The 72,089-nt window shown below is 44.4% G+C and overlaps 1 protein-coding gene across 1 annotated transcript; it reads right to left on the minus strand.

The window, feature by feature from the left end:
* Positions 1 to 28,332: 28,332 nt before the first annotated feature.
* PCDH18 (protocadherin 18) lies at positions 28,333 to 38,564 on the minus strand. The gene is made up of 4 exons (XM_066632082.1): positions 35,604 to 38,564; positions 34,480 to 34,565; positions 34,203 to 34,366; positions 28,333 to 29,516 (listed from the first exon to the last, which is right to left on the minus strand). Exons 1-4 carry the CDS (start codon positions 38,070 to 38,072, stop codon positions 28,849 to 28,851), a joined length of 3,387 nt encoding a protein of 1,128 aa, XP_066488179.1. The 5' UTR covers positions 38,073 to 38,564; the 3' UTR covers positions 28,333 to 28,848.
* Between the last annotated feature and the right edge of the window lie 33,525 nt (positions 38,565 to 72,089).

Raw genomic sequence — 72,089 nt, forward strand, 5'->3', positions numbered from 1 at the left:
ACTCATACAAAGAATTGATCATAGTGTCCTGCATACTATTGCATTTAAAGGCTCTGGGGATAATAGCAAAGGATCAAACGATAATGTGACATTAATGGCATAGTTTGCCCTTTATTTATTTTCTGAAATAGAATCTGTGATGGGGGTGTGAACAAATCTGGGGGGGGGGGGCTTCTTTAACCTTGAACAATGAAAATTGTTCCTCTGAGACCACTGTTTCTCCTAGAATGAAAACTGCTATCTGTCAATTGAAGTTTCCCTCCTGTCCTGGGGCAAAAAGCTTGTGGAGAGAAGGGGTGATTTTCACTGGGACCACAACATACAGCCCACCCCCATTCATTTTCTTAGGTGTGCCAGCTAGCTGTATCCCTTGGAAAGGCATATAAACCCTTTGCTCAGTAAATTCCACCTGAATTCAGCACATGTGAAAAAGCTCACTCACTTGCCAGCCACTGGTTACTTCTGCAGGTGTGCTATTTATAGAGGGTTACAAAGACTTTACTCCTCAGTGGGCCATACCTACACAGTTGGGTACACATTCATTGAACTGGGTAACATCATTCCATGAGGGTTAACTTGGACTAATGCTAAAATAACCAGTTTCAGCCAAAGTATTTTCAAGTGGAAAGTGGGGTGTGCTAATGCTAACTTACAGGAAGGAAAACACACACGAAGAGTGTGTGTGTGTGTGTGTGTGTGTGTGTGTGTGTGTCACACTATATACCTTTTTATATGGATACTAGCATGATACCCTTTTTTTTTTTTGCTATGGTATTTAACTACTTTAAATCCATTTAAATCCATAAATTAATTCCAATAAATTTTCCTTTGATAGCAATGAAAAATTGAAATTTAGTAGAACTAATCCACGTCAGGCAACACCCTGTAGCTATTGAAAGTCATGATTCCTTCGAATTACATGACCAACACCAACACATTCATGTTCAGGTTGAACATTATAATACTTCTGAGATTTTCTGAAATACTTCTGAAATACTATGAGATTTTCTTTTTTCCAAATTGCAGAACAAAATCACCATTTACCTCATTTGCAGTTGGTTCATTGAAGCGACCTCCGTGAGCATCAGCCGGCTTTCTATCTGCATTATTGACAACTCTGAAGTTCTTGCACATTGGAGGTACTTTGTCCAGGGTGGTCTTCAGGTCCTTTATGTAGCTGTTGATGCCATGTAGCGTCCTTTGCAGTTGTTTGACCAATTCCTCAAGTGCACTTCCCTTCCGTTGTCACCCACAAAATAGATTTGCAGGAACTGAGCTTCCTGTTGAATGGCAGCAGACTTCCTACCAAGTGATTCACCTGCCCCTGAACTTTGAAGGTTGGTGTGAAGCCAGAGTCTTGTAGAAACTGCTTGGCCCCAAATGATGAAGCAGCCATTTTAGTTCAAACACGGTCCATGAAGTGGATGTGCTCAGGGTGGCTGCCCATTACTAGGCTGTAGAGAAGCTCAAGCAGAGGTTTAAAGGGCGAGAGCTGCACCTTGCCAGTGCTGCAGCACATTTCGGGCGCCTCCTCCTTCCACTTGAGCACATTGCAGTACTGGCACTTGTGGCTCATGGGACCCAGAGCAACCATGCTGTCTGCCTCATAAACCACATCAGGATCATATGTCGTCACTGAGTGAGCCTTGACCTTCCACGGGTGTGCTTGCCTTTCCACTCATCTTCCAGGATTGCTGTGCTCATATTGAGAATCTGCCGCTCTGTGGACCTCAGGGTAATTTTGTTGGTACTTGGCCGCTGCAGCATGCTGCACCGCACAATTACTCTGTGCATATTTCCTTGCCACATCCTTAAGTTGCTTCCTCCTTTTAGTATCAGTGTATCTGGCGTGACATTGCCATGAGCCTTCTTGAGGACAGGACGAGGTGATGGCTGTGAGAGGTTGTGAGGTGCAGTTGGGCTGAGGGAGGGGTGGTGTGGTGGACACTTCTTCAGGTTCACATGGCAGTTGAGCATCAAAATGGCCTGTAGAAAGGTCCTGTGCAAAGCTTGGCCTCCTCAAGCAGTGACCTTCAGCACCGAGACTCTCATATTGTGGCTCATGGGACATTATTATTATTATTATTATTATTATTATTATTATTATTATTATTATTATTATTATTATTAACAGTATTTATATACCGCTTTTCAACAAAAAGTTCACAAAGCAGTTTACAGAGAAAAATCAAATAACTGTTACTGCCCCTTCTGCCCCTTGCCATACCAACTTAAAAAGGGTTAAGTTAAAAGCGCCAGCCTAGCCTCAGTTGCCATGCAGGCCACAGGCTTCTCTTTAGGCACAGGGGAAAAAGCCAGTCAGGCCTAAGTAATGAGAAGGGTTCTATAATTTACCCCCAAATTTAGATTAACCCCTTTAGGGCTAATTATGTTTTTAACCATTTGTATGGTAACCTTTGTAAGTAAAAACTAAGTCGATATCTCACTGGGCCTATTGAGGAATTCATGAAAACACATTTTAATAATAATAATAATAATAATAATAATAATAATAATAATAATAATAATAATAACTTTATTTTTACCCCGCCTTTCTCCCCGAAGGGACTCAAGGCGGCTTACAACATATTAAAAACAATTTAAAAACAAATAAAAACATATTAACACATCATAAAAAACAGCAGTCAGAGTAAAAAAATAGGTAAAAAGAGTATAGAGCAGCAGCAAGTCATAAAAGAATCAGGCCTGTAAAAAATATTAAAAGATGTTAAAAAGATGTTAAAAGGCCGAGAACTCAGAAGGCCTGTTTAAACAGAAGGGTCTTCAGGCCTTGCCGAAAGGTCTCAAGAGAGGGAGCCATTCTTAAGTCAAGGGGAAGGGAGTTCCATAGCGTTGGTGCCACTACTGAGAAGGCCCTATTTCTTGCAGCCGCCCCACGTACCTCCCTAGGCGGCGGCACTTGTAAAAAGGCCTTCTCTGATGACCTGAGAGGGCGAGCCGGATTGTACGGGAGCAGGCGATCTCTAAGATACCCTGGTCCAGAGCAGTATAGGGCTTTAAAGGTCAATACCAGCACCTTGAATTGGGCCCGGAAACGAATGGGCAGCCAGTGCAGCCGCTGGAGAAGCGGACTGACAGAGTCGAACCGTTTTAACCCTTTTCACTCCTTAGAGCAAGATTTTGAAAAATCCCTTCTTAGTGGGTGCTTAACACATGGAAGCAAATATACTTCCCAAATTTCATGTTTCTAGGTTCAGTGGTTTGGGCTGGGCATTGATGAGTCAGTGCGGACATTCAATTTTATATATATATAGAGAGAGATAAAATATACACAGATAAAATATATATAGATAAAATCAATTTACAGCACAATCCTAACTCACCGTTCTGTTGGAGCAGCTGCTGCTTTGCTGGCCTCGAGTGTCGAAAACTTGCCATAAAGGACTTTTGAAACAACTCTAGAGTTGGCAGCACCAGCAGGTAGGTCTGCAGCAGCCTGCCAGCCCTGTACCCAGTTGCAGGGCTGCTGGCAGAGGTGGGTTTTGTGCCAAGCAGTGTAGGGGCTGGGAGAGGGTGGCGGCATGGCATTCTGGAGGTGGGGAGAGGGTGTTTTGGGTGGGGGAAGGGCAGAATGGGAACCAGCCTCTGTCGTATCCTAACCCTGGTCTTGGGCCTGGTCATGTTACATGGGGCTGCTCAGACATCTACCAGCTAAATAGCTGATCCAAGTAGCCCCACAGGGCAGGCTGGGGCATTACTCAGGATAAGTCAAAAATATTTCTTTACCCTGAAGAGACCTCCAGCCTGGCTGTTCCAGAGCAGGTTAGGATTGAGATGAGTGTTTATAGGTTGAATCTCAGCTTATATTTTGGGGATCTGCTGTTAATAAAATCCTAAACTCATTAATTGAATACTGGGATTTGAAAATCAATAATTGAAATGAAATACACTGTAATCTCAGAAAAAAATGGTATTTAATGTAAAATGTCTGATGATCAATACCTTGTACATTTAAAATGCTAAGAAATGCAGAAAGGTTATAAGGTTCATTTGCAGAAGTGCCTCAGTCATGACAGAAATCTATCCTTAAATGCCTAATTATCCACCTTTGGCTGCATTTCTGCTCTAAATCACTTGGTTGAAGTGCAAGAATCAGTGGGTACTCGCTTCCCAATAATGCATTAAGAATTGGTGCATTTCAGGCCTTATTTTCACTTTGCTAAATCATTTTTCTAATATAGGCATTGCTGTCAAAAGTAAGGCTACTAAATACAAAATTCTGCTGGGCAAAAGAAAGTAAATGGCCACAAGTTTGCTGCTCCCCTCTTCTTGTCTCTTCCTTTGTGCCTTTTTATGTAGTCACAGACTTCTCATTGTCACCATCTGTTTGCAGAGGCCCTGACAAAATTTGCATTCTGTATCCTTCGATTTAACTTTAACTATGCGCTCCTTCCTTTGTTTCTGCAGTCGTCAAAGGGCTCATAGGAAAAGGCTGGTTGTTATCGAAATAAGTTTTTTCCCCGAACTCAATTCATCAGAAAGTTAGAGGATGCTAAGGGTATGTTGGGAGGACTAAAATTATTCTTGAATTGGGCTTCTTAAGGTCCATTTACATAACCTTTTGGGCATACAAATAAGCAGGAGACAAATAATGATGGTGGCTATCCATGCAGCAGCATATCCAGATGGGAACAGAGTGGTGGATGCCTGCTTGAGACAATCCTTTGGATTTCATGCAATTGTGATGTATAGCCATCCATTACCCATTTTGACATGCATTTGCAATGGGAGCAGCCCAATGAGATTTGGTTTGGTTAAGTGGAAGTATTTTTAGCTCATCCACATCTTTTGGCCATTTGGAATTGTTTCTGCTTTCAAGGGCAACACTGTATGAATTCGCTTTAATCAAAACCCTTGCCAGTCCAAAGGTCCTGGAAAAATAAAATCACACCTTAAAGGGGCAATGCTAACTAATCACTAGGCCAGCGTAGGCATCCTGCACCAGCCTACGAATGTTGCAAACACTAATAAAGCACGTTCGCAACTACTCGTGAACTGGCTAGGCCAGCTCAAGGATGTGTGCCAGCCTGCTGGTGCCAGATCCAGCCCCGGACAGTAGGTTTGTGCTGGTCTGGGCAAGCAGGAGCCGGGGGTGGAAGGATGTACCAGGACTTGGGATGGGGTGTTTTTGGATGGGAGAAAGGTGGTCTGGGAGGGAGTGGGACCGGCTGCAGCAGTGTAGGCCATATCTAACCCCTATCCCTGACCTGGTCAGCCCTACATAGACTGCTCGGCTTTGCACCAGCAATTTTGCTGGCACAGTTCCAAGTGGCCCTTTAGTGATGGCTGGAGCGTTTCATGGGGTAAGGGGAAAAATATCCTCTTACCCCAAATTGACCTCCAAGCCACCTCCTAAACTGTGCTGGATACAGTGCAGGTTAGTATTGGGCTTTAGGTCAGTCAACTGTTCATTTGGATGTAACCATGAATACTGTTATGGGAATGATCTATCTGTGGACATAAGCTTACTATTTAGAGACACAGGGCTCAATCCAAACCCACGCTGGAGCAGGTAAGCCAGGAGGCTTGCGCTGCATCCAGCGTGGGTTTGTGGGCAGCAGTGGCTCAGCCAGAGGGCTACTGGCCCCAATGGGTCTCCTCGGACCTGCACCACCTCTGGAGGCAGCGCAAGTCTGAGGAGAGCGGAGCAGCTTGAAGCCGCTCCGTTCTCCATGGGGACGGGGGTTGAGATCCGGCATAACCGCCAGGTCTCAGCCTCCGGCTCCCCGCCAGGTCTCCCCGCCTCCGGCTCCCCGCATGCTTGCCCCCGACGCCACCCATTGTCTGACCCCCCACCCAGAAACACATCCTTTCCTCCTCATCCCCGCTCCCCCCACGCCTACCTTTGCTGCTTGTGCCGGCATGAGTGCGCAAGTTACAAGCGGCTATGGGGAAGCCATGGCAGAGGCTTATGCCAGTCTCCACAGGCCAGTGCTTCTCAGAGCGCCAGCCTGGCTTCCCGCGAAGAGGCACAAATGTGCTTTACAGCACGTTTGCAACTCTCTTATGCCGGCCCAAGGGACTTGGGCCAGCATAAGGTGCCCTTTGGATTGCGCCCACAGTTGCAAATGTAATTATTCAAATATGAAAACAATCCTGGTTATTTTCTTCTTTGGATATTACTTGAAAAACCATTACAGCACCAGTGCTGTTTCAAGCTAGCACTTCTTGGAATTCCACCTTCTTGTCATCTTTAGAACTGTGGTTTGAGGATCAAGCTGGGTGCTCTTCCAATCATGTAATGCAGGGATTGGTTTTATTGATAAATAGCATGCGGGACAGCTGTTAAATCTGGTGGAGCCACAGCATGTGCGTAGGACAGCTTTATGACTTTGTCCCTATCATGGTTTTGATAGGGCAGGATTTTAACTTTGCAGGGTCTACTTTTCTCTTTTTCTAGAACCCTCATTACTAGTACCCTATGTTTTATAGTGGACTCCACGATCCATTAATGTGTTTGGTAAATTAAATGCAAAATGCATGCTCAGGTTGTCTTAATCATCAAAGTCAAACTAAGTGATCTGGAACACAGAAGACCCTTTCTCAGATCAGTTCTAGTAACCAGCAAGTCTGACAGAAATCGTTGTGTCATTCACCTCTGGAACTTACCTCATACATCCTGGATAACATAGCAGTTATGAGCATACCACTGTCAAATCTCTTATAATCTCTTTCAAATATTTCTTGTTATTTCTTGTTTATTACAGAGAAGATGGAAACATCTTCGTGAAGGACAGAGGAGTAGAAGAGATTCTGCTTGGGGAGTCAGCATGCACCAAATTGTGGTTTGATGAACTTCTAAACCAGTGCATGTGGGTCTATCCTTCTGTGCCTGTAACTGCCCAGTTCTATCCCACACAACTGGAGCTGATGCAGCCGCACTGACAGAGTCTGCATTGCATCCAATGGTGGGAGGGGCAATCAGGAGGCCTGCCAGAGGTAAGTAAAAATATTTTCTACTGCCTGGTGCCCTATGGGTCTCCTTGGACTTAGGCCATCTTTATAACTGGAGTAAGCCTGAGGAGCAAAAAAAGGTGGAACAGGTTCAAAAAGGGGGAATAAGATAGTGACACAAGTCACTGCCACTGGGATCCAAAGTGCCCCTGTCTTCCCACTCTGTAACTTCTCCTGTCCATTCACTGCCAATTTGCAGCAGTGACCTGGAAGTGTACAATAGGATAGGAGAAGATTGGGCCATAGCTATATGGAAAGAAAGAAAGAAAGAAAGAAAGAAAGAAAGAAAGAAAGAAAGAAAGAAAGAAAGAAGCTTTGTTTTAAATGATGCAATCAGAGTCACTTTGGGGCTAAAGTCAAAACAGAGGCCGGCAGCTAGGCCATCACTGGGTTTCTTTTCCCCCTCCTTTGCAGTCTTTTGCATTCCTCCTACCACAGTCTTTCTGCTTTTATTTTTGGCATCTGACCTACTTTGTACCAGTTGCCTTAAACATAACAAATGCAAAGAAACAAATGCACTTTTCCTCCATTTCCAAGCCCATAGAAACTTCTTGGAAGACAACAATAACACTCCCTTTGGAGACTGCTTGCACCAGACCTTCCTCAAAGCTGATCTACATATCTTTATGTAAAGGGATTGATTTCTCAGTGCAACCGCTGCTTTTCTCAGTCAGAACAGTATGCTGAGAAGTGTCTGCTTTGCAGAGAGCCCTCTTTTTGGAGAATTCTTAAGCCACCCTGGTGGAAGAAAAACCTACATTTATTATGAGATTGAACTAATTTTAACTCCTTCAAATCTATTTTGCTAAAATAGTAAAATATTTTTTTGCTCAAATGGATTTACTTTCCATTGAATTCCAGCAGTGACTTTTCAGTTTCTAGGCCAGTGGTTTTCAAACTTTTAGCACTGGGACCCACTTTCTAGAATGAGAATCTGTCAGGACCCACTGGACTTGATGTCATGACCAGAAGTGACATCATCAGGCAGGAAAATTTTTAACAATCCTGTGCTGCAATCCTACCCACACTTACTCAGGAGTAAGTTCCATTTACTGTCATTGGTAAAATAATATACATAGTAGCTTGTTAAAAGTACAGCTCTGTAACATTTCCCCAAATGCAGTTACATACCATGGGATCATCAAGTTTACAATATTAAAAATAAAATACGGAAATGAATGGAGACCCACCTGAAATTAGCTCATGGCCCACCTAGTGGGTCCCAACCCATAGTTTGAGAAACACTGTTCTAGGCAATTGCATTATCAATCTCTGGAATAACACATAATCATCACATAATGAGTGGACATTAACATGGCTTCATAAGTACAGTGTCCCAGCATGTGTTGTACTAGGACCTTTGTCATTAGAAAACTCGAACTTGGAATGAAAATGACGAGGCATTCTAATCTTCCCATTACCTGACTGATCATTGTTTAAGTGCTATCCCATTTGTTTATATTCATTTATACATCAGTAAAATATTGGGCATCCAGTGTGATATATCGCATAGAGTGGACACCCTTTCCTTGTGGGATGCCAAGACAGAAAGTGATGACAAGCAGAGATCAGGAAATGTGGAATTGCTGTTAATCCTACTTCTACTGGGAGAGAGAGAGAGAGAGAGAGAACATGCACGGACCTGGAAACTCTCTAGGTGTGGCTCTCTTTCGCCTGTCAACAGTTGCCCTCAGAAAAGTGACAAGTGCTGTATTGCAAATGCAATACTGCCCCCCAAAAATCTCAAATTGATATGTGTGCATTTACCTTATTATCCACTGAGCCAGTGGTTCTCAAACTCTCTGGGAGAGTTTGAGAGCCACTAAGTTCTTGCGTGGGTGGGAGGGGGGAGGCAGCAGGGGCGGGGGAAGGCACTGGCGCGAACCCCAGGATCGTGCTGCTCAGGGGGACTGCAGGGACTTGGGTACACGTACCCAAGCCCCTGCAGCCTCCTGGGGGTGCGGGGAGCCCGGCTCCGCAACTACTTTCACTGCTGCGGGGAGCCCTGCTGCAGGTCGCGCCAGGCTCCCTGCACCTCGCACCGCTGCCTCCTCCCTGCCTCCAGGCTGCCCCCGCCCCTTAAGGGGGCAGGGCCCACAGGTTGGGGCGTCGCGACACCCCAGTTTGAAAAGCCCTGCACTGAGCTATAAATCCTGAACTGTCCTTGATGGGATGCTCTCTGGTTCATCCAGAATTGCTGCAGGGCTTCATCAACTGCTGTGGCTTTGTCTGTGCACCAGTGCTCAACATAACAGGGCCAGAGGAGGCCCAAGCCCATTTACCTTTCGAGGTGTCCCCTTTACCTGCTGTTCTTAGGAGGCATTGGGACAGTGTTGCCGTGGTACGTTGGGAAGTGCAGGAACTCGTCATGGCACACACGCCCCACAGCTATGCCTCACAAAGATGATACAACAACAACAACAACAACAGCAACTTTAAATTTCTTCACTGGAGTGTTTTCTTCTTCTGTTCTTTATTTCTACTTTCAAACTTATTATGCTTCATTATTATGCTTCATGAAGCTCAGCGAAATTCTTTGTTGTGGGTTCCAATAGTTTAACTGTATAAAAATGGAAAGGTAGGATACAAAAATATTTAAAGAGAAAAGAGGTGTTACAGTACAATCCTATCAGAGAAGTATGAACAGGAGAGATGGGTTCAAAAAGAGGTGATAGGATCATGTCTATCTGGTTCCCAACTGGTGCCATTGGGAGCCACTCCTCCCTCTCCCAGCATACCCCCTTGCCTTCCCCCTTCCCAACCTAAAAATTGCCCAATCTTCCCCTTTTTTCCACCCCTTCTGCTAACTTACTGAGAGTGGTTGAGCCTCTGGGAGATGCTCCTGTGCATGCCATACCACTTCCCATTTCAACAGTGGCCCAGAAGCAGTCAGTAGTGGCCTGGGTTTTGCCCTGCCACAAAGCATCTTGCACAGCTAGAACAGGAATTCTGGCAGCACAAGGTCCAGATAAGATAGTTACTTATAAGCACTGTCAATCTTGACATCAGTAGGGTGGCTTATAGGATTTGCCTTTCTATGAGGTGGAGCCTACTTGCTGGAAATGGCCATTTTATCTATACATGAGAGAGGGGAGTAAAATCTGATCCATCTCATTTTTCCCAAGTTGGAACCTCTCGGGTTCCAAGTTGCCTCAACAATGCCTATCATCTCCTATTTAATGCAACCTAATCCGTGCACAGCAAGCAGCTCTTTCAAATTACTAAGGAAAAAAGAATTTTGCACACACATTCTCTAGAGAGAAATGATAGTGGAACAATATTCTCATAAGCAGTTCACCAGGGTGACATTCCTCTCCCATTACTGATCTGAACCCCATGTGACCCATCAGACAGATCCTCCTGCACTCAAATTTGTTTGCATTTGCCTCCCACTGATATTTGTTTGCACAGCCTCTGAGAACCAGCCTGGGCCACATCTTGCTCTGATGTTTCTGTTTGACCAGGTTTCACAGGGGAGATACACAAGGCCACTGAAGGCTCCCGATTCGAAGCTGACAGAATCTGTTTTCATTCCCCAAAGTCCAGCAGGCGCTTGCTGAATATGAACCGATCCTGCAGAGAGATCATCATAATGCATTGCTTTTGGTTAAGAGAAGAAGCCAGAAAAGACCATTACTGAGTACAGTATAAAAGTACAGATCCCAGTGTCTTGGTTCTTTACATTGCAAAGTTCTGAGATGGGCTCTATCCAAAGGCAATTTGTCTTCTCCCTGTCCAATTCTGAGCTCCAGAAATCTTGGGATTGAGGGAAAAAGATTGAATGTGAGTAGGCATTAAACCAAAGGAGGGGGAAGGGCTGTGAGCATGCTCAAACATAATTCTTCCCCTGAACTCAACCACAGAAATGGGCAGATGAGTTGGCAGAGTTTAGCAAAGATCCCTCTGCCAGCTTGAGAATTCCTGCCCGCTGAGCAGTCACCATACGTTTGGCTTCCAACCAAGCAGCAGACAGTCCTGAGGATGATACACTGGATTCAAACAGATTCCCCTCTCTCAAGAGCTTACAGAGACTGAGCTTTTCTAGTGGTTTGCCAAGCTCCTTTCAGGGACGACGCTAGTAATGTCTGGTTCAGTGCATTTGTATCTTGCTGTACATCCCAAGCACCAGCTACCAAAATGGGGGGCACATCATGCGCAGTATAGAAGCAGTGACTACAGAATGATTTACTAATAAACAAAACAGATTATATACACCAAGCAGCAGCCCCAAATAACGCTTCTGTTTCTCTTTGGCTTGCTGTAAATGCCTGTGGGGCTGCCCTGTGACTTCATCCATTTTTCAGACATTCTCAGAACCAGCTTTCATGGCAATATTGCTCAGTATGTATTTAGGGCCATGCATTGCGGGATGTGGCTTAGGGACAAGCCACTGAGAAGTATCTGTATGAAGGTCTGAATTTGGACTCCAGTTAAATTAGATCTCAGGTTGGCAGGATAGGGAAAGCCCTCTGCGGGGGACATAAGAAAATTTTTAGCTGACCTGTGCTTTTACCACTACTACATATAACTGTAAGTATTCAGTGAGTTCTCTCTTGTAACAGAGGAAATAGGACACCCACACAGTTCTTGATATCAAACACAGTCCAGTAGAAAAGTACCAGCATCTCTTTGCAGTGGCATATCTCCGGAGAGGGGGGCACAGTAAGTACTGCAGGCACCACAGTGCACTGTGTAAGTGGCCCCTCCCACTCACCATTGGAGCTATTTCAGGCAGCAGTGGTAATGCACAGGAATGGCTCTGATTGTGAATGGGAGGGGCTGCTTACACAGCATGTTGTGACACCTGCAGTACTTACTGCACTGCCCCCCTGTAGCTACACCACTGCCTCCTTGCTAATGCAGCTTCCCTAAGTGTTGATTCATTACAGTGATCTTTTGATGCCTGACATAACAAAAACAGTGCAGGCCATTCTGCGAGCCTGGGGCAGTGGCTCCCCCACTCCCTATCTGGCATGCAATAAGTTGGGTGGGAGGCTTTGCCTGGTGGTGCGGATCCAGGTCATAGGTTGCCGACCCCTGCTCTAGGGCCTTCAGCAACCTGACACTGGCATGTGAGTGCACACATATGTATTTCGCTCCATGTGTATTCACTAAAAGAAACATAAATTTGTCAGTTATGAAGGTGTATATGTGGTTGTGGCAAGCCCCACACCCTCCATCTCCTCCCAGCTCTGTCAAGAGGGGAACAATAGGACATGATAATAGTTGGGGATGGCCAGTTGACCAGTCTTCAGTGTGTATTTCCTGCAAGAATAGGGCTTATGGAAGAGTCATTGGAATACAAGCAAATGCCTTCAACAAGCAACAACCAAATGCCTTTATATCAGGGTTTGTCACAACAACTTGTTCTGTGTACTGAGGGCTCCTACTCTTGGCATTCACTATGAGATTCTTCAAGTTATAGTGACAGACTTGCCTTGAAAGAAAAGCTGTGCCCAGTACAGAATACCTACAGCAGGGGTCGGCAACCCGCAGCTCCGGAGCCGCATGCGGCTCTTTCAGGCGTCTGCTGCGGCTCCAGAGTCCGGGTGCGGAGGACCTCCCCCTGCTGCCCCTCACCCACAAGGGACCCGCGTTCTCCAGGGAAGGACCTGAGCCCAATGAATGGCACCCGCTCCCTTCATTGAGCCCACTGCTGCAAACTTCCTCCTGTCCCATTGCCCTCTCCCCAGCAGGGGTCAGCTGCGCAAGGACCCTGCGCTTTCCCGATCGTCTCTGTGGGCGCCCGCTCCACCTGCAGAGAGAGGGGCACTGGAAGGCAACCCCACACTGCTGATCTGGGGGGGGGGAGGAGGCCCTGGGAGGGGAGAGAAGAAGCCATGGGGAGAGAGACGCTGCTGGGCTGCTTGGGGGCAGGTCTAGGACAACGCGTCTCGCCTGTGCAGCAACCGGTGGGATGAAGTGCCTCTGCTGTGGGTCCCTCTCGATCACCTGGCTCCTCTGTGCTGCTGCTGGTGGTGGTGGTCGTGGTGCTGCTGAGCGGGTGATCTCCACCTCTCTTTCCCTCTGCCTTCCCCCCGCCCCCCCCAGTTACCCACGGCAGCTGCAGTAGGCTCCCTCCCCTCGCCAGTCTCCAGATCCCCACTTCCAGCAAGATCCCTTTGAAAACCAAGCCTCCAAAGTGCAACTCGCGTGCCTCAGCATGGGTAAAAAAACTATATATATATATATATATATATATATATATATATATAAATGCATGCATAAAAAACCTATATATATATAAAAGGTTAAAAAAAAACTATATATACAGTGTTATCTTCATTTTAGATGTCAAAAGGGTTTTGTGGCTCCCGTGGTTTTCTTTTCTCCAGAAAACGGGTCCAAATGGCTCTTTGAGCGTTTAAGGTTGCCTACCCCTGACCTACAGGGTCCGGTAGCACAGATGCACAGGTACCAGGTACCTTGGTACCTTGCAGCAGCTAGAGGCTGTGCTCCCTTGGGCTTGGCATGGGAAGGAAAGTTCCAAAAAGCCTGCTGGCAGCCTATTGGCCCCTTCACTCTTGGCTCCCACATCTCTCTTCCCCTCTGCCTCCTTGCTCATCTTTCTTCTTCTCTCCCCTTGGCCTTTGTTATCTTTCCTCCTTTTCCTGTCCCCTTCTGCTCCGGTGGTACTCTTCCTCCTGTGCCTCCTTTCTTTGCACTGCTTCTCTTGTATAGCCTCAAACTCTTTTCATTCCACACCAGTAATAGCTTTCCCCCTCTGCCTGCCTCTCCTCTCTTCTGGCCTCTGCTTTCCCTCTCTTCCCTTTCTCTCCTCCTTTCTCTCCTCCTTTTGAACATCTGTGCCTGCTGGACCTCCATAGTCCCTGAGCATCCTTCATCACTAATCCTACTGGAAGCCTTCGATTGGCCAGAATAGCAGCATCCAAGTGGAGCGGGCTAGCAAAGTGGGGCAAGATGCCACAAAAACATATTGGTTCATTCTGACCTACAGACAACTGACATTCACACAGAAAAAAACTTCATGTATGAAATGACCTACAAACTTGCAACAGAACACACTTCTTATGTCTCCATTCACAAGTACTAACCTAACCTATACCAAAGAGTTTCTTTATTGCACTGAAACGCTGTTCTTTCTCAGGGCATTGCATGTTATTCTTCCTCCATCTTATCCTCACCACAAGGCAGTTTAGGCTGAGGTATAGCATTGACCCAACATCACCCAGTGAACTTCAAGACTGAGAAGAGAGTAGGATCTAGCTGCCCAGCTCACAGTTCTCGTCCAGCACCCTAACCATTGCACAACCCTCGTTCTGTTTACATATAAGCTGGTGCAGCATGGTTACTCTGACGGTACCCTGAGTAACATCTATTCAGCCGTGACCAAATTAGCACAATTGCAGAAGAGTGACCAAAATGATTACTGGGCTAGGACACCTCCCTTACAAGGAAAGACTACAGCATTTGGGGCTCTTCAGTCTAGAAAAAAGGAACCTGAGGGGGGGGACATAATTGAGATGTACAAAATTATGCAGGGGATGGATAGAGTGGATAAAAGGATGTTCTTTTTGTTCTCATACATCACCAGAACCAGGGGACATCTAATAAAATTGGGTGTTGGTAGAGTTAGAACAGACAAAAGAAAATATTTATTTTCCCAGCATGAAATTAGTCTGTGGAACTCCTGGCCACAGGATGTCATGATGGTGTCTAGCCTACATGCTTTTAAAAAGAGGATTGGACAGATTGATGGAAGAAAAGTCCATTACAGGTTGCAAGCTCTGATGGGTATGTGCAACCTCCTGGTTTTAGAAGTAGGCTACCTCTGCAAGATGCAAGGGATGCAGGTATCTTGTTGTGTGCTCCCTGAGGCATCAGGTGAGCCACTGTGAAGCTGGACTAGAGGACCTTTAGTCTGATCCAGCAGGGCTCTTCATATATTCTTCTAATTAGCAGGCAGCAACGCAGTATGGACTTGCCCCACTTACAGAGCGTAAAGCCCCACTGCTGCTATGTTGGCACAAGGCCTCCTTTGAGTATCATCGCAGCTACACATTGCTACAACGGAACACCACTTCAAACTATTCGAAAAACCTAAATATAATTTTGTAGCTATTTGCCTGCTTAATCTCCATTCGTCCTCTTATTGTTAAGGTTGAAGAGGAAGCCTTCCTTCCAAAATCCGACCATTTTTCAGTCTATCTCAAAAGGTTTGGACTCATTTTCTAAAGTATGTCCCATAGCGTTAGGAGCTTAGCCACAGCTCAAAGCAAGGTAGGCAAGGGATTTTAAATTATTCCAACCTTTGAAGGGATCTACTATTCTCTGTAGGTTGGAAAAAAGCTGGGAAGGAAATGGGATTTCATAAGATTTTCTACTTCAAACTTGTTATTTTTATTTAAAGAAAAAAACAGGCAACTTTTCAGCACAGGTTAGTCATTTGTTCTGTTCTTCTTGTGCATAGAAATGTGTATTCTGAAGGGATAAGTGGAAGGAATGGGTTGAAATGCCTTTCAAATGAAACACTTCTTTTTTGGCACTTCCCATGGCATGCATCCTTACTGATTAAATCCAAAGGGATTGTCAAATTGTAATCAAGCAATTACAAGGACATTCTGCTTATAAATCTTGTAAAAATACCACCAATCTCCAACAGTGGCAATGTCTATGCATTCCAGTCCTGATGGAACCCAGTGGAACAGGGCAATCCTTTAAAACAGAACACTGGAAAATTCACATTGATTCACATAGTATGAGAGCAATAAATGTAAAATCTCTAAGGAGCAATTCACACATGATGGAACATGTAGGCTGTACATGCGGCTGATTGTGGGAGCAAGCTTTATCAATGTTACATGTGAAAACACCAACAGCCCAACCCTAGGCACATCTACTCAGAAGTATGCCTCACTGTATTCAGTGGGTTTATTCCTAGGAAAGTATGCATAAGATTGCAGACCAAATCTGTTAAGAGCACTAGGACGTGGACAACATCCACAGGCACAGTTCTGCTTGATCACATGGTCTTCCTTTCCCTTCCCATTCAAATTGCATTCTCAAATGTCCCCTTCCAAGTGCATCCCTTGAAAGACTGAAGACCTTTGCAGCAGTCTCATTGGGGCAGCTTAGACAATATTTTCTGACTGGCTCCCTTTTCCTACAAGAAAGAGAGTGAGAGGGAGCAGAATATATGAGCTCATGACATACTCTTTTATCTGACCTGACAGGAGACAGGTCAGGCCCCCATATAGGGCCAACTATTACTTAGAAGCTGAAATCGGCAACCTCCACATGACAGCACCATAAACATGTTCAAGGGATGGAGAGGAGGAGGAGCCAACAGTGGACGAACAGGCATGTCCCCAGGAGCTCCTGGGAGACAGTTTGTTTTCCCCAAATACTGCAGGTCTGAAGAGGACCTGAAGATCTCTCCTCTCTCCTGTTAGGAGAGACATTGGTGCAGGTATCTGGGAAACTGAAAGCCTGAACCGGGGGGGGGGGGCTTTCTTCTCAGAGGAACCTAACCGTTCATGACATTATTGGGGGAGGTGCAGTGATTTGCAATCAAGCTGCTGGCTCCGTGCTGAGATGCCATATGGAGGGGGAAAAAAGCGTGTGAAGTGTAAAGTTTAACCTGGAAATTTAAGATAAGCAAGTGTTAATATTGTCCCCGGCTCTGATTGACTGATTTGGCTAAAAGCCCTGGATATATTGGAGTTGTTAATGAGAGACTTTTTTAAGGAGGTTGAAAGTGCTCTTTTTCTCTGTTGTGGAATAAATTGGTGGTGGATTATAATTACAACTATAACTTGGGTGTGAACTAAAATCCAGAATTATTCTTGGACATAATTGGATATAAATATAATTCTCATTAGATTTGAGAGCGCTTTGTTTTCTCTGCACCAGAGATGGTGAGACTGTTTTCTTTCGTTTAGTTTTTCTCTCCATTGACTGCGCTGGACTGTTATCTGCAAGAGGTATGTAAAGAATTTGGATGGCAGAGTAGTAATGACGTGGTGGAAGTGAGGAGAATAATATGTTGTGGACATCTAGAGGACTAGAGAGAAATTGCAAAATGGACTCTGTTCCAGAAATGTGGATACAGAAAACCTTGATTAATAAGGAGAGATTGCTTGTTATGCAGCGACAACAACTGAATTGGTCCTCGCAGATTCAAACCAGTCTGGAGACTCTTTCCCAACAGATAGATGTCTGTAAGGAACAATTGGAAGACATGAAGAAACAAGCAGAAGATAAATAAGGGAGTGAAAAAGCGGACAAGGAGGAAAATCAACAGGATGATCAACAGGACAAAGAAGAGGCGCTGATGGAGATTAGGAAAGATAAGATGGACAGAGTAACAGGAGTGCACAAATCACAAAATTTGTTGGAACAAGAAGGAGAAAATATATCCCGGTTAACTGGAAGAATGAACACACCCTATATAAGAAAGTGTGGATTTATCAGATTCTGTTAATAATTTATCTCTATAACAGAATCTGAAAAATCCACACTTGTATCTTTAATATCTTTAATATTACAGGAGAAAAAATGAAAACTAAGAAAGAAAAAGAACCCTGAGGGGTAATCTGACGGTTAAAGAAAATTGGAAGATTTATTCAGCTAATAACAATGATCCAAATTTATTTGAAGAAAAAAAAAAGAATATGTATGAAATTAATAAATATGAATTAGAATGTATTAAAAATATAGCTGGAAATGTAAACGTGTGGAAGAATTGTTTTATATGTAGTTATTATGTCAAAGAAAAAAAGTGTAATTAGATTGGAGAATTAGATTGGAGTTGAAATGGCTGAGGTGATAATTTTGGAAATTAGATTATTTTGTTTTAATATTAATGAGCAATTGAAGTTAGTTTACGCTTGGCAGAAAGTGAATATTTAGAAAATATAGTATAGGGCATTAGGGAAAATTTATTATATATTATATAAATAAATGGATAAATCAATAAGCGGTAGAAATAGATGAGTAAGTAGATTAGATATAGTATGATTAATTAGTAATGGTATATGGTATTTAGCACTCCTAAATGTATGTTATATGTTTGTATGTTTGTGTGTGTTAATTAAATAAATAAATAAATAAATAATTTAAAACAAAACATGTTCAAGGGGTGATTTGGATCCCAGCCCATGATAAAAAATGAATGTTGCCTGATCCATACCAAATCATGGCATCTGAATCATTTAGACTAGTGCAGTGCTATTCAGACTGGGGCGTTGCGACACCCCAGCCTGAGGGCCCTGGCCTCTGCCCCCTTAAGGGGATTGCGTCGCTAACGGGGCTGCAGGGATTGCAGGGCCATTGTTGGGGAAAGAAGGGGAGCTAATTAGCTTGAAATGGGCATAATTCTCTAAGCGAAGCTTGGACTGGGAATTGGGCAGAACAGGCATTGTGCTGAAGGTGCACTGATGCCCATGCAATGCCAATCATACCATAAGCCTGTCCAGGCAACACCATGCAAGTGTAGCCCTCCCACTGCACTGGTGCACCCCTTCCCAGTAACACCCCCAAGCATCTGTGGAAACGCCAACGCAGCCTGTAACCCATGGAACATGCTCCATCATAAGAAAGTGCATGGGGTGGGTAGTAGTGGGAGGTTCCATTTTATGCTATATTCCCCCTCCTTGTTGTTCTGTAGGCATAACATTTTTCCAGCATGGGCGGGCATGTATGTCACCTGAAGGGGGATTAACATAGACTTGTCCTTATTCCTCCCATGTCACACCCCAGTCTCCTCCCTATTTTGGCCTCTCCACTGGTAGAGTTGTGCCAGTGGCTGTCCTGGGGGAGGGTCAGGGGGGCGGAACCACAGCCTCCACCTGCCATGCCACCGCTATTGCTTCTGCCCACCCTCTAGAGCCATTCCAGGGGCAAGCGAAGCTCCACACTGCCTTCGCAGGTGCTCCGAAAACCTTCTGAGGTCTTCGGAGCACGCTTAAACAGGACTTCTGGTTTCTGTCAGAAAAACGGAAGTACTGTTTAACGGCACTCCGGAGGGCTCAGAAAGCTTTTGGAACACCCAGGAACATTGCACAAGGCTCCGTACAGAGCTGGGTAAGTGTCTGCTGGGGGTGGGGGACGGCATGTTGTGGTCCAGTGTCCCAGAGTGGTGTAGGGGGCAGGTTCGCAACTGAGTTGTGCCAGCATCTGAGGACATGTGAGTTATGTTGGCGTTGCATTTTTCCAGCGTTGCACCAGCATCTGTGGTCACTTTGTGGGGAGACTTTTACACAGGTGGTGCTGCCATTATGCCAGTGTACATGGAAATATGCTGTTGTATCTTGAAAAAAGGAGTGGGCTGCTAGTCTGGAGCAACTACTATAAGGGGCCAGCCCAACCCCTATTGGTTCATCAAGTCACCTGGGTTCAAAAGCTACAGTACCTGTTCTGACCATACAGAGGGAGCTGAGTGCATCAGAGAGCTAAACAGTAGTTCCCTCTGCCTAGAAACCGCTGTGGTGTTGCAGGGAGTTAGATGCCTAAAGCTCTGCCACCACAGATTCTGGCTTGAGACCTCTGGCATCTTACAGGTTGGCAACCTTCAGTCTCGAAAGACTATGGTATAAGCCTACAGCACCTGGTATTCCCAGGTGGTCTCCCATCCAAGTACGAACCAGGCCTGACCCTGCTTAGCTTCTGAGATCAGATGAGCAAATTTAACTAGTTAGTTGGTTCCATAAACATCATCGGTGTCTCTGTCTTTGTTTGTGGGACCACACTAACAACTTCTTGGCTTCAGCTTCAATTGGCTTACTCACATCCTGTATCAGACCATGAGTGGACACCAGATGAGTTCACAGTGGGAGTGCATTCATGCCTGGACAAAAATATTTAATTTTAGCAGTACCACATCCCCTGCAATTCCCAGAAAGCCTCAGCTATGCAAGAAGTAAATATAGATACTCCTGTGATTACTACAAGACAGAGGGTTTAAAAAAAAAAAAAAAGAATATATATGCATATGCCAAAAGGTGTATAGTAATAGTAACATTTCTGTTTATGTAGTACACCAGATATCTGAGTAAACAATTATTCATGTTCCTGCAGACCTTACAAGCTGTGAAACTGGTCGCGTTACTTGATATGACCCTGGGGGTGCTACACATCGGAATTGCCATTAGACCCCATGGGATAAAATTCAACGAGTTCAACGAGAACTCATATTGTTGTCACTTCGGCACATGGCAGTTCTGAGAATATTTGTCTAGATTTATTTTTGCCGGAAAGCCCTTTTTCTTAACAATGGTTTTTAAATAGTTCAGACTAGCCATACAAACTGACTGGGGGGCATAAGCTGATTTAAGGACTTGAAATTTAAAACAGGTTGCTGATCCCCAGTGGCCTGTGAAAATTGAATGTATCCAATACAATTTTTAAAGTCCGAAGGCATTTGTGGTATTTTCTCTTCTTGGGAAAGCTAGGTTTAGATGGCAAGGGAAAGCACTTATCAAAGGCTCTAGAAATTAAAGTTTAGTCTGAATCCTAGTGGCACTACTTCAGGGCATGCAGTTGTAATATTGGATATTTCATCACATCTTTGAGAATTCAATAGTCAACTGTGCTTACTTTCTTGTGTATAGGTGCATTGGCATACCCAAGAATATGTCAGAACTGAAGCAACTCAAGTTCAACTTGAAAAATGCTGTTTTTCTCAGTGGACAGTGCCAGGGACGCAATTGAGATAGGAAAAGCTCTTCTTTTAGATCATGTATGGTTATTTCTCAGGGACTTTTGTATTTCTAGCCAGCTCACGGGTTCACCACGCAATGAGGAGCAAAGGTATGCACATTGGCCCCCTACCCAACACATGGTCCCTCCTGCACAAACTCACTTGGTGGACAGAATGGTTGCACTGTGCTTAATCATGATACACGGGAATATATGATTAATGGCCTAATCCCGTTGGGTTTCTGCTAGTAGCGGACCTCCCCAGCCCTGCGTCCCAGAGCAAATGTCTGCGATGGTGCTACCCTGCTGGATGCCGCAGCTGCCCCCCAACTGCGGGCAGGGTGGGAGTCTGGCCCCCCACTCACCTGGAGCACACAGTGCCTTGCATGACTCTAGGACATGTCGGGAAAGCCTCCTGAAGGTTCCCCAACACTTTAACTGTGCTTCCAGCAAACTGGAAGCACTGTTTCTGACCGTATCGAGAGCCTCAGAGATGCTTCCGCGGGGTCCTAAAGGTGTGCAAGCCTCCGTGCCTGGGACATTTGCCCCATCAAATGAATAGCAGGTCCGCCACTGGTTTCTGCGTCCGCCACTGGTTTCTGCGTCACTGGAACGTGTTCTGGGGGCACAGTGCTCTTTACAGTGGTCACAAAGCATGACCTACCATTCCACACAGCTGGGCTGTTGCTGCAAAGATCAAACAACTGTGGCCATACAACAGCAACCACTGGAAAAGCTCCAGCACCAGTAAGTCAGTGTGGAGATGGGCAGGGGTGGGAGGAATGGAGAGGGGAGGAGGAGAAGCTGGAGGAGGAGGGACAAGGTAGAGACCAGGGCAGGGACGAATGTGTGTTGAAACCAGGAGGGGATGGAATTGGTGACAGCAGCACCGCTGATATTCTATCCCCCTTTATCAGTCTCTCTTCACCACCCTGGTCTACTCAGGTGAACCTGGGTCTACCAGCAAAGTAGCAGGTGCAGACTCAAATAGACACATTGGAACAGTGGAGGCCTTCCTGGGGTAAGGGAACAAGTGTTGCTTGTTAGTCATGGGAACAGGGAACATGTTGCATGCTAAGGTTTACAAAAATATACTGCTGAGGAAACATAACTAGAGCGAGACAGACAAAAGGCAGTGTGCCATTCCTCCACACCACAACATAAAAAGGTCTCCTAATTAGCATGCTGACAATGTCAGAAACATCCATCAGAATAGAAGTGGAATGCTCCAAATCTAAATTGAGAGCATTCCCTTCTGGTTTGATGGGATGCTCCCAACATTGACAGCATGTTATCATTATGAGACACTTCTAGGGTGTGGTGTGAAGGAATGGCACTCTGCCTCTTGTCCACTGTGCTTGAATTATATTTTTATAACTTAAACTAGAACTTTTTAAGTTTTAAAACTAGAAGCTAATATAGAGGCCACCACATGTTGAGGCCACAATCTGATCACAGAAAAAATACAGGAATAGACGTTATGGATGGAGTAAGATTAAAATGATATAGATTCAGGAAATCTCTCTCTCTCTCTCATATCGTATACGATACACATATTGTATTTGCTTTGGATCTATATACTCCAGAATGCTTCTTCAAAGACGGTGGTTTCACCATTAAGGCATGTTTCTCACTGGCAGAACATAATGTGGTAAACCTAAGTCCAGACTGTACCACTTCAGACAGCAGGCTTAGCTGTGTCTGAATGCATTTTTATAAGATAGACAAAATCAAAAATTAAAAAAAAACACATCTCACGTAGCAACCTAGATGCCAGAGCTCTGTTTAGCCACGTCCTGACATGCTAGCTTTCTATGCTTAGTAATAATTGTGATTGGTTTTTTTCCCATGACAGGACCTTTCTTCATGTGAATCCTGACTTGCAATCTGAAATGGTACAGTCATAACACAGGTTTATCATCTCATCTACTGCTTGTGAGAATGAGATCTAGTCATGCCCTGGTTTAAGAATGCATCATTTCCTCTTTGTTCACTGAACTCTATTCCCTCATTTTCTCAGTTTCCACTGATGCTCATAGTTCACAGCTCCTGATCCTCTGCCCTTCAGCCACTGCCCTAGGAGAGAAGCTACCTGGATAAGTCTGGCATTAGCACATGCTTAAGTTGCCAGTATCCTCTTTTTGATCCTCCTGATGTTTCTACCTTTTATAGAGGTGTCATTGCACTCTTGCTGCTGTTAGGCCATTCTCCTGCCACTAAATCTGCTTCAGAGAGCCATGCATCTGAAAATAAAATGCTGCCATGTCTTCCGTCACTTAGCAATTCCTTCCCTGCCTCCCAGATGCCATTTAAAAGCCTCCTATATTTATTGAAATTCATTCAAATGTAATTTGCTCAGTCACCATTCAACTGCAGCTTCTGCATTTCATATTGCACCTCCTGCTACCTATATAATTTCCTAAAATGTTTTTTCTGCTTTCCCTTTTGGTGGCTGGATAACTTTTCCAATCCCATTTAGATCCCAATAAGGGTTTGGTTATCCTCTTCCTCCTACAACTCAGCAGCATTCACATGCTTATCTTGGCACTGATACTAGTTTAGAAAATTGCTTTAAAGCCCAAAATGAGAGAGAGAGAAAAAACCCTTTTAGTCCTGATATTTTCCTCTATCACTTCTTTGCAGAGGATGACTTCTTACATACCTGGTTCTGCTGAGAAGCACATGATTGGTTTCTCTGACTCTAGTATTAGAGTGAGGCTGCATTGCACAAGGATAAGAATATCAAAGTCTGTCACCCTGAATTCTACTGTGTAGCTCAGCAACCCATAGAAGAGTGTGGGCTGGGGGGAAAAAAAGAGCTGTATGTCTATAAAGAATGAGAAGACTGTAGAACAATTTATTTTGCAGACAATTCCCCTTTTGGTAATCATGTTGCCAATTATGTATGTGGTTGTATACTTGTGTATGTACTAGTTCTAGGTCTGATGAGCAGGGGGTGGGGGACAAAATCCCCAGGACCTGGGCTTCTACCATGACAAACTATATAGTACAAAACAAATTTATTACAAAATAAATTTTGGTACCTCAGTCTCAGCCTGTCCAGGGCTATGTTTCTACTACAACTTTAATCTACTTTCAAAGCACTTATATTCCCCTGATGCATTTTGGAGACTGTTGTTAAGAGTAACTCTACCAGCTCTCAGATTTCTTAACAAATTACAATCCCGCCAGAATGCATTGGGGAAACAGAAGCACACTGAAAGTGGATTAAAGCTGTAGTGGAAATGCAGCCCAGGTTTTCTCCATAAGTGCCAACATATATTAGTGTAATTCAGACATGGGAAAGTGAGACTTACACCTTCAGCCTTCAGACCAGAACTGCTCGGCCCCAGCAATAGGTCACCCAGTTCGGTTCACAGAATTCCTAGGCCCCAAAAGTAAGCTGCACCCCTTTTTCTAGTTTGGTGTGCCTCTAGAACAGCGTTCCTCAGACTGTGGGTTGGGACCCACTTGCTGGGTCGTGAGCCAATTTCAGGTGGGTCATTTCAATGTTTCATTTTTAATATATTAGACTTGATGCTACCGTGGTAGGTGACGGCATTTGGGGAATTGTTACAGACCTGTACTTTTAACAAGTTACCATGTATGTTCCTTTAACAATGATAGAAAATGGAACTTACTCCTGGGTAAGTGTGGGTAGTATTGCAGCCTAGGATTGTTACAAATTTTCCTGCTTGATGATGTCACCTCCGCTCAGGATGTCACTTCCGTTGAGTCCTGACAAATTTTTCTTCTAAAAAGTGGGTCCCAATGCTAAATATGTGAGAACCACTGGCAGAGATTGCACCTGGGATCTTCTATATGTCACTCTCTGTCTCTGTCACTGAGCTAGAACCCAAATGATACTCTGTAGTAGCTCAGATACTTAAGACCAGACTGAGGTGAACTACAGGTCTAGTTCTCACTGAGGTACCAATCTAGGCTGTAACCTTTCAGACTATGCAGGGGGTGAGGGTTGTAATGTGATTGGATGCTTGTTCAATTCTCTAAATATAGAAAACAAGCATGTTAGACAGGGACGGCTCAAGACATTTTGCTGCCTGGGGTGAAGGATAAGATAGCTGCACACCCCCCACAATTCCAGACGTTTTGTCCCCTAGGATGGTTTTGTAGCAAATGAAATTACACCGTTATAATTTACTCTGAATTGAGCCTGCCCAGTGCAGTAGTTCTTATCAAATTCCTACCTGTTTTTCAGAGCAACCCACAATGGATAGGGCATGGTGCAGAGTTAGCTCACCCATGTGCTCAACCCTGTGATTAAGACCACAGACCATGGTGTAGCTAGCGGGGGGCAGGCCACCCTGTACCACGCTGGAAGGGGGTGCTACGTGAGGTTCAGCCAAGATGGCCTCCAATATGGTCTCCCTTCTAATGGCTTTCTGATCTGCCTCTGCCCCCTTCCTCCTCTTTTGGAGGCTCTTTTCATGTCTCATTGTCATCCTTACACCAGCTCTGTAAATAAGCAAATATTATATCCAATTTGAAGATGAGGCTGTGAGGGAAGAGCTTGCCCTTGGCCACCTAGCACGTTCATGGCACAAGCAAGATGCAAACCCGGGAGCTCATGATTCCCAGCACCATCTCGTAACCACTGCACTATGTCATCTCCCAATTGCTGGTTCTTATGTACAGAATTGCCAAAAGAAGAGAATTACAGTTTGAGGCTTTCAAAAGATGTGTGTGTGTGTGTGTGTGTGTGTGTGTGTGTGTGTGTGTGTGTGTTACCAACAAACACCTCAAATGTTAGACACACATTTACTCATAATTATTCTAAGGCATGCAAAACTTTGCTAAATATAATTCACTTCTAACCATTCTACAGCACTAATATTCACACATGTGCAATGTCCCCAGAAATCAGATACACAAACCTTGTAAAGAGGTCTAATAGTATTTACAGGTGTGGATGATTATTCTTTATCTATGAAAAAATAAACAAAAAAGAGGCTGCAAACACTGCTGTATTTGGCAAGGAAATGGAAAGAAAACCCGAGTTGCTAAGGAAGAGCATGGCTGCTCCTGTTCTTATACCACCAATTTTCTAAAAACTCATCATGGTCAACAAACAGCAAACCCCACATTCATTGAAAGATTCAGGTCCCAAAATGGATTTCCAAAGGTCCTTTCAGAGTGTAAAGATACCTCTTTAAGGGCCCAATCCTATTCAACTTTCCAGCACCAGCCCTGCGGTAATGGAACAAATGTTCCCTTACCTAGAGGAGGTCTCCATGACTGGAAGCTTCCGTTACATTGAGGAGGCTCCCCACCACCAACACCACAGGATGCAGCATATGCCACATTGTCATGACTGCATCATACTGGAAATTTAGATAGAATTTGGCCCTCCTAAGGCTGCAATCCTACACAGCGCTGTCCAGGAGTCCCACTGAACTCAATGGGGTTTACTTCTGCATAGACATGCATATGATTTTTCCTCCTCCCACTCTTTCATTTACCCACCCATCCCCTTACCTAATCTATAGGGGAAGTGGATGAACAGGCAGGATGAGCAAACCCTCCTGTGGATAGGGAAGGGATCCCCACCTTACCTTCCCTGAGCTTACCTTGGCAAGCAGGCTCTTCCTACCATGCCACTTCTGTTTCAGATGAATAAAAGTGGTGGATATTTGGAACCCTTAATGCACTGTTACTTTTCACATGAATGGAAGCAGCATGGAGGAAGGAAGTTGTGCCATGCTTGGTAAATTCAGGGAAGGGAAAGGGGCCTGGTGGCTCCAGATTTCCTGTCTCTGCCCACTTGGTACTACATAAGCACCAGGTTAGTGGGGAAAAGCAATCTGGAACTGTGGCAACCTTTTTATTTTGTTCCCCTTTCCTCCTCCAAAAGGGGGCTGCCACTGCACAATCCCCTTCTGACTCTCAGCAAGCCCCCAGTGTTACCAAAAAGGCTGTTTTGTTTAGGGGAATTATTTATATTAGCCTTCTGGAAACTTTTGGGACCATAGGCTGGATACAAGACAGCGTAGAGCAAAGAAATCTCTTGTTTAGCTTAATGAGACTGGGAGAAAGGTAACTTTCAATCAAAGGATTATATTTTTATTACAAAAATACACAAAGGTAAAACATAATACACATGGAGAATCGATAAGTATAGATTTCTAGTACTGGTCTGGTGTACCTAACTAGTGGTGGATGCGTGTGCTATGTATTTTGGGGTGCATCCGAAAAAGAATCAGAAATGGACAGAAAGTAGGGAGGTATTATAGGGGTTCCTTAATCTGCTAAACCCAGTTGCTGACTAAAGATGGGGGAGCAGGGAGGAATAGGTAGGGAAGAAGGGGGGGAAGTTTAGACGCAATGATATATTTACCTGTCTGGGGGGGGGAGAGTTGGAGGAAGAGTCTGGTCACTCCGGCCAGTGGGCAGTCAGAGAGAGAGCATGTGCTCTGAGTTCTCTCTTAAGAGTTGTCTTTGACCTGGAAGTCAATTCAAACTGACCGGAAGTATCCCAGAGCTGTGGGCATGCTCAGTAACACTTGAAGTATGTAAAGAAAAGGTGGAAGGGTCCAGAACTCTGTTATCAGCAAAGCTTGGCTCTGGGGGAGGGAGGCAATTTGCATAAGGTGCTTAAGAGTGTTAAAGCTACAACAAAAGAACAATAGACTTCCTCCTCCATAGGTGCATGCTTGTTTTGCATAATCAGGAGACACAGTGATTAGGTTATACATTGACCTGCAAGGAATTGGGGGTTGTGTAATTCATGTGCTTGTAGCTTGGCCATGGCCCTTAGAAACATGTGCTGGGGGAGGAATGGCCTGCTTGCTTGGTCTGTATAGTCCAAAATACATAACTAGATATAAAAACACAACTTGGAAGGGAAAAAGGGGATTTTCACGTAACACCAGTGGAGCGGCAGGCTGGAGAGGGCAATGTACAGATGGGCTGAGGAGCTCACCCACATGATTGTTTCAGGTCACTTCCTGGTAAGGCCGTGTTAGTTAGAGGAGATCTTGCCAAGCCTTTCATTTCCCTCACCTGGCAACAGAGGTACTGAAATCAGCAAGGCTGAGATTTTTATAGACAGTTGGCAATCCCAAGTCCATCATTAACTGCAAATTCTACACAAACCAACCATTGGTACACATTGTTATAAAGATATTATACATATTCAACGGGTAGTGTAGAAGGCTTTGTAATTGAAACCATAATCCTTAATTAAGCATTTTTGTTGGCAACCTTCAGTCTTGAGAGACTATGGTATCGCGCTCTGAAAGCATGGAGCATGGAGTGCATGCTAGTAATCAAGATACAGATGTATGAAAATAGTGTTGCCAGTTTTCAGCTTTCATCTCATTGTTGACTCCTTACTCTTTGTATTTATACCCTACCTGAGAGCTAGTCAAAGGATACCTGAATATTTTTATTACTGCATATATTACAATGTCTTTATGGATACCAAAAAATGATGGCAGTTGTTGTTTTAGGTTTGGGGTGATATGAAAAGGCTAGTTCTGTGGGCTTCTGCAGAGGGCCTTAAAAATACCATCTGAAAGTGACAGCAAATGTGAAACAGCTCTTATTTCATCTTGGGATTATTTGCACAGTTGGGAGTTAGACTCCTGATTTGTATTATAAAGAAACTTACTCACTCTTTAATTAGATGGGAGAATGAATTTTCTCAACCTGAAATAAAAAGAACTTCTAGGCTTCAAGGGAGTTGACAATTCTTTATTATAAGAATGAAACATTGCAACAAGATGTTAGATCAGTTATTGAAACTAACATTTGGATAAGGTTTCATTTGATTTGATTTTTAGCATAAACATATAATTTGGGGTGAGGGAAAACCACGGAAAATGGCATCCCTTAGTGTTTTTGTTTTTTTTAAGTTTTCATACACTTTTGTGGCAAGAATACTGAATGTCAGACACAAATGGTGCCAGGTGCTTATATATAGGAAAACATGCTTGCCATGGGAGTACAAAAATAAAATTTATTTGTTAAATTACACATAAATATAAGGTACAAATGTATTTTTAAAATACAGTTAAAGATAATCACACTTGCATTGTGTACATATGAAAATACAGTATTTTAATATTCAACATACACAGACACATTTATGATAAATGCAACTAATTGGCAATGCCAGTTCTTTTCGTTCTGGGTTCCCTTCCCTCAGTTTTCCATAAATATGGAAAATTAATATGCTATAGAAGCAAAACCCCACTAGTTCTGCCGAACATCTTGTAGCAGCTTGTTAATTTCTGCTACCAGTTCACTGGCATCCATTAGTTCGTGTTTACCATCGCTGAGGTGGTTAAGCACATTGTCAAAGTCATCTTCTTCATAATTCTCTGGGATTTCTTCCATGGCAGGCAGCCATTTTGAAGATGGCTGGGCACCTGAGTGAGCTCCCAAAGTAAGCCCAGTGTTGTTTGCGGGGTTTTGGAAATGTGTGCTAGCTGCCCATGCCGCCACCCCTTGTGGATAGCTTACAGTCTTGGCAGGTAAATGTCCTTTCCTGCGCTCTAGTGAACTGGAAGGCTCCATTTCATTGCATTCTGTGTAGGCATCTAAGGATGGAGGCAACAGGCGCTGGAAGACGCTGTTCATTTCAGAGAGCAGAGATGAGGTGCACATGTCCCCTGCTTCTTCCTCATTCTGACTATCTTTGCCAAAGGTTGAGAAGCTCTTTTTCTTTTCAGATGATTCAACAGTCTGAGTATCATCTTCTAAGACCTGCTGCTGCTGTGGCTGGCTTTGCTGTGGCTGAAACTCTTCTCCAGGGATAAACATATTACTCCTATAATCAGAGGAAGGAGAGGGAAGGGGTGGCATCCAGCACTGGTCAGAGTGTCCAAGGACTCTGCATTCCTCAGTGCACAACCTCATTGCTGTAATAACCAAAATAAAAGTGAGAGGTTAACACTCATTTACGTTTCTGGGTACTGTTCAAGACAAAGTCTGCATCATTAAAGCCTGACCCAGACTGGGCCATGTTACACTGAGGGCAAAAACACACATACATTCTAAACGTGGTGGAAGTTCTGTAAACATATATTCAGTTCCTGAAAAGAACTGCCTCAGAAAGTAGCCAATGTGTGCTCACTTCTGCAAATGCTTTTGAATGTCTCCATATTAAATCACTGCCTTGCTTTGACAACAGCGTTATTGTATACAATTCTCTTAATATGTTTTTGGGGGCTTTACAAATCAGTAGATGACCAAAGACCGAGTCTCTTGAGAACCAAAGTTTTCAACCAGCTAGCAAGTTTGAGAAGAGGTATAATCAGGAGCTTTGGTTAATATGGCAGGAAGGGCATGGTTTCCTATGTGGGCCATTGTTTCCTAGTGGCAGTGAATTCAACAGACTGACATCTGTTGCTTCCGACTCTAAGCGACCTTATTAAGATGACTCAACAGATCTGACCTATTCAGAAGAATCCAGAGCTCCATGAGTGAGATCGGATGTTATACACCCAATGGCTTTCAGTTAAAGATAGCTGCAACCCTCTAGACTTGTGCTGGTTGCCATTTTTTTTTTTTTTTTTTTTTTGGCAGAAGCTGAGGTGCCTAGGGTCCAGTTACTGTTACAATGGATGTAGCAAATGAGTGATTTACGGGCAAGTTTCCAAAAACCTGTATGCATAAAGAGTTGGGGTGTTTACAGTGTTGGCTCAGATGACTAGCAAAATATTTGGGCTAGGATGCCATGCAAACATTGGGAAAGGACCACAACTCAGTGGCAGAACACTGCAAATGGAGAGTCCCAGGTTCAATCCCTGGAATACTCAGGTACAGCTAGGAGTCTCTAATCTGACACCCTGGAAACCCACTACCTGTCAGAGTGGACTAGATGAGCGAATGGTCTGACTTAGAACAAGAAAGATCCTATGATCCTGAAAGGTTGAAGATCACACACAGGTTGCACAGAAACTGTCAATGTTGAAACAATGACAAAATAGTCATCTGAAGTAAAAGGTGAAGCACTCTAACTATGGGCAGGTTCAGATGATATTTTTAACTCTGATCTGACCGCATGCACATACACACTCATAGAGCTAACACATCCTGGCTCCTCCCCAGGGAAATTTGGGGTGCTTTCTTTAATTGCATAGAGGAATAGATCAGATAGAAAGCTCTTCAAATTCCCCAAGACAGGAAAAGAATGGAGAGGTATGCATGTACCACATGGGTCTGGTTTGGGGTTAAAAATATCATCAGAACTGGCCCAGAATAATACAGATAAGGTGATCAGCAATTATCCTGCTTCTATGAATCCACTTCAGCTATTAAAAGCACACGCAGTAGAGTGTGCCACAGGGCCTAAAGTGGCTTCTGTGCTGGGCAGTAGGCCAGAGCTATGGAAATACTTTTAACAGCGCCAGTGATTTTGCTACTGGAGGGTTTTACACCACCAACTATAGTAAATCTTGGATGGAATGTTGCATCCATATACATGTTTGAAGGTCCCTGTGACAGTCCTCTGAATCCCACCTCCATACTGACTCTGCCTGATCCCATTTAGTAAAAAACACTAAAACCCTTTGTGCACCACAGTTTAATCTGGAGAACTTGGAACATATCACTTGTGCAGATGAACCAGTGGGCACTGTTGTGGCAGTGGTTGGTTCATGAACAGGCCGCAACAACTTTGTAAGGTAAGAGTACCTTTTGTTCTGGGATCCTTGCAGTCAGCCCTGTGAACCCCCATTTTGAAGGAGTGGCTTAACCCATGTTGCTCCACAAACTACTGGGAAGTAAGGCTGAGTTCAATAGAACTTACTCCCAGGTAAGTGTGCACAGAATTGCAGCTTTAGTGAATTGCAGATCTTTGTTTCTTACAGCCTGTAAAACTTTTAGGCTGTAATCCTGTATCCTGAAAGTCCCACTGAACTCAGTGGGGCTCATCAGAAAAAGTGCCAGCAAAACTTTTTAAAGCCTTGAAAAAAGTTTTCCTTTTGACCCTGAGATGAAGATCTAAGTTTGCATTTTTATTTTTTGCAAAATTGCCTCTTTCATAAATAAGTGACTGAATAACTGCATTTACAACAAGGCATAAACACTGAGCTAGATGTTAATGGCCTCCATTTGCTTTGATTGTTCTGCAGTGGGCAAATGAAAAAATATTACAGAAAATAGTTCCCATTATTCAATGTTTGAAGAAACAATTGTTACATCACAATGTGAATAATGGCACTACCTTTGAACTTTTACTACCACCTGCCACCACAGAATCAAACAGCCCAAGGATGACTACAGAAGAAATTACAGCACAAGACTGGAGGCACCTGGAGTTTCAGAGGATCAACTCTTCCTTTTTATATTTGACTCTTATAGCAAAGATGTTTCCAGAATGGGTATCCCCATGGGAACAGTACCTAAAATAACCAGTTTATCCAGCTGCCATACAGTACACTAAATTTGGAAGGGCTCAGCGGTGCACAAGGACAGCTGTATCCCCACAGTTTAGGCTCAGTTTAAAGCTGAAAGGCTATGCAGCTGCAACCTACATGTGCTTACTCAAAAGTAAGTTCCTCCACGTTCAATGGAACTTACACCAAAGGGATGCTACTACAGCACAGTGTCTAAGGCTGCAACACTGTACACAGTGACATGGGAATAAGTCCCACTGAGCTCAGTAAAGTTGAGCAGACACTTTGAGGATTGCTGGAGCCCTTCCCCAGTTCTTTGCTCACCTGTCATGGATTCATTAAGTAGCCTGAGGCAAGTTACTCCCTCTCAACTCCAGCTCCCCAGTTGCTATATGGAGATATTTAGCATCCAGTCACCTTACAGGGTTTTTGTAAGGATGGTATCAAGATAGTGCTATATAAATGTCAAGTATTATTATTAAGGAAGCATGCGTAGGATTGCAACTTTAGACACTTGGGGCAGCCAGGATGGTATAGTGGGTTTGGGAGTTGGGCTTGGACTTAGAAGATCCAGGTTCAAATCCTTGCTCATCCATGAAGCTTCCTGGCTTACCTTGGGCCAGTCACTATCTCTCAGCCTCGCCTACCTCATAGGGTTGTTGTGAGGGCAAAATGAGGAAAGGAACCATGTACACTTCCCTGTGTTCCTTGGAGGAAGGGAGGTATACAAATGTGAAAATTAAAACAAAACAAAACAAAAAACAACTACTTTTGATACCTAACTGTTTAGATGTAGGAGTAGTCACCAATCCTCATTCTCATAACTGTGCAAACTAATAGCATGTTTGGCCTAAGTTTGCATTTTCTCTTTCAGTGAAGAACAGGTTCTCCCAACTGAAATTAAATTCAGCATCATGTAGCCATTTCTATGGAACTACATGTTTCAGTACAAGGGAATGTATCCTAAGATTTCTTTTGAATGGTCTTCCTTCTAAGGAAGAACTCCTTTCTCCAGACAAAGCCTTGGGACTTAACCCAATGCATTATAAGCATGTCAAACATGCACACAGAACATTATGAGGCTATACAATGATGTAGCTGCAGGACACTCCCTAACCACACCCTACTAAGACTATATAACAGAAAAAAGCAATTTAAATATCTTTGAGTAGTTCCTTCTGTCTGCCACTGTTTTTTCTTTATTTAAAGGTATCATTCATTTCAACCCAAATTCTTGGAACGGGTTGCAATAGTTTAAAACAAATCCATAAACATGTTAAAACAGAACTAAAAACTGTCCCTACTAAATATGAAAGGTCTATGCATGCTTACTCAGACATAAGTCCCTCTGAGTTCAAAGAGAGTTACTTCCAGGTTAATTTTCATAGGACTGTAACCTTAATGTAACATGAACTACATACTCTCTCAGGCAGCATTTGGGAAAGAAAATGACCACAACATCATATGCCCCGTGGCAAATTTCTCAGTTTGCCTCCTACTGAGCCTAATGTTTCTTTTCAGCTCACATCCTTTGAAAAATGTTTCAAAGGTAGCACCTGACACTTCCTGCTGATGACATCACCTAGCGTTACCAGGTACAAAGAGGGACAGAGTGTCTATACCTTTAACCACTGTACAGAAGAGGAAATTTTGGTAGGTGCAGCTCAACATGGAAGGGTTAAAAAGCTGCACCTGCCAAATTCCCTCTTCTGTACAATGGTTAAAGGTATAGACACTCTGTCCCCCTTTGTGTCTGGTAACCCTACATCATTTCTCCTGCACTAAGAGAAGTCTTGGAGCTCTGCCAACTACACTATGATCATACATATCTAGTTGCCATTCATGGTACTACACCAAATTGGCTCCACCCAATATAGCCACTGAGAGAAAGAGCTACCCACTTGTTTGATGGTTAAGGATGATTTAAAGAGGCAGGCAATGGGGCTACAGGTATTCCCAGCAGTGGGGTATTTCTGGTTTGACCAGGTTTTCAATACCATTTTTAAAGGCATCAGCTGAGCTGCTTGGTGGGGAGTCAGGAGCTGGCAACAAGTTTGCTTAAACAGAGGATAAAGAAAGAGAAAAGGCCTGAAAAGTACAGCATTTGTTTTTCCTCCATGTGAGCCTGCCTTGGTGTGACTGTCAGAGAACCCTGTAAAAAAACAAAACAAAAAAACAAACATTCAACTTTCATTGCATTCTTACCTGCAGGAATTCTCCCATCTGTAAGGAAAAGGTCACTGAATCCTTCTCCCAGAAGTCTATCAATTGGAGAATCTCTCCCCAAATCATAATCACTGTCTCCCGCTTCACTGTCACCACGGCCACTGTCTTTCAAGCTGAATTTATCCATATCTTGAAGGGCATACCTGCAATAAAACAGAAGTGACATGTTGATTGAATTATGCTTTATTGGCTCATGTGCCAGTGCACTCTCCTCAGGTAAAAGGACTTTCAACATTGATCTCACTAAAACTCTTACCTGTAGCTTCTGGAATATTTGTTTCCCCGAAAACTCGGCCTTGGCTGATACTGGCCTTGATGAAGCATTGAGAGAAGTTGAGAAACCTGAAAAGAAGAACACAGAAAAACTGACTTGCTGAAATAATAACCATCTCTCTCCTGAAGAGAAAGCATGCTTTAAATGGTTTCTCTTAGCAATCTATTTGAATCTGTCCATGTTGTAACAAGATAATAAGATATAGGCTAAATATGTCCATAATGCAATCCTTCCATTGGAAGCCCCTAAGGGCATTTCACCAATATAGTTCAGCCTGTTTCTTAGCTTTGGGATTCAATCTTCTCCTCCACTTAGTTAAGCAGAACTATTTGGATGTGAATGGATTTAGTTTGATTGAAGGCATGAGGACTCAAAATCAGTTTACACTGAAATGCTCTGAGCTATGGCTCAGGGCCTTCAAACACATTCATTAACAGATTTGCATGCATAGTTAACACAAGCTGCTAGAACAGCTGTAGTTTAAATTGAGGCAGTGTGTCTAATATACTCCCGCATTGTTTTGTGCCACTTGTATATGTAAATACATTATTAAAAACATCTAAATAAAGAGTGGAGAGAATAATTCGAGCCTATCAAATATGTTTCTGTAAAAAATGCCAAAATAAAGCAGGCAACAAAGATGTTTGAGATTAATGATAGCATTAATGCAATTAGTAGTCATGCTGTTTTAAAATGCAACTGACATTGCAGTGTAGCAGGAGTGGCTATAAAGGAATTGTATACCCTTCAATGATTTGTTTTAAAACCTGTACATTCATATATATAGGTTAGGATCTATACTAAGGACCATTTGACATGATGCACATTTCCTAGACAGGTATCACTTCTGTGTCACAATGTAAAACTCTCACACATGTGGATTTCACTGTGTGCATACAATAGGAACAGGTACAGGGCTCCTGCAGCATATCATAGCTTCCAAAAGCATAAGCAGACACTGAACATAAAAGTGTGGGCAGTTCTCACACTAAATAGTTGAGAGGTTGGTTTCAAGTGCATGCAACGTAGGGAATAGTTAATGTGTGAAACAGGAAGGGCTTGCATGTGTGAACGAATGATCCTGAGAATACAGTGTATGATCTTACCTCCACAGCAGGAGTAGCATGGGTGAGCTCGAGAGAAAAATTCTCTGGCACGTGATTTGACGAGATGGTCACCAGACTGTTTAAAGACTGGTGGCTGTGATGGCTTTGACGACTGCTCATTTGTCCCCTTTCTAGAGTTGGAGATGATGAAGGTGAAGCTTTGTGGTGAGACCTTATTGGCAAAGTCCCATTAACGGTAGGCACAAGTGTAATGTCCCCTTTGTGAATTTGTCTTGATGGCCTTTTGGGATGATGCTGGTAGGTGGATTCAGCAACACGACAGTTATAGGACCTGGTGTCCTTTTTCTCACGGTTGCACCTTGTAGCAAAGATGACCATGATGACAAGCAATGCTGCACAGATTGCCCCTAAGGAGATAATTGTGATCATGGACACATCTAGAGGGGGTTGGGTAATGTAAGTGGCATCTGTAGCTAAAGGTAGATAAACATATTTAAAAACGCTACATTTCAGAAGTGCTTTGGTACTGAGTTGTGGACTTCCTTTGTCCTGAACAACTACTGAAAGTTCCCATTCTGTTGACTTAGCAGATTCAATACTACCATTGAGATAGATGTCACATGTTTGTGGGTCCATTATGAAGAGGTGGTCTTCACTACTACTTGCTAATGAGCAGCTCAACTCTGAGTTCATCCCTGAGTCTCTATCTATGGCTTTGATCCTAGTAACATGGTAATTACTTTCAGCTTCCTTAGGGACTGAAATCTCAGCTGTATTGTTGTGGAGTACTGGTCCCACAATTACAGGGGCATTGTCATTTTCATCAATGATGGTGAGCACAACTGTCGTATTACTGGCCAGCTGTTGAGTGCCTCCATCTCTAGCTTGAACCACAAAGGCAATCTGGTTGACTTCTTCATGGTCAAAAGTCCTAAGTGCATAGATTGCTCCATTGGAGGGGTCAATGGTCACATAAGCGGTGATGGAACTCCCCAAGATAAAGCTTTCCAAGATTGTGTAGGTCACCTGTCCATTGTCTCCTAGATCTGGGTCTGTTGCTGTGACAGAAGTGATGTAGGCACCTGGAGAGTTGTTTTCCAAAATGACAATTTCATATCTGTTTGTCTGGAATTGTGGCGGGTTGTCATTTTCATCAACAACCTGCACAGTGAAGTGTTTCACTGTGGAGAGACTTGGTGTCCCTCGGTCTTCTGCGATGATAGTCAAGCTGTATTCAGATCTCTTTTCTCGATCCAGAGTGGTGTTGGTTAAGATGAAGTAGTTGTTTTCATAGGTCTTCTGAAGCTTAAAATGGCCATGCCCATGAAGTTTGCACAAAACCTCGCCATTCAGTCCAGAGTCTTTGTCTTGCACCTGAACCAGGGCCACAAACAAGGGCTCCTTGGAAGGCTTCTCCGAAATATAAGCAATTTCCTCCTTCCCAGAAGACATCAGATTTAAGTTGATCTCAGGCTTGTTGTCATTCACGTCAACCACTTTAATGATGATTTTGCAATGGGCCGGAATGGAATTGGGACCCAGGTCCTGCGCCTGGGCATCAATTTCGTAGGATTTGGTGGTTTCATAGTCCACTGGTTTTAGAAGGGTCAGCTGCCCCCTTTCGGGGTCCATTTTAAAAGTCTCAAGGATTTTGGAAGACACGTGACTGCTGAAAGAGTAGACAACTTTCCCGTTGGCCCCCTCGTCCGGATCAGTGGCGTTGAGGTCAATGAGCAAGGTCCCAACCCGTGAGTTTTCAAAGAGCTGGATGATGTAGGTCTGTTGCTCAAACACAGGGCTATTATCATTGGAGTCTGAAATGCTGATTTTGAGGATGGAGGCTCCAGTGCGCTGGGGCACCCCGTTGTCCGAAGCGGTGAGTTGGAGCTCATAACTGGATTTCAGCTCCCGGTCCAGTTCGCTCACCACGATCAGCTCTGCGTATTTGGCCCCGTCGGTCCTGGTCCGGACTTCGATGGTAAAGAATTCGTTGGTGGACAGCGAGTAGGTGTGGAGGGAGTTGTCCCCCACGTCGGGGTCGAAAGCACTGTCCAAGGGGATCCGGGTGCCCACAGCAGCGCTCTCGGAGATCTCAATGGGGATCAGGGCCCGGGAGAACTGGGGGGAGTTGTCGTTGATGTCCAGCACCTCCACCTCGACGTGGAAGAGCTGCAGGTGCTCGGTGGGCAGGGTGATCACGTCGAACTCGATGGAGCAGTTCCAGTTCTTCTGGCACAGCTGCTCTCGGTCGATGCGAGCCCCGATGCTGATCTCCCCGTTGTCCTCCCGCACCACCAGCAAGGGGGAGCTGCCCCTCTGCATGGCTCGGAAGCGGACCGACGAAGGCTTGGGCAGGCGGTACAGCACGTCCGCCACATCCTCCGACAGCCGGGCGATCACCGAGCCCACTCTCTGCTCCTCGTAGATGCGGTACTTCAGGTTCTTGCCCGCTGCGCCTCCGGAGCAAGCCACGATCGTCGCCAGGGCGAGCGCGGGGATCCAGTGCATCTTCCTGCCAGGCGAGCCCTTCCACCCAACCGCTTGATCCTGCGCTCAACTTCTTTGGCGGGGGTGGGGGTGGGGGTCTCTCAAGCCCTGCCTACCATCTGGTGCAGGTGAGCCCCGCAAGATCACCAGGCAGCCCGTCCTCCCTCCCGAGCAGCTCCAAGTCTCAGCGTCCTAGCAGCTCAGAAGGAAAAGCCCACGAGAAAGTGGAAGGGGATACGTACAGAGGGTGGCAGGGCTCCCAGAGGCATCCTACGCCTGGCCGCTCCTCTCCCTCCGCCAAGAAGATGGGCAGCATCGGGGCTTCCTCCAGTTTGCACTTACTATCCACTCCCAGTGCCTGGAAAGGAGCCGATCTGGTTTGGCAAGGCGAGGTCCGGTCCCTTCCCTTCTCCTTCTCCTTCTCCTTCTCTCTCTCTCTCTCTCCCGGAGAGATCCCCTCTGCTGCTGCTCCGCTCCCTGCTCAGCAGCCGACTCAGCCCCCTCGATTGCGGACTCCCGTCTAAAAATCTGTGCAACTTCACTTCCAACTCAGACAAAGCTTTTTTTTTTTTTCCCCCCCCCTTGCCCGGCTGCATGTGTTGAATCGCTTCCAGCCAATCAGCTCGCTTCCCAATCAAAGGACAGTGAAGTCACACGAATACTTAAAGAGAGAGAGGGGGGGAGGGGAGAAGAAGTGGGGGCTGATCCCCCCCCTTCACTTAACGTGAGTGTGCCACGAGAAAAAGGAGACAAAAGACTGAAGGACAACTTTAAATCAACTTTTGTTCTCTCTTCCCCCCCCCTCTTTTTCATGATGATGTCTATTGGGGTGGGGAGTTTTCTGTGTTTGGGTGTGCTGGTTGGTGCCTCTCCCCCCCCCCACAATAACTTTTCACAAGAGCCCATCCAATCTGCTTGAAAGTTTCTTTAACAAAGCCAAATATTTTGACTGATTTTGCTTGGTAAAGAGGTTCCCCTTCTGAAATCCCCCCTCCTTTGGAGGAACATGGAGACAGATTTTCTAAGCAGTCTTTTTTCTTCTCCCCTCCCCTGCCACAAATAATCCTTTCTATTTCTAATAATTTACTCCCCTTCATCTTCAAGTCAAGGAAAATGCTTGCATAGCCTTGTCCTTGCGCTGGCTTCAGATGAAAGTGTACAGCGCACTTGGCACCCAGATGGAGGCAGAGGCTTTTGCTTTCTGTGTGCTTTTCTCTGTCTGTCTTCCTTATAGTTCTTCAGAAGCTCCCTTTCATCTTCCTTTTAAAAGCCCTTGCTTTTAGCATGATAGATCACACTAAAAGCATTCTTTAGCCACGTAAAATCTGGTTTCAAGTAAAGTTAGCATGATATAGGGTAAATAGTCCAGGCACCTTATCTACAGAAATAAGCGGTGCAGTCCTTAGGCATGACTAGTCATGCCTAAGTCCCATTACTTTCAATAGGGCATACTCTCATGTAAGTGTGTCTAGGATTGCAGCCTTACAGCCCAATCCTGTGTGTCTACTCAGAAGTAAGTCCCATTGCTTTCAATAGGACATACACTCAGGTAAGTGTGTCTAGGATTGCAGCCTTACAGCCCAATCCTATGTGTGTTTACTCAGAAGTAAGTCCCATTGCTTTCAACAGAACATACTCTCAGGTAAGTGTGTCTAGGATTGCAGCCTTACAGCCCAATCCTGTGTGTCTACTCAGAAGTAAGTCCCATTGCTTTCAATAGGACATACTCTCAGGTAAGTGTCTAGGATTGCAGCCTTACAGCCCAATCCTATGTGTGTTTACTCAGAAGTAAGTCCCATTGCTTTCAATAGAACATACTCTCAGGTAAGTGTGTCTAGGATTGCAGCCTTACAGCCCAATCCTGTGTGTCTACTCAGAAGTAAGTCCCATTGCTTTCAATAGAACATACTCTCAGGTGTGTCTAGAATTCCAACCTTACAGCCCAATCCTATGCTTGTCTACTCAGAAGCAAGTCTCATTGAGTTCAATGGGGCTGACTCCCAGGAAAGTACGCATAGGATTGCAGCTTTAATTGGTAGAATCCACCCATGGTTTTGCTTTTAATGAAGCAGGATTTTACCCATTACACAGGCCAACACACATGTTGCTGTCTTAAAAGTTAGGCCCATTCCTGGGTATATTTGGGGTGCTGATTCCAAAAATGGCATCAGTTTTGCCCTATCACATCAAAGTTTCCAAGATTTTAGTGAATGGTTCAAGTAGCTTCCTTGTGAGGAAGACTACACCATGGCTTCCTCACGGAGAAGCTACTTGAGCCATTTACTAATGAGGCTATGTTGTATCTCTGAAACTAGGGGCATAATCCCAACCCCTTATGTCAGTACTTTCCAGCACTGACATAAGGGCAATGCCGCTCTGAGGTAAGGGAACAAACATTCCCTTACTTTGAGAAGGCCTCCATGAGTGACACCCAACTGCAGGATGCAGCACGTCCCATTGGCACCGCTATGCCAGTGCTGGAAAGTACTGAGATAAGGGGTTAGGATTGCACCCTAGATGTGATAGGGCAAAACTGATGCCATTTTGGAATCAGCACCTGAAGTTCATATCACACCACCATAAATGTTGAAAAAAGTTTTTCTGACCCTCAATTTTGCAGGCCTGTGTTATTATTCTTTAGCACCATCTATCATTTATGGTAGGCAAGGGGCAGTCTCCAAAGATTTCCATATGGCCACAAACCTAAAATTGACTCTCACTCAAACGAGGGTGAAATTAGAGATGACTTTAAACACCTCCTGTGTGTTTGTTTTGTAAAGAGCATTAGATATTAGACACGACATAAATGAAAATAAGTTTGCATGAACATTCTTCCAGCAGGATCTGTGACAATTTGGCTTCTGTTTTCCCTCAGGTTAAGGAACTTGCTTTGAATAGCTGAGTCAAGGTCTTTAGGAGTCCCCAAGCTATGGTCTATGGGCCATAGTGGACCACATCTAGCCCATGTTCACCAGCTTGCTAAAAAGAAGGGGGGCAGCCCCCCACTCCTTTTTCTTCACCCTTCACCACCAAGGCCTGCCACCATGCTCTTTCTTCCTACTGGTGGATGAAGTGACTCTGGATTGGGTCACTCACTGCACAAGCCTATGTGTGTCTTCTCAGAAGTAAGTTCCATTGAATTCAATGACACTTACTCTCTGGGAATTGTGCATAAGATTGCAGCCTCACTGAGCTGCATCCCAATTCTATGCTTGGGATCATTAGAAAGGGTATTGAGAACAAAACGGCTAATATTATAATGCCATTGTACAAATCTATGGTAAGGCCACACCTGGAGTATTGTGTCCAGTTCTGGTCGCCGCATCTCAAAAAAGACATAGTGGAAATGGAAAAGGTGCAAAAGAGAGCGACTAAGATGATTACGGGGCTGGGGCACCTTCCTTATGAGGAAAGACTGTGGCGTTTGGGCCTCTTCAGCCTAGAAAAGAGATGCCTGAGAGGGGACATGATTGAGACATACAAAATTATGCAGGGGATGGACAGAGTGGATAGAGAGATGCTCTTTACCAGAACCAGGGGACATCTGCTAAAATTGAGTGTTGGGAGGGTTAGGACAGACAAAAGAAAATATTTCTTTACTCAGCGTGTGGTTGGTCTGTGGAACTCCTTGCCACAGGATGTGGTGCTGGCATCTAGCCTAGATGCCTTTAAAAGGGGATTGGACAAGTTTCTGGAGGAAAAATCCATTACGGGGTACAAGCCATGATGTGTATGCGCAACCTCCTGATTTTAGAAATGGGTTATGTCAGAATGCCAGATGCAAGGGAGGGCACCAGGATGAGGTCTCTTGTTATCTGGTGTGCTCCCTGGGGCATTTGGTGGGCCGCTGTGAGATACAGGAAGCTGGACTAGATGGGCCTATGGCCTGATCCAGTGGGGCTGTTCTTATGAGCTCAGCTAAAAGGGAGAGAGAGAGAGAGGGAGCAAGCAGCCCCCCTGCAAATATTTTTCACGTACTGTGAAAATACTTCAAGTTGTACACAAAACTTTATATTTTATTTTCCATAATTGATGCTCTCTGGCTCACCATAAGAGCAAAACTGAGTGATAGGACCCTGAAAGTTTAGGGACCCCTGCTTTAGAGAAAGATCCATTAATTCTGGGCCCAATTCTAGCCAACGTTCCAGCACCAACGCAGCGCAATAACACCCTCAGGTAAGGGAACATTCCCTTACTTTGAGGAGGACTTTGTGTCTGCCCCACCACTACAGAATGCAGTGTGTGCTCTATTAGTATGGCTGCATTGGTGCTGGATAGAATCAGATCCTTTATCTCCACTTTACAGGCCAGTTCAAATATTAGATTTGAAATGTGTATCTGTGGTGAGGAAAAAGGTAGTGGTGATAGTGGCAGGGACAGGCCAGCCATAAAGCAGGCTGATGCAGCACCATTAGTGGCAGATGGTAGGGGTGAGGGGGGCAAAAGATTCAGGGTGCCCTTTACCTTGATTGTTTATATACTGCATCAGACCATTACTTCACACAGCTTGGTATTGTGACTGACAGTGGCTCTCCAGGGTTTCGGACAGGTGTCTTTTCCAATCTTTCCTGGACATGCTGCCAGAGATTAAACCTGGGATATTCTCCAAGCAAAGCTGATGCTCTACCAGTGAGTCCTGGCCCCATCCCCAAGACTGCAGCTCTAGTTAATAGACCTTGCCCTTCCCAAAGGGCAAGATTAATTCTGCAGATTATGTTGTGGACAGGAGTGAGAAAGTAAAGATTTAGAAGGGGGAGAACTGTAGCAGAACTGCTTTCTTCATTGAGAAAGTGGGTGCTAAGGAGCCATGACATCACATGTTGGGTCAGGCATGGATTGGTAGGTGGAGCCAACGTCATTGACCTGGCAACTTTTAATGAGTTCAAAACATGGCTCCCATTGAAAATGTGATTCCATCTAGGGACATATGCAAGGGTATAGAACATGGGTGCCCAAACCCCAGCCCGGGGGCCACATGCGGCCCTCAGGGACTCCCGATCTGGCCCCCGGGGAGCCGCCAGACTCCAGTGATTCTCTGGCCCTCTGGGGTCTTGCTGGTGCCTGTGCTAGCCCGATGCAACTGCTCTCAGCATGAGGATGACTGTTCTACCTCTCACCTGAACTGTGGGATGAGGGCTCCCTCCACTACTTGCTGTTTCACATCTGTGAGGCAGTAGTGGCAGCAAAGGAAAGGCTGGCCTTGCTTTGTGCAAGGCCTTTATAGGCCTTAAGCTACTGCAAGACCTTCATTCATTTATATGTTCCATCTCTAATAAATTCATTTATGTAAATTTATTCAAATTTTAATGTAAATTAATTATTTTTTTTTCCCTGACCCACGACACAGTGTCAGAGAGATGATGTGGCCCTCCTGCCAAAATGTTTGGACCACCCCTGGTATAGAATATATACATATTTCACCAGAGTTAAAAAAAAATTTCTTTTCTTTTCCAGTTTGTTTTCAGACATAGTTCAAGATCTGATTTTGACCTATGAATTATTAATTTTGGGGGGATCAGGATCTCCTGATCCCACAATTATCATGCTGAGGTCACCTTTCTGAACCCTGCTTTGAGTACTCCCCCCCACACACACACACACACATTGTGAAGTTATGTAGGTGTTGAGTGTGAATAGGATCTTATCAGTGGCGACCTCCCCAAAAATATGTCTTTGACGATAAATTTTTGTTTTATGTGCCAGATTGAACCCCACACTCTGTGTTTAGAACTCCCAATTATTTTTTCCCCTCCACAAAAGAGCTTTGGGAAGGTTTTGGATTTGGTTCATGACATGGTGGAAGGAATCCAGCCCATTCCACCAATGTCACAGCCCAATCAAAATCATCTCCTCTTCATCTGCTATTCATCAAGGATGGGAACACTTATAGCTAGAGGCATAGCACAAATTGTGACAGAAAGTTTCCTCCTTTGCAATTGCTGTGGGGAGGGGAGGGATTTGAGTTAGGGAATCAACTTAAGTTCCAGCACCACTTCCAGCAATTTTTAGTAAGCACAGGAACTCCAGGTCAAAAGTGGAAGAAGACCATTACTTGAATGAGCTGACTCAGGGCCCAATCCTATCCAACTTTCCAGCACTGATGCAGTCACAGTGCAGCCCTGAGGTAAGGGAACAAATAGTCCCTTACCTTTAGGAGGCTTCCATGATTGTACCGCCACTGCAGGATACAGAGCATGCCCTATTGGCACAGCTAATTGGTGTTGGCAAGTTGGATAGGATTGGGCCCTCGTTCATTTATATAGACTGAGGAATCAGCTCCACCCTTGTATTCCTTGTATATCACACTGGTCCACTCAGTTAAATGAATGAGACAGATGATGGGCTAATGAGCAGGCAAGCTGAAGTTCTACATTTATGTATACTATAAAACAGAACCTCAAATTGCCTGCATATTAGCTTGATGTCTGTTTCATCCATGTAACTGGATGGAGCAGCGTAACATACAAGAAATGCATGCATGAAGCTGACTTCTCCAGGCAAATGAGCTTTCTGCATACAGTTCTACCACCTGTAATTGTTCCACCTGTAAAGACGCCACAACCAGGTATGAAAGTGAGCACACTTAGCTTGGACCCCTACTTTGCCTCATCTAGTGTTGCTCCCAGGGTCTTAGAACCAGTGTCCTTCTGGAACCTATGTCCTTCAGAGCCAAAGGGGCAGCATTTGTTTGTGAAAACTGAGATCTTTCCTATTTATTCAAAGAAGGACAGCAATAACACGTGCTTTGAGACTGTTGAAACTCCAGGAAGGTGCAGAACTGCAATAACATCTGCCTGACAACTGCTGGCACAACCACTGTATAATAATACTTCCTTAGCAAACTTCTGAATGTCTAGCTACTTCGGCATGTATCCTCCCTGACAGTGCCTCCTGGCTTACAACTCTGCTCCCTCTACTCAGGTTGGTGGCAGTAGTTCTGCTGATCCCAACTTCTATGCCTAGAGCTTTCTGCTGCCCATTCCTGCCAGGTCATTCATCTGGGCAAAATCTGCCCTTTACTACTGGCTTCCACAGCTTAGCACAAGGCTTAGCCCTTTTACCATTGGGTTCTACCCTCCAGCAAACGTTTTGCCCCTTGAAGCCACAAAGCGCTATCCAAACTGCCTTGGAGCTCCATTCTGGGGCTCCAATAAGATGTCAAAAATTTGTCATTCCAGAGTTGGCAGTCTCAGATGTGCTTGCAGGTGGGCACCACATGTCACAAGTGTGCATGCTGTGACTATAAGATACTCTATAATTTTCCAGACTGTGCAATTATCACACTTCAAGAGAGTTGGCTATAGAACCTATAGTGGATTCCCAAAGTGAGGGTCCATGACCCACCTGTGGCTCATGACACAGTTTTTGGAGGGTCACAAATCTGACAAGGCAGATTAGAATATGTGCATCAAGGGTTAAAGAAGCTGCTACTTGGGAGGAGCACTGCTGCCTGATCACTATTATAACCACAGAGGCTTGAGCAACTGGCAAAGTGAAACTTTTTTAGGTGAGTCCCTAGCTAAAAAGTTTGGGAACCACCAATGAATGATTTATTATAAGAGCTTCATCTTGCTTCCAGGTCACAAAAACTGATAAACACTTTTCATTTCAAGGATAATAATTTATGATGTGCTTTCACTTTCCCTTCTGTGCATTTTCCTTTAAGTTCAGCATTACAGACGCACTCCTACGGCACTTCCATTTTTTTTTTGACACTATTTCTTTGATGTCTTTACCTAGTGGTTTATTTGCTCTGCCCATAATCTTTCCATTGCTTGTTTTTCATTTAATTTTTTTCGCTACTCATTGCATTACCCCATTTCCTGCAAGCATGCCTCCAAATGTAATAAGTAAAACTCTGCTTTCCCCTCCTCTTTTTATTCTCGGCAGAATTCAACCAAACTCACTAAGAAGCTTCTTCTGGTAAAGGAAAGCAGAGGATTCTCAGTGTGAACCTGCTTCTTCTTAAGCATTCAAAAGCATTTTATATGGCATTGTCTCTTCTTCTCCTTCTTTCTCAGAAACCAGCGCCGTGTGGCAAATTGCATAGAATAGAAATGCCTATAATGAATGTATTTAGTAGTGGATCACGCCGATGAACATTCTGCCCCTGTGAATAATACTGTTCTACAAGTTTGCAGCCCTTTCAAAGTTCTGATCCTCAAACCCTATAGGCAAACTTAAAAAGCTAACACAAGCAACTGGGACTTAGAAACCCATAGCCATCTGGCCTAAATCTCTAACAATCCAAGCCAATAATTATATCAATGCAAGCTTTAGTGAACCCCTTTGCAAACACCAAAAGAGCAAAGAAAGGAATTAGTGTCCATTCTGAGTTGGGGTGGAGAGAATTCAAAGATAACCTAATTCCATTAGCTAGCAAACAGCTTTCCTCACAGCTCTGATGAATCTTCCTAAAACATTTTTTTTTTTTAAATTCCATGTGCAGTTTCTTTTCTGATCATAATTGGACAATTTTTTTTAAAGGACCTTTTTAATGACAATTAATAGTATTATGTTGTTGGGAATGAAGCTGTCACCCTTTTAAAGAGCATCGGATGAATAATTCATGGAGAAAAAAAATAATTCCAGAGTTGAGTGCTGAAATATTTAAAATGGGATGTAAATTAATATATATCCAACAGGAACATGTTCTTATGAATAATGGTTCAGCAAATGCGGGGATGCTGCTTAGTGTTGCAGCATTTATTACACTTGATTTCTGCATCTTCACAGAGTCATTCTTTATTCTATTCAAATGTTTCTTAATTTGAGTTTGGGACATTGTTGTGTACCTAGGCAGCACAATATACTGTACCTGTAGGCATCTCCCAGAGCATGGCTTTGTTTTTCAAAAGTTTATCCATCAAGTTATTATGAAAGGTTTGCCCATGTATGTGGTAATAGCTGATGTTATCTCAGTGTCACCAAATATATGGAACTCCAGAATTCTGAATTAATAGTATGAGCGAGATAAGAACAACTCCAGTTTAAAGAATTGCAGATTTATCATGTCCAAGAAGCAAAGCCCTCCCTCCAAGCATCATTAAAAAAAAAATGAATAGCTCTATAGAAATTTTAGAATGTTCTAGAATATTATCAATGAACTGCTTACAAACAGTTGAAGCATTTTCCAACCTGGCTTCCTCCCATATCCACTCAAAGAGTTTTAAACTCCAGTTCACCTTTGACATGCTAGGTTTTAGTCACAAAGAAAGGGAAGAGTTACACGTGCAACCAGCAGACATTTTTTGAACAGTGTGACATTGTGAATTGTTGTCAGGGTCAGGCACGTGAGTGAACTGCTGCTAACTTCCTGGAATCTTGGTTGCTTCTGTGATAATATGCTTCCATTTACCTTAGAATTCTTCTCCTCAGACATTTCTTTCCTCCCTTCCAAATCTAAGCACCCTACCTGGAGGAGACAAGCTGATTCTTAGAAACTCTTCCTACCTACAGCATTGCTTTTGAAACCACCCATTATCCAGGAGCTTAATTAACATCACTCTTAACCAAATATAGCTTCACGTTTACACAAAGTACACATTAAAGTTTGCCTCGTTTCTCAAAGGAGGGGTTTGGAGCAAGCTTCAAAAGAAGACTCTATTATTTCAAAACTTACCAACCAACCTATAGGCACACCAGCAGAGGCCTTCAATTTTGGACTTTTAAAAAAAGAAAAGCAAGAAACTTTAGGCAGCCATCCTTATCACACTTTCCTGAGAGTAAGCCCCATTGAACAAAACAGGACTTACTTCTGAGTAGAGCTGGTTAGGATTGTGCCCTTAGATAATTTTCCTCAGAGCAATAGGATTTCATCACTTGGAGACAGTGCCACCAAATAATGACATTAAGGAACTTTGTTTTATTTTTAAAATAGGAATTTATATTTTGCGTTGCACCTGGTGCGGTGCCTTATGTCACATTGTGTTATATCGTGTCACTTCCTGCTCTAGGAAACAAGATATCCTGAGATGAGATGTGATTTGACACTTTCATAATGAACGTGAAAGGCATGACTGGCCAAGTCAGAATGACATCTTAAGAGAATATTTCCATCATAATGGAGAAGGCCAAAACCCTGTTAAATGACAGTCTCCCTCCTGTGTAAAAGAAAGGCAGGGAAGTATTAAAGAAATTACTCACAGGTAAATGGGCCACAAGCCCTTCACTCTAAAGAGCAAGAATGGAAGTAAGGCCAGTATGCACAAGAACCAAAGAAGCGGGCTTGTATGTGAGAAGCCCAGGTTTAACTATAATCCCTAACTATCAAGTCTGAAACTTTCTGGGCAGTGTTGGGCAAATTCCCTTAGCGTAAGGCTGAACTGAGCAGTAACCACCACAAGTGATTGGGCTTGGGCATAAAAGAAATCTAAATTATTAAAAGGAAACCTTATTGCTTCAAGATAATAATATGTGCTGTGGCCAGGAAGCATGAGCTACAGCTGCCACCTGGCAAATGTAAGCTTGCCTGACTTGTTTTGTCCTTTGATTTGGTTTCAATGCAGAATATCAAACATTTAACAGCCCAGTCCTACTGCAGGTGAGTGCTGTTGCTGTGGCTGCAGCACTGGCGCTGGGTGTCGTAAAAGTGTGCTAAAGCATTTTTTGGCACCTGGGGAGTAAGCTGCACCACTATCCTACAGGCACCACCAGACGGCTGCCGGGTGCCAGTGCTAGACAGGATTGGGCTACCTGTGTCAAACTTGCCTATGTTCAGTGAACACTGCCCTGTTTTCCTTTTGGGGAGGCAACAGTTGTGATAATAGTCATAACATGGGAACCTAGTCTTTACAGAGTACAATCATGGAACCTGCTGTAGCCTTTGTGAATGCAAGCAAACGTCAGTGAGAGACAGACATGTATGTTGTAACCAAAACATCATAGTTCAATATTTCATTGTTAATTATTGTGAAATAACTACTGCTTCTGACCGAATGTGCACAATTACTAACCTGGACAAGTGCCCATAAGCATGCCTTGAAAGGAAAATCTTCTTTCAATTTTTAAATCAGTCTTACAGTCTAGATCAGGGGCTTACAAACGCCAGCATGCAGAATAGATCCGGTGCACTGGAATATTCTGGGTCCTGGCCTCTGAGCGGCCCGCTTGGAGGCAGGCTGTGCAGCATGACCTTTCCCAGTTTGAAGAGACACTTGGCCAACAGTCTGAGGCAAAGAGGCAAAGAAGGAAGGCCCATAGCCAGGGAGACAGACCAGGGACATTGTTTCCGCACTGTCCAATGAACACTCGAGACAACAGATATGGGAGAAAGGGCAACTTTATTTCATGTTACCAAGAGAAGCAGAGGCTGAGACCTGCAGCATCCGAGGCAGCAAAAGCCCCTGTGGTGCGGGGATTGACCTCTGGGCAGTACCAGAAACCTCTGCCCCCCAGGCGGGCATGCACTCGACTCCAAGTCGCGCCCCGCTGCTGGGACAGCGCGTCTCATCCATGTCTGTCCCTTAAGGGGAAGGCAGCCGGACCGCAGACTGCACCACCTCGAGCCGCAGAGCCTCTGAGGTGTGCCCCACGGTCCCGGCCAGGGCCCCGTCTATGTCCTCATGCCGCCAAGCCCCTGAGGACTGAAATAGGGTTCTGCCCTGCCTATGCCGCCTGAAGGTGCATGCCAAAGTCCCATTCACGCCTCCTAACCCGCACCACCTGCCACAAGGAGGGGTCAGCCTAGCGCTTGACCCCCCCGCTCCCAAACAGGGGCAGAAGCGACTTAAGGCCGTCCTGCAGGTCCTTAAGAAAGATGCCTGCACCTTTCTCCGACAAATGAACACACATCGCCCCCGTATAGGTAAGGTAGCGACAACACAATTGCAAGATGCATTACCACGCTGCCACCAGCGCGAGACACCAAGCCACCAATGCCCTTGGTGATTTTCCTGCGCATCCTTTCAATCTTAGTGCAGCAGAAGGCCCTTCGCCATCCACAACGCTGCAAGAGGTCCGACCAGACCAAGGCGGTACCAGGCAGCCAACGCATAAGGGTGCTGTTGTCCTCACAGGCTCTGCTCATCAGAGCCAGACCAGACCTCCTGCAAAGGTCATTCTCGCCCAGGTGGAGCACCCAAAACGTCCGGTTGGTGGTTCACATTTAGTAACTTCATCAACACGGGCAGCAGCTGGCCCCATCTCATCCCCTTCTTGGCTAACCAAGCGACCTGCACTGCTGGGCTGAGGCCCAAGTGCGATCTGAGGGGGGTTGCAGCCGCCCTCTTGCGGGCCCAAAAAGACCATGGAGTGGCCGCAGCTTAATATGCGTACAGGGCTACCACCGTGTCCTGCAAAATGAAAGCAGAGATGTTAATGCAAGGTATCCCTGCTGCTGCTGCCGCAGCTTAACACGCGCCCTAGGCCACCACAGCGTCCTGCAAGATGAAAGCAGAGAGGTTATAGCAAGGCATCCCCTCCAACGCTGCTCCCCCACAGATTGGGGAATGCCCGGAAGGAATGCCCGGAACACCAGAGTCACTGAAGTGAACCGTGCAATACTGGTCGACAGAACATTACCCCTTTCCTGGGTGGGGGCAGAGCACCCATAAAACAGTTGCTAATAGAACGCCCCCCTCTCAAAGAAGAAGGGGCCACAAATCCGTAAGGGGGGTTGTAACCAAACATTGCCCCTCCCCCAGGAGCTGGGACAGTGCACCCATTAAGTGAGCTGGTAACGAAACATCACCCCTCTCTAAGAAGAAACGGCTACGCGGGTTGTTGAAACCTCCCCTCTTCCAAAGGCCTAGTGGCATTATGCCCACTAAGTGGGTCTGCACCAGAACACCCCCCTTCTCTGAAAGGAGTAGGGGCAGTACTCCTGGCAAGCACTTTGTTGACAGAACACCACCACCTCCACAGAAGTCGGGTAAGCACACCCATTAGGCGGCCTGGTAATAGATTGTCATCCTCCCCTAAGGAGAAGGGGTAGCATGCCTGTTAAGCAGGTTGGTAATAGAACGCCACTCTTCCCTTAAAGGCGTAGGGGGCGGCACACATATCTCCTCTCTCAAGGAGCAAGGGCGGCATGCCCACCAAGTGAGTTACTAAATGCCCTGCTGATGCCCAGGGAAAACATAATATTAAATGCTATACTCACATATTAAATGCCCCATCCACTCTGCCCCATTCCTTGGGTGCTGAAGCCTGGCCAGGCAGCTTTCAAATCGGCTTCCACATAGATGGAGTGTATGCTGTAAGCAATCCGAGATGGCCAGGGGCTCCCCATATGCCTCTAAATATCCTCCAAAACTGATGAAGTATTAACAAGGAGGAGGTCAGGTGCCTGGGAGGAGATTGTTGCGGGTGGTTGGGCTGGTGTATCTGTACTGGCTTGCACTCATTGGAGCTCATTTTATGCCTGTATACTCATCATTAAGTCCCATTAAAATCAATGGAATACACTCCCAGGAAAGTGTGGATAGGTTTGTAGCCTTAAGTCCAGCTATGTCTACCCAGATACAAGACCCCTTATACTCCTGGAACTTATTTCTTGGAAGTTGGAGCCAGGATCTGAGCCCTATGCTCCAAGCCTCTGCATGCCCCAACAGAAGCAAGCCCCCATTATCCCCCAGGGGCTTACTCCCCATAAAGTGGGCGAGGACTGCAACCCTATGACCGAGTCTCTGTGTGCCTGTTCAGAATTGTCATGAATATGTACAGTTTAGGCCTAGTAGCATTGCAAAGCCTGAACCACAGTAACCCAGTAACACAGAAGGGGCTTGCAAGGGGCTTGCAGTCCTAGCTGCCAGGATTTACAATTCAATGGAAGGTGATAATGTAGCACCTAGGCAGCCAGAAAGAGGCCCATCAAGGATGGAATGCAGCTGTAGATCTCCAGGGGGGAGGGAAGAGCTGAGAGGGCGAGCTTCCAGCCCCACTTCTGGAGGACAGGGTTTTTGTTCTTTGTCACTAGTGAGAGAGGTGGTGGGTTCGCCTCCTGCCCCACCAGGACCATGTGGCCTCTTAGGTAACTGAGGATCTACAAAAGAAGCTGACCCAGGTGAGAGTCAGAGATTAATAGGGTTAGCCAGTTAGCTTTGTTGCTTTATGCTTATGTTTCCTAGAAGTTTTTATGCCTCTAGCATTTGCTGCCTTTGTAACCTTTTTGTAACCCTATGTATTTAATAAAGTAGAAAATCTTTTTACCATGTTGGTTCATTGTCTATTGGGGACAAAGGTTCAGAATCCTGCCTAGCCATTCAGCAAGCTACCAAAAATCCTCATTATGGACTAGAAACTTGAGGACTGAGACTTTAAGTAAAGGAAGTGCTCAACTATGGGGCTTACTCTCAAGAAAGTGTGTGTAGGATTGCAGCCAGAGTCCAAGACTCTGCCTGCCTCCTCAGAAGCAAGGCCCATTATAGACTATGGGGCTTACTCTCAGGAAAGTGTGTCTAGGATTGCAGCCAGAGTCCAAGGCTCTGCCTGCCTCCTCAGAAGCAAGGCCCATTATAGTGCAACGGGCTTCCTCCCTGGAAATTGTGGTTGGGGTTGCAGCCCCAGCATTTCAGCCTCTGCCTGCCTCCTCAGAAGCAAGGCCCATTATAGTGCAAAGGGCTTCCTCCCTGGAAATTGTGGTTGGGGTTGCAGCCCCAGCATTTCAGCCTCTGCCTGGCTCCTCAGAGGCAAACCCCATTATGGTCTCTGGGGCTTACTCGCATGAAAGTGGGTGATGTGGAGGCGCTGAGCTGGTGCCGCCTCCCCATGTGCGTGATCCTGCATGCAGCAGGGATCAGGGCTCGTCGGGACCCCGTGCTGGCCTGCAGCCACATGCAGGGAGCTGCAGCAGTCCTGCAGCTTGAGCCATGTGTGGCCAGGCGCCTGCTCCGTGCCATGCAGATCCTGCTCCCACATGGAGCGCACTGGGAGCCCTGGGCTTGCCTGCCAGCCACATGCGGGGAGCTGCAACAGTCCTGCATCTGCATGGTCAGGCACCTGCGCCTTCGGGAGGGCTCCTTCGATGCAGAGCCTGCTCCCACGTGGAGCGCACTGCAACCTGCTACTTGGGCAAGCGGGAGCCCTGGAGCAGCCCTGCGATCACAGTGCCCCTCTCCAGCAACCCTTGTGGGCACCCTCCCAGGAAGCAGCAGCAGGAGTGCCACGTGCGCTGGAGACCTGGGCAAGGCCAGCAGGGAGTCCTGGCTCTGAGCTAGAAGGCGGCAGCCTGCCCCCTCTGCCCACCAGGCCCACCAGGCCCAGGACTGAGAGCACACTCCAAGCACACTCCAAGCCCCATCCCCATCCTGGCTTACTCCCAGGAAAGTGGGAAACTCCCCGGGGCTTACTTGCAAGAAAGCAAGTCCCCCTGCACTCCCGGGGCTTACTCCCAGGAAAGTGGGAAACTCCCTGGGGCTTACTCGCAAGAAAGCAAGTCCCCCTGCACTCCCGGGGCTTACTCCCAGGAAGGTGTGCCTGGACTGCACCTGATCCTTCCTTGGGCAGAGCCTGTCCAAACCCCCATCCCCACCTTACAGATCAAACACGCTGCACATGAGATCCAGCGAAGGAGGCCTCCTCAGGAGTTGCACTGGTCCCAGGGTGCCCAAGGAGGAAGAGGGCTGGGTGTCCCATTTTAAAAGGTCCCTTGTGGCTGCCAGACCCCGCCCCTTCACCTCCCCCTTGGGGAGGGACTGGACTCTCTTGTCCCGGCCAGGCAAAACAAACTCCGAACACCTCTTTAATTGGGTGTTCAGGAGACTGCACTTGCTCCCAGTGTGGAAGGGATTGTCACTCCTGAATTGGCCTTTTCAGCCACACTAGATGCTGTTCCAGAACCACCTTTCAGAGCTCGATACCTTAGTCTTTCGAGACTGAAGGTTGCCAACAACAAAAAAAGTGTGGCAGTGGCAAAGCCTTACCGATCTGTCCTGCAGCCACCATTCATTGTGCCAGATCTTTGTACAGCTTCTCAAGGAGTAAAAAAAAAAGTAAAAAGATAGCCCCCTCCCCGCATTCAATGGATTTCAATCTCAGCAGAAATATCAAGGGCACTTGTTTAGGGATTGACTTACATTGAGCAAATTGGGACTTTCTTCTAGGTAATAAACATTCTTGGGATTACACTGTATATATCAAGAAAGCATAAGGAGGAAGGGTAAAGAGGACAGATAAGGGTGTGCAGAGATAATGGATCATATATAAAGCACCACATCTTCTTAAAACTGGATAATCATTGATACAAGCTGACAGTAGTTTGCAGGTTTTGTTTGGGTGGATTTTTTTTCTTATTAAAAATAAAGCAAAGAAATATATAAACAGAGAAAGCAAGATGGGCAGTCCAATCTAGAGTAAATTCTCCTGCTGTGATGCCGCACCACCAGCATGGCTTGCACTGCATCCCCAGATGAATTGAGCAGGCATTGCATCTGGTGCACACTGCTTCTTGTACCAGCATGCATGGGCTGGGCTGGGCCTTCCCATCAGTGCGGCTGACTGCTATGCCATTGCAAAGTGCTTTATGGTACTTTTGCAGTGATTAGCAATAGTGCAGCAATGCCTTTAAAAGGGGACTGCACAGATTTACGGGTGAAAAGTCCATCACAGATTAAAAGCCACAATGGGTATATGCATCAACCTGGTTTTAGAAGTAGGCTATCTCTGAATGACAGAGTTGCAACAGGATACTAGTATCTTGTTGTGTACTCTCTGAGGCATCTGTCAGGCCACTGAGAGATGCAGCAAGCTGGACTAGTAACAACAAATCTAGTAAAATACTTATTACATTTTGTTGGTTCTGAAAGTACAGCCCTACAGGGTTGTCATTGTTCAAATGGACAGAAATGGACAGGACATCCCACTGTACATGGAGCCAAGAGCATGTTCTACAAAGAACTCACTTCTCCCACCTTTATACCTGGTCCACTCCAATCAACTGGATCCTACTTTTCACTGAGACACAATCTGTTACCAAAACATCTACACCCCGTTCCCCATAAGTCTGGCAAGGATTCACATCACAGCTCATGATCTATGTCCTTGCACCTCAGCAGCCATTCAGAATGGCCACCTAAAGGATAATTCCCAATTTGCTCCCAGGGCAGTAATTTCCCAAACACTGGTGTTGAGCATCTCCAAATTGCCAGTTATTTTACTAGGAAAAGTTGACTTCTGACCATCCGCTCTGATTTCAAAAAGGGGGTACAACTTTTACACTCACCCATTACCCATCTTCCAGAGGAAGAGAATCTCCATCTCAAAAATACCCCCTTCCCCGCATTCAACTTCAAACACCTTTCATTTCCCCCAGCGAGGAATGGGACAGAAATGGAACAAGCCATCTCTCTTGCAACCAGCCACCCTCTGCCTTTTCTGTAGTTATACAAAAAGAAAGAGAGAAGATTATAACTACTAGAAATTGATCACAGTACAGTCCCTAGCATGTGTGAATAGTTTAAGTTGATATATATATACTGCAGCCTTGCAAAACTGACATGAAAATTTACTCACCCAGCAGAAAATCTGCTCACCTACCCTTTCTTCTGATGATTGATGATAATGAAAAAAACTAATATTTAACCCGCTTGTCAAAATTTTTTTGCACTTACTGGCACATTGGCAGGAGGATTTTGCAAGCCTGATATAGTTAATGTATTACCTGATTTTCTGTTTCTTTAAAAAAAATCCCAGGACCAATGCAAGTTTCAGATGCACAACAAGATACTTTGATCTGCTTTGTTATTACAAGGAGATGTGAGCCGTACACTGTTAGCAATTCTCATGCTGTGGCGAGAAGACTACACCAGACCTGAAGGTAAGGGGACAGAGACATGGGTGGGATCCAGATTGCTGCATTATGATTCTACTTGCCCACCCAGAAAGAGAGCTGATTGAAGTGGCTGTGGGTGGCGGGCTGGAGGGAGGCAGTGGGCACACACCTTGATTCACACTGCTCAAAGCAAGCACTTCAGTTGGCCTCATCACTGGGTTGGCTCTGCTGCAAGAATATTGGAGTCAAAGGTCCTTTAGTGCAAATGTGGCCACATGCACTCCTTAAATATTCTATAAGTTCAAGTTGATCTGGGAAGGGGGATAGGATTAAGCACACACCAGCACCACTGATCCTGCCCCCTCCCAGGCCTGATCTACTCACCCACACCCCCATCGCCACCCTCTCCCACTCCCTTCCACACCTCCCAGCCGTGCCCCACATGTTCTGGCAGTGCATCCTGAGTTTCAGCAACTTGCCTGATTCTCTTATGGCAAAACTTGATGCTCTGTAGTGAGTAACCAGGCCGGTGCTGGAAATGGTCAGTGTCACCAGCCATGCAGCAGCAGATGCCCTGGTAAGTAAGTGGCAGGGCCAGACTGTGGGTGAGGATCGGGAGGAAGTAGGAGGACAAGGGATGTTTCTGGGTAAGGAAGAGGAGGAACTGGGGCAGAGAGGAAGTGGAGGTGGATTGATGTGGGGAGGGGGTGGATCAAGGCCAGGAAGGGTGCAATGTCAGCGGCAGAAGCATCACCAATATCCTATTCCCCTTCTCAGCCTCAATCTACCTTACCAAGTCCACTCAGACTTGGAGGATGTGGTTGGCAGTGTGTACCCTCTTTCAAAAATCTCCCTGCCCTTTTTTTCTCCTTGGACGTTATACCACCAGTCCAAGGAGACTCATTGGAGATCAGGCAGTCTACCAGGAGGTAATTGTAAAATGTTTTCACTCCTGTGGGCTGTTTGATTGCCCACCCCAGTAGCATAGCTAGAGGGGATGCAAAATACTAAGTTTTGCATGGCTCCTCATGCAAGTGGCCCTTCCTCTTCCCTTCAGAGCCATTCTGGTGTCTCCTCGGTTTTGGCCCGGAATGGCTTCAAAGGGGAAGGAGGGCGCTTGCATGCCACAGTGAGGAACTGGCCTTCTAGCCTTCTAGCCAGCCCACCATAGGATGCAGTACATGTGTGTTTTTGGCACATTGATGCACTTTGGTGCACATTGGCTGCATTGGTGCTGGTGGTGGGGGAATAGTATTGAGCTTTCAGGGTAGGATTAGAAGGCTAGTATTAGCTTCTAGGAAAACACAGGGTTCAAGTTTTGTATGAGTGACTGATAAGAGTGATTGTGCTTCAAGACCTTTCTGCAAACTTTACAGTTAAAGTCTGCTGTGGTACACTGGGTGACCAACCGATAACTTGACTACATAGTGGGACATGCCTCCCACTATGTGGGCATACATAGTGGGCATGGGACTACATGCCTCCACATATTTTAAAGATAATTCCAAGCAATGCCATGATGGGATGAAATTTTGAGTGATAGCTCTGTGTAGAATACAAATACACATGATAAACTGTTTCTTGTGAACTGATCTGTACATTTACGAGATATGATGAACTGCCAGGGTGACTGGGGTTCTGTCCACATGTAAACCTGATGCTGTGCCTTCCCCCAAATAGTAAGGTTTGGGAAATGCAGAAAGTTTGAGAGATGTAGATGAGGTGTCGATGAGTAGGCAACACCCCATCCTGCCTTGGGGAAAAGATATTGCCTTTTCCCCACCTTCAATAAAGTCAACAATGAAGATTAATCAGTGACTACTGTTGCCTCTCAGGGTATTGGTGAGGGGTAAAGTGATGCATCAATGCCATGCTACATTTGTGAATCCATGCATTTCTCACATCATCCAGCAGCCAATTTGGGCATTAGTTCAACCAGGAACCTGCTTCTCTATCTGTAAACCACAAAGACACACATGCTGGCCTGTAAGAAAACTGTAGAAAGTCAGGAGTGAAATGGTGCTCCTGTGGTCTCCTCATGTCTGTTATTTGCAGGATGAAGCACTCTGACTTATACAGTGACCTTGGGGCAGGATGCAGAGAGCAACTCGGCTTCCTGTCAACCTCCTGAGTCTGACATGTAGCTGAGAAAGAAGATGTATGGCAGCGGTTCCATGACCGGAAATGGACTGGAAACTGTCAAAGAAGAGACAGTTTTCTTGTGTGCTCAGGTCATATGAGTGTTGATTGTGGTTTTCTGCTTCATAGTTTAGTTTGATTCCAACAATTTTTTAAAAATATAGTTTTGTAGGTCGCTTCTGCTCCAGTTCATGCACACGGGAAATCCTGGAAAGTGAAAATAGTTCGCAGTGAATGTAGATGAATAGATGAGAACATGAACAGCATTTCATTCTTTAATCTCCCTACTTTTTGCGGTAATTGTATTTGTTTATTTTGTAGCCCAGAACAGAGTGGAATATAATCTTTCCGACTCCTTTTTTCTCTGATTACTTCCAAACATAGGCTTATGCTTTCCAGCATTGCAATGCCTCTGTTTGGAAGCAATTATTTTAATAAAAAGACCAGAATATTTGAAGAGGCAACTTGGAATATAAAAATTATGTTCTTAGTTCATAGTCCAGAATGTTTAGTGAAGCAAGCCCTGTTAAGAAAATGTTATGGCATTGACCCCTTTTCCCTTCCTATGCTGCCTTATTTCATCAGTCTCAAAAATTCAGTTGAAAGCATTGTTGTGCATGACTGCCATTTCACCCATTTCAGAGTTTATTGAGGATTCCTTAATGTCAATTTGGTAGCCTGACAAATGCACTCAATTAGGAGAACTGTAATTTATTCCCTTCCTGTGACAAACTTCCTAAATTATTTGATCTGGCTGAGTGAGACTTCAGAGTAAAAACTGGAGCCTGAAAGCAAAGACAACTTTAAATTGTCACCTGGATGTCACCGTAAATCCCAACAAAATTTGAATGAATATCAGAGAAGTTAAATCACACCGATAAGTGATCTGCAGGTAAGAGAAAACACTAGGGAGCTACATGCTCTTTGTGAATGCCCCATTTGAAGGCATTTTGGAAAACAACTTCTCAATTTCCCCATGTTTAGTGGCATATTTTGTGCCTCCTTATGAGTCAGGTAGGCCGGCATGCAGAGGTGTGCTGGCCTGCAGAAGCACCAAGCCTTGTGTCAGCCAAGCTTGGCTGACACAAGACTCTTGGGTGGGCAGGGAGGAAGTGGGAGGGAGGCATTCTGGGGCAGAGGGAGGGCAGGTGGTAGCGGGGCGGGAGGGAACGGGAAGTGGGGCTGGGACCGACGGTTATGTCGGATCCCAGCCTCATTCCCCGAGCAGTGCAGAGCGGTTTCAAGCCAATCCACTCTCCTCGGACTTGTGCCACCTCAGGAGGTGGCGCAAGTCCAAGGATACCCATAGGTGCTGCAGTGGCTTACTCAGAGGTAAGGGGAAGCCACTTTGGGCACCTATCCTATGCTGGATACAGCACAAGCCTCTTGGCTTGCCTGATTGAGCGCAAGATAGGATTGCGCCCAAAGGTGCAAATTTTATGACCAATTTCCAGTGTATATTTTAAGAACAATTTCAGTTGCCCTTTGTCTGACTAGGCCACATTTTTTCCAAATCAGATCAAATCCTGATGCATTTGTCTTGCAAGGGATTTGTCTTGTAACTGCATCATGGTGCAGTTCATACATTTATAGAGGAGCCAGTGCTGAACTAATATCAAGAGGAGCAATTTAAGAGTCTCTCTTTCTCCCTGTAGATAATTTTCTCTGTTGGGAAATACCATGAGAACAGCCAGCCACATGTGAGCATTGTTTATGCAATCTATCACCCTGTGTGGGTTCTTAGGCTCACTCAGAAGGTTTTTTGCAAGGTGGTGGGAAGGGTCTTGCACCACTTTTCTAATACACTACTTCAGTACCAACTCTTGGTGAATGTATGAACCAGGTGAACAATGCCAAGTGATGAATTCATCATAGGAAAACTCATTTTTGAAAGGTTTGTCGTTGTCTGAACTCATGGTAGGTGCCACCCATGCTGAATTCTGCCAGGATGTGATTGAGAGTGAAATAATTAGTGCAAAGACAGAACTGCTATAAGAATCGGCCCTGACAGGATGAAAAACCTACAGCACAATCACAGGCATGCCTACGCAGAAATGATTTGTGTTGAGTAACCTCAGTTACACCTAAGTAATGTTGTACAGGATCGCAGCCCTAACGCCTCAAAAATAATAGCACAGTATGAAGTAGGAAAATAAACTTCAGCTAAATCTTGTGTCTTAGGGATGATTTGGGAAAAGAGGAGTAGAGCTGTGTAATGAGTTGGGGCCACAACAGACACTGGATTAATGGAGTGATTTCATGCAAAGAAAAGATTCTGTCCTAAAGATACGTGATATAAAGGCCTTTTCTTCAGTGAGAGTAGAAAATACCCCTTTTCTGTTCATCCTCTCCCCTTCAGAATAATCCAGGAATAATAATAGTGATAATTACCCCGTTCTGTTTTGTTAATAAACAGCTGATTTATTATTTTATTTGGAAATAAATATTTGTACTGCACCTCAATAGCTAAATTTCATACTTGTTTTGCTTTACGGTCTGTTTTTTTCCTGGGGACTATGCTTCAGTTTCATGGGGAAATACTGTATGTAGGAAACATAAACCTGATTGAAGAAACAGGCTGGGTGGGAATCATAAAGAGAGAAAAGCAAGAAGGGCTTATCTCCAGAAGACGTTGCATTCACAGAACATCCGGCATTCCAAGTAGGTTGTTAGTGCTTTGGTAGAAATGTTTTTTTCCTTAAGAATCAGATGTGCATTCCATTTTCAGGAGCTTCAATATGGTAAACCAGCTGCCATAAAGTTATTGCAAGAGACAGCAAACAACTTATCCTAACAGGGCTGTGTGTGTGTGTGTGTGTGAGAGAGAGAGAGAGGTTTAAACTTAAACAATGGATCTAGCAGGTGGCAAGTGGCTGCAAGGAGGCCTATCACCATCTCCAGGGTGCCAAGAGATCCCTTAAAGTTTCTGCGGGAGGAATTTGTTGGTGGGATTTGGATTGTAAAGGCACGCGAGCATCTGCCGCCTGCTGGGCCTCATTACCATTCACACAATTAACTCCTGCAGCTCTCAGCCCAGCAGCAAAGGCCAGGGATTCAATTTTACTGCCTCTTTGACAGTTCTCATTATCATTCATTTGAACAGAGAGCTCCTCTACTTCAAATCACAGAGAATTTTCTTTTTTGCTGTGAAAAATGGAGCACTCAGAGAGAACAGCTCCCATCACCAAGGCTGAACTGATAATAAAAGTTACTTTTAGCAGCCGAAAAAAAAATCCGTTTCCAAACATACAGTGCTATATGCCAAAAGTCAATGCTAATAGTAATAATGGCTTTTATAATTATCCCACTGTGCAAGTCACTTTGAGCTATTTTGCTTTTTGAGGCAATTATATATGACCCTTTGTAAGCATCTGTTATTTTTTTCAGGGCGGTACAACTGTGGAATCACGTGTCTTTCCCTAGGAACGCAGACTGTTCCCTCACTTATATTCTCATAACACTGTGACCACAAATCTAATGCTTTACTACCAAATGCATTGCAAGAAAATAAATTCAGTTGAAATAAACAAAATACCCATCCGTATGTTATATTTGCAGAATTAGATACTAATTTTCCAACAGCACTCTGAGGAAGTGCAGATAATATATTAAGCAAAGTGGGCTTTTCTTTTTTTTAATACAGAATTAAAAGATGGCAGTAAGACATATTCCTTGGACAGTTCCTGTTCATCAGCTTTGACTAATCCATGATAAATTACATAACTGTCAGAAACAATCTCTGGAAGGAACAGCTGTGCTTTCCTTTAAGTGTCAAATCTCTTGACAGATATTCATAAAACTACAGTTAATATCAACTCAGGCTGAATTAAAATGGCATGTTAATAACTTTTCTTTTCTGACCAAAAGGAATGTGACCATTGCAGAGAAAGCAGACACGTAAAACATTTAGATCTTACTGATTTCAGGACTGGTACAAATGATAGCTATAGTGATATGGGAAGCGATGCAAACACATTTGTCATGCATGCCTTTTTTGGACAAGCCAGATGTCCTCTCAAAAGGCAGTCAATTCTATTGCTTGGATATTGCATTTTCCCAGTATTCAAACCACAAAGACTTGTTGCTGCAAAATGTGATGATTCTCTACTAGATTGTTGTAAATTACAGTATTATCATTAAGTTCTCTGAGTATTACTGGGGAGTTAAAATGTACCATGTCTCTGATATTAATCAGTGAAACATTGCTTATATTGGCATTTTTTTAGCTTATATCTTTTTGTTTGTTTCTTATAGTTAGTGTTTTTGTTTTTAATAGTTAGTGAATGAATATGGAAAAGCCTTCTAGGTCCTGTTGACCCACTCTGCAAAGTGAGAGAGGAAGGCTGTATCCTCACTTAAATAGGACCAAGTCACATTGAACTCAGTGGGGTTTACTTATGGGTAGACATGCATAGGATTGTGCTCTAACACCCATTTCCAGACATGGGTAGACATGCATAGGATTGTTCTCTAATACCCATTTCCAGTTCCAAAGATGGGTTTTTCAATATGCATTGAATGGTTCTGATAGCCTGGCAGAAGCGCATGGGAGCAATCCAAATGCTTGGGCGTGTGTGTGTAGCAGCAGGTGCTTCCCATCTGCTCAACGCAGGGTTGAAAGTCAAGGTACTGGTTTTTCATGTGGTCCCTACACAGGTGGACTCAGGAACAGGCCTTGTTCTGATTCAATGAAAAGGTTGAATCTAAGCAGTCTCCACTGAAAACTAAGCAGTATTCTTCTTTGCTAAGCCCTGTTTAAAGATTATTATTATTATTTTTACTTCTTTGCAAACAGGCTGAGAAGCATAGTGCTATGGTAATCTGCACGAGTTTGAATGCTGTTTCTGATCTTAAGGTGTATTATATAAGAGCATGAAATCTAGTCCAGCAGTTCCCAAATTGTGGCTGGGTGTCATGACCCAATTTTGGGTAGTTCGTGAAACTGACAGAGCAGATTAGGCGATGTGACTCAAGGGTCAAACAAGCTGCTACTTGGAGGGAGCATGCTGCCCAATCACCATTATAGCCACAGAAGCTTGAGTGGCTGATAAAGTGAAACTTTTTTTACATGGTTTCTGATGCTAAAACATTTGAGAACCACTGATCTAGTTGGATATGTCAATCTTAATTTAATATTTGTTATTTTATTAGTATGTGCAAGTTCAGTAAGCATGCATCTTTTCTTTCCAGCTTTATCTGAAATCAACAAAAGATGGATACTTGCCATAAATCATTGTCACAAGTGCTTTCCCCTCTGGTGCTTCAGAATTTTGTTTGAGGAAGATGTAAGCTTGTTACCTGAACTTCTGGCTGCACTAGTTCATAAGGTGGTAGAATAGACACTTGCCACTGTTTGAACCAGGGAGTGACTCAGCATGACAAATCTGTACATTTCACAACTTTAGAATTAAGAGGGCTGAGGAGTGCTTCTCCAGAACAACTGCAGAAGGTGTTGCTCTGCATTGGCTTTTCAGATAAGTGATACATCAGTGCTTCTGCTATAGGAGGAGATAACATGTAAACCATTGTCTAGCAGAGATCCATCTATTACTGTCTGTGGCTGTTTGGTTGCTGGGGAGGAGCTTACTGAAGTCTTAGAAACTGCGCTCCAGTAGGTTCCCATAAAATAGGCAGAAAGTAGGAAAATTGCCCTGCACCTCAGTAAGTCCATATTTTTTTAAATCTCTAGCTCAGCCATCTAGGAGATTATCAAAGGACGTTCCACTGATAAAGCATGGAAGGATCATGTCATTCTGATATTTGATTTTGGTTTGTAAAAAATATTATATTTGGATTTCTTTTTCAGGGTTATCCCCAGTAGGCACTGCAGCCTATAGAGGTCTGCGTTCTTATTTGTAGAACTATTCCAGCTACATATCCAAAGTTCTTTTTTGGCAAAATTCCACCAGCTAGAAGTAGTACCAGGTATAGATCACGCCTGAAACAGCCACTCTGGTGCTTTGTGTCATATCTTTAATTAGAGAGAATGAAAGTTTGAAGCAGCCGTCATCAAAATTAATTTGCCTAACCCCTATCAGAAGCCCTGCATTGTATCTACACTTTATGAAAGGTGTCGACTATATTTTATTTATATTTATTAAAGCCCCGTTAGTTCAAATGAAAGGCATGTATTGCTTTTCCTACTGTGAAACTCTGGTCATTTTTGTGATTTAGTGAAACGAGAAACAAGCTCATAAACAATGCACAGGGATTATTTGTGGCCTCACCTTCAACGTTATTTAAGTAAAAATGGAAGCATCGGAGAGGTTTTGAGTCTGATTGATACCATAGTTAAAAGAGAGAAAAAAGCTCCAATCAACTCCATAATACTGTGAATGAAATTGAGCCCGTTCCAACACAGAGTCTATAAAAGTGGAAACCACTTGTATCTGAAAATACTTCATTTCAAGAATGAAAGACAATTTTTGGAAAAGGTTCACTGTAATGCAATGAAGCTTTTCGTATTAATACCTTTAAGATATATGTCTGTGACTGGTACTTACCAACGTATAATATTAAGATTGTTCTACTTTCACTACAGCTATACGAGACATCAGCTTGGTTATGTGAATGTACTGACCTTTAACATCCTGGACTAGAAATTCTTTTTTGAAATTCTAAATACAAGATAATTGAATTTGACATCAATAAATTCTAAGCTGAATCACTCTAAACCCACTTTGTATGACTATAATTTTAAAATATTTAGCATTTTTGTGCCATTGCTTTTTTTTTTTTTTTTACTTAAGCAGAAAACCATCCAACCACTCTCTTTTTTTCTCGGAATGTTCAGTTACCTTACCAAAAAAGAAGAAAAAAAGTGCCTGCAATAAAACCATTAAGCCATATCTGCCCAATGTTGCATATATGCAATAGGGACCAAATGTGTACACCTGTGGGCTGGGCAAAAATGAATAAAGCAAATGTAGAATAAGTCAAGCCTATGTAGTACTGCATATGGAAAATTTCCATCAGAGAAAGTTCAATATGTGGTTAAAATGTATATCTTCACACATACATCTGATGCATTTGGATATGTGGCTATCGTGATGCAACTACAAGGGCCAAAAGGCATGTGAGGTTAACAGCCCAATCCTAAATGCGGCACCGCCACCAGTAGCAGGCCACCAAAACGGCTACCACTGCATCCTGTGGCTCTGCAGCAGTCACCAAAGGTCTACTTGGGGGAAGCCCCAAGCCCTGCGATGGGACTTCTCAAGTCTGTACTGGCTATTTTGTTGGCACAGAGTTGAGACACTCCTTGTCAGGCTTTCTGGAATGACACAGAGTTCAGGATCCAGCTGCTCTGCCAGTCCCATCCCCTTCCCACCCCATTTCCTTCCCCCACCCTGCCCTCCCCTACCCTGGAATGCCTCCCCCTGCCTCTGAGACCCTCACTGCCACCTGAAGCTCTTACCTAGCTCTGGGCAGCAACTAGCCGGCACTGGTGTACTTTATGGCATGTTTGCGACATCCAGCGCTGGTGCTGGAGGTCAACGCTGGCCCAGGTCAGGATTGGGCCCTAAGCTCATGAATAAGGTTGATGTTTTTAGATTTGTTTTAACAGAGTAAATAGAGGCTCAAGCACACCCGCTTGATAGGAACCTGGTAGGGGGTTTTATCCTACATGGTCGTGTTCTAGACTGGGGCATCCATGGATGCCAGTCTCCTTTTTAACAAGGAGAATAGCTCCCATGGGGACCAACTGAATCTTTTTTTCCTTGTTAAATGGCAGTTGCAGCAATGGAAATCCACAGGATGGGCGAGGCAATTTAGCTGCTATTTACTTTTGGGTTAAAAAGACTTGTACTGCCCCCAGAATGAACCTGGACAGGGTTTTGATGTATCTCTAAAGGAAGGTAATTCCACAGTTCAGAGCCAGTTACTTAGAAGGTCTCCCTGAATGTTTTTGTGATTCTGTTTGGGTGCATGGATGCTAAACGTTAACATTATTCCTGGTTACTCTCAAAGACTGTGATAGAATATTAAGGTGGAGACTATCCCCATAAGCAGGGTCAAGGCTTGGGAGCTTGGTAGGTCATTGCCATCACCTTGAATTGAGCCTGGGAGACAATTGGGTGGAGTCCAGTTGAGTCATATGAGTCACCTATTGTCAAAAACCGATTTAGATTTTGTATGAGCTAAAGCTTCTAAAGTCTTATCACGTGCTGCTTCACATAAAGTGCATTTTTCTGCTGTGCGCTTGAATTGTTAACCAGTGTATTTCTTGATCATTGCTGCTTTCCTTTTTGTAAAAGAGGAAATGCAGAATAATAAAATGAGGAAATATTGTGTCAATTTAAAAAAGTGAATTAACATCTGCTTCTGAACAGATTTAGTGATGTTGTTACTGCTGATTTCACAGCACTTTGAATAAAAACCGAGATTAACTTATAATTAAGTTGTCACTTATCCTCTTTATGCAAAAATGATTTTGTAGAAAACGATGCATTTTTCCCTAGGCTTCTTGATGTTTGGGAGAACTGTGGCTGATTCTTTAGAAAGGGAAAGAAGAAAGCTTTCAAGGACAAGCAAACTGCATGATATCATTAACATTGTCCACAGTGGTTTATTCTCGGAAGAGATTTTGTCATTTACTTAATGCTGATATAGGAGCATCTGTTGTTTGCTGAGACTATATTGCAATTAATCCTGATATAAAATTCCATCTGAACTACTGTTAGCAATAGATAATAGGTCAGCGTAGCAGCTAATGGCCCCAATCAGGTGAACTGTTAATGCAGCAAAAGGCTACCTGTTCATTGGTGCCCTCTCGTATCTGACAAAGCCTTGATAGGTGGAAAGCAGAAAATTCTCTTGGCTACAGTGAGCTCTCAGGTGGGAAAAAGCAAGGGGAAGAATGTGCCAATATTGAGATTCAACTTCCTCTTGTCTTAATAGTATACTAGGAAGGTTCCCAATTTTCAGATTCTGAACTGACTTGTCTGATTATTGTCATGTTTTAAGTAGGTAACACATGAAGCAGCTAACACACTTCAGAGTCAAGACAGGAGTTGGCAATGTTTTCAGCAAAGGAGCCAGAGATTCAACACTGAACTTCCAGGTTGCTGAGCTCCTGGAAAAGGCAACATGGAGCTCAGCTTGGGAGGCAAGGCCTCCCACCCAATTTGCCGTGTGCCTGATAGGGAATGGCAGTATCACCTTCCCAGGCTTGTAGGGTCCCTGTGCCTCACAGGGCTGGCGCAGAATCTGGGAAGGTGGCTCTGCCATTCCCTGTCCTGCATGCAGCAAATTGAACAAGAGGCTTCACCTCCCAAGACAAGCTCTGTGTGGGCTAAATGACCTTGGGTGCCAGGCCAGATCCAGCCTGCGGACCATAGGTTGCCATCTCCTGATATAATGCATGGAGTGCTGTTGCATCTTCAAAAACTGTAGGGGAAACAGGTTCGAAAAGGTATCTGAGGGCACAATCCTATCCAGCTTGCCAGCATTGATGCAGCCTTGCAGTGTGTGCACTGCATCCTGTGGTGGAGGGGCAGTCAGGGAGACCTCCTCAAGGTAAGGAAATGTTTGTTCCCTTACCTTGGGGCTGCATTGTGGCTGCATCAGTGCTGGAAGTTGGTTAGGAATGGATCCTGTATCATTAGTGCTTCCAGAAACTGTTCTAAGCTCTGACAAAATGCTATCTTCTAAAACAGGGGTGCTCACACTTTTTTGGCTCGAGAGCTACTTTGAAACCCAGCAAGGCCCGGAGATCTACCAGACTTTTTTACAATGTTCGCACCATCATAACATATAACATTTATGTGTACAATGTATGTTGGTGTACCTTGAGCCCCACAGGACTTACTCCTGAGTAGACATGCCTAGGATTAGGCTGTGAGGCTGCAATCCTAGCCACACTTACCTGGGAGTAAGCCCCATTGAGTACAATGGGCCTTACTCCCGGCGTTTCCTCCCAGAGGCACCTGAAGGAGGGGGTCAGCACTCCGCGATCTACTTATTTTGCCTCACGATCTACCGGTAGATCGCGATCCACCTATTGAGCACCCCTGTTCTAAAACAATGACCTCTGAATTACTTCTTTTTCCATCAATTCCCATTCTTCATGCACTATTTGTTTTCTAAATTTACTGTTCTAATTCTGTGTATTTGATTTCTATAACCAATACGCGTATATTTCACTGTTCCTTGCTCCAGCTTTTATGTTGACCTTTCCCATGCTCTCTTGCTTGTCTCCAACAATTTTCCAATACTTGATAGAAGGGCTGAATTTACTCTTTTCTTGCTTTGGTTTAGTATCATTACAGGAATTAGTAGTCTTCAAGTGGTGTTAAAATGTTCATTATGTGTTTCTTTTATGATACATTGACCTTCTGTAGTGGAGAGATAAAGTCTAAATAAATGAAAATTGAGGCCTGAGGCAAATATCTTGCAGAGTTTCTTCTTCACCCACATAGTCCATTTAAGAAGCTAGATAAATTACTAAATAAATATAAATGGTGTATAGAAAGATACCTGCATAATGCCAGAGTGGTGGTCAAGGTACATTGTTTGTGGTTTGTGTATGGAAATTAAGAAGCATGTAGCTGTATGTTATTACACAAGCTACAAATTTTAGCTACCATTTGTATAGGGGTTAGTAGGTTATTAAAAAAAAAAAATTCCTCTGTTGTCTTTCTTCTAAGGTTGATCTATCAAGGAGCTCCCAATCCGATTTTTACCTAACACTGGTAGAACAAGCATTCTGGCTGTGCAAGGCACATTCCAGCTGTTGCAAAAGGCAACGTGGCAGAGCATGCAGGCTGACTGCTACCAGAAGCAGTGGGCAGTCTGCTCAGCATGGCAGCCGAATGGCAGACAAATTCCATTGCCCCAGATAAGATTTTGTAGGGCTGAGAGGGAGGTGGAGATGAGCAAAATGGGTTTAGAGGTGGGTGGAACAGGGGGCGACGGGAGCAGGAAGGAGGGTGAATTGGGGCTAAGAAGATGGCAGCAGCAGCACGTGCTGAAACATATCCCCCTTCCCAGGATCAATCCACCTTCATGGATCCACACAAATAGCTGGCACAGGTCTAAGGAGACTCAGTGGCCCGGAAGGGGCTTACCTGGGACAAGAGAACAAATGTTTCTTTACTCCATGGTGAGCTCCAGAGGCCAAAATTCCCCTGCAGAATGCAGCAGGAGCCACATTTACGCTGCTGCGTTTCCACACTGGGAGTTACTGTGGATTGGGCTGTTACAGTTCATATTACATATAAATACTGAAACAATACAATAAAAAACCCAAAGTATACAGAATCATAGTAGTAAAAGCAGTTAAAATAATCAGGTCCATATTATTTGCCATAAAAGATGTAGGGCCTATCCAATCAGACCAGCCTGTGAGATGCAAGGACTCTGCATCCCCCAGGCTGACCAGGAACTGCACTGACCAGGAGCGGTAAGTAAAGAAAACGTTTACTTATATCTGCTGTCTTCTCCACTATAGGCCTGCTCAAATCTACATCAGCTATTTTGCTGGCACAGATCTGTCAGGGCAAAATGGATTCATCAGACCTGAGATGGGGACTCTGGATCTCGCAGATGTCACCTGCCCCTGGTCCAGACCAATCCCTGCTCTGATCAGCCTCAATCTATCCCTGCTGCCACCTTACCTGCTCCGATGGTTGGTCTACTACCTACCACTGTCAGCACAGGGCTTACAGGCTGCCACGCCGTCAGCTGTGAGCCATACACAACTGGAGCAATGGCAGCCAGTAAAAGGAGCTGGTGGATTGCATGGATAAGATTGGGATACAAGGAGAAAAGAGCAGTTTTAGCTGGATGTTCAAACGTTAACAATGTCAGAGCTAGGCAAATGTGGCTATGTAAGGAATTCCACAATACACCACCACAGTGTACCACCAGTGCATCACCACAGCAGAAGTCCTGTCTCTGATAGACAACTACTGAAGCTAGGGGATCCTGGACCAGAGCCTCAGATGAAGATCTTAGTAGATAGACAGGCTTATAGATGAGTATTTAATCTGTTCTATATATTCTGAAATACTTCAAGTTTCAAAATAATATTATTTTCTCATGTTTGTAACAAACGGATGTATAGTGACAATCATCTCAAGCCTTTAGGTTTTATGACTTGTCACAGAAGAGAGAAGTCCAATTCTAGACTGCCAGACACAACTGCATATATTGCAAATGTATCTGTGTGACAGATGGAGTTCACTGTATTGGCTTCATGACACATTCGAACTGAACAAATCGCTTTCCAACACAGTAAAAGGCCTTGTGGCACAGACCTTTCCATCTACGTCTATCCAATGTAGCAACCTTGTGAGTGTTGACAACTATCCTGCATGCTTCAGCGTTTGCCTTCAGAGTGTCTTTGTATCTAAGGATAGGTTATTATTAATTCCATTTTTATCCTGCTTCCTAGCTAGTTGTCAAAGTGGCTTACAAAACATCAAATACACTGGTGAGTGACTGAGGATGGATAAAAGGGAAGGACGTCCTCACACAGCACATAATTTGTGCAATCTGTTGCTACAAGATGTAGTGATGGCTTCTAGTATGGATGCCATTAAAAAGGAACCACACAAATTAATGACTACTAGTCATGATGGCTATGCACCACCTCCTGATTTAGAGACAGTATGCCTCTGAATATAGGTTGGAGGGGAGTAATGGCAAGAGATATACCTTTTCCCCCTACTGGTGGGCTTTTCAGATGGAACTGTAGGAGCACTGTGGGAAACAGGATGCTGGACTAAACAGACATTTGGCCTGGCTTTTCTTATGTCCTTATACTAAAACCGCTGGATTACACGGCACAGTTTCTTACTACAGACATTTTCGCATGATGGAAAAAGCTCCCCCACTCCAAAGGACATAGTGTTTACTAGTTCCTTAAAGGAGGGAAATGACATGGTCAGATAAATATCCCTAAGCAAGGAGAAGGAGCTCACTACAACCAAAAAAGGCTCCATTGCATTCCAATGGAGCTGATAATAGTGGGAGCCCCAGCAGAGTGCTTCAGCTTGTCTCGAAGCTCATGATGGGTTATAAGGGATAAAATTGTTGACTAGGTTGACTTCTGGAATTTTTTCCCATGCTCTGTTTACAGGGAACATTTAGATATGCAGCAAGCAGTGGCGTAAGGGTCTGGCACCTGGGGGCACAAAAATTTTTAAGACCCGCCCCGGAAAGCATCCAAGAAGTAGTCCGAGGCATGGGGAGGACATGCCCAGCCTCCCCACACCTCAGAAGCACTCAGAAGGCCTGCCAGAGGCCTTAAAGGCACTTGCGGTTCTGTGAAAACAAGAAGTGCCTTTCTAAGGCCTTCTGAGGCTTGGGGAGGCCACACAGCCTCGGGATTTGCCATTGGGAGAGTGCAGGTTGGCACCTTCTCAAGGTTTGGTACCTAGGTCAATTTCCACCTCAGCTAATACCACTGGCAGGAGGCTTCATGCTGGCCACATGCCCAATTCAATGAAGCTAAGCCCTAACAGAAAGCTCCTATTGCCACAGATATGGCACCTTTCAAAAAACTCTTTGTAGGAATCCTGCCTTGCAATTTGCTGTTTCAGATTGATGTGAGGCAGCAACAATAGAAGCCTTCCAGCCGATTATGATGATGTCAGTATAGTGTCCAAGCCATAAAGATGTGAGATGAGGATGACAGCATGATAGATTTATCTTCATTGCACTTCTCCCAATGTTATGAATAAGCCAATCAAAGCACAAATCCTGACCCTGATGTTCTGTTTGCACTGAAATATTTTTATTATCAGGTTTATTCAAATGCATATATAATACTCTGATATACAGGCAAAACACAGACAGCAACTACATATCATATATGATTTATAAGCAGCCAGAGAACAAACCCAAGCAATAATAGTATCCAATTAAAATAATCACCTATCATATTGTGACTCTTTAGAATACCTAATATGTAATTGCATATTGATTGATTGATATTTTACTATAGTTATGTAATATACTATCAGTTTAACTAAAGCTAATCATTCCCAGGTGCCTTTACTCATTTGACTTCTTAGTGGTGTTGTCCACCTTCTGGTGTCATTAAAGGTCAACCTTTCCTAGACTAAGCATATATAAAACAAATCTGTGTAATGTTGAGTGAGCATTACTGATTGCACATAGTTCAACCATGTAGAAAGGTATTTAAAGCCCAAAATTTAATGCCAGCTGTAGTGAAAATAGAT

Source organism: Tiliqua scincoides, chromosome 6, assembly GCF_035046505.1.
Source record: "Tiliqua scincoides isolate rTilSci1 chromosome 6, rTilSci1.hap2, whole genome shotgun sequence".
Lineage (NCBI taxonomy): Eukaryota > Metazoa > Chordata > Lepidosauria > Squamata > Scincidae > Tiliqua > Tiliqua scincoides.

Coding starts and splice junctions, on each gene's coding strand:
- PCDH18 (XM_066632082.1), bottom strand. CDS start 38,072: ATGCACTGGATCCCCGCGCTCGCCCTGGCGACGATCGTGGCTTGCTCC. Junction 34,566..35,603: donor ATGCTACTCCTGCTGTGGAG/GTAAGATCATAC, acceptor TCTTCTTTTCAG/GTTTCTCAACTTCTCTCAAT. Junction 29,517..34,202: donor AGATGGGAGAATTCCTGCAG/GTAAGAATGCAA, acceptor TGGTTATTACAG/CAATGAGGTTGTGCACTGAG.